We start from the raw sequence: 72,089 nt of genomic DNA, 5'->3' as shown, positions 1-72,089 counted from the left end.
TAAGCTGTTTGATAACTTGACCCTGATCAAAAGAGCCTCATTCTTTGTCACCAGAATAACAAATCAAATGGCAGCACCATGGAAGTGAGAGGGGTTGGTGGGTGGTTGAGTTGGGGTTGGTGGCACTCAGAAATTCTTGATTTAAAAAAAAATGAAGACAGAATTAACAGGAAGGAGTGTTGCAACCTCCTCTTCGGAAGCCCCATGAAATTTTGTGGTTCTCATTCCAATCTGGCAATGCACCTATCTATCCTTAAACTCTTTAAATTAGAAGCAAGGATGGCAGAGTGACTAGAATTGTTTCAATCCATTAATACCAACAATACAATTATTTGAATCATAATTATCTTCCTCTGGTAGATGGCAACTACAGTGCTGCAGTTGAAGCCCTTCCTCTTTTGTATACCTGCCGAAAGTGCGTGTGTATGGAGCATGCACAAAAGAAGCAGATCTTCTATTGTATTGCCACACCCACCATCTTTTGGATTTTGATTCTGTCTCTGGGGATGCCATGATACTATTCTCCCTGTACATTTGAAGATAACAACCAATCTTAGTCCAGATTTTGTTGTTGTTTTTAGTTACGTATAGTGCTTTCCTTTTTAAAATGATCTCTATTTTACTTTCACATTTATTTATATTTGCATGGTTTGTTATATCACAGTAATTTAAGATTTAGTGCTCTCTTATATAACATTCTGAGAACTTCCAGCTGTATGTAACATGAACAACACAACACAACACTTGGGAAGAATGAACTGATAATCTTCCTTCCTTCCTTCCTTCCTTCCTTCCTTCCTTCCTTCCTTCCTTCCTTCCTTCCTTCCTTCCTTCCTTCCTTCCTTCCTTCCTTCTCTTATAGAAGGATCTTGAAGACAAACAATCCATCCTTGTTCTAATGTATTGTAATCATTACTACAACTACTGAACAAGGATAGATTTCTAGAAGTAAAATCCATTATTTCCAGTGAAACTGGGCTGTTTTCTAAGAATGATTATAGTTGTTGACATGTATCCTAATTACATATATCATAATTAGAAGATCAGAAGAACAATTTGGTCTTGACTTAGTGCATCAATGATACAGTTGTCAAGTCTATGACCTGGATCTTTGGTGCCACCACAAAAAGTCCATTTCACCAGTGGTCACCTGCTTAATTAAGGCTGACAAGGTCCTGAAGAGGAGCTCCTGAAGAACCTGAAGAACAGAATTTACCTGAAAACTGGCCATTTCTCCCTCCCTTCCGCTGTGTCTGAGATTTGTGACTGAGCTTTGCATAATGCTCTCCTGTCCTTTGCAGTTCTTCAGCTGGTATCTGGCATGTCATACTATTCACACATGTTGTTTAAATGAGACCAAAAATAAATGTTCCATGCCCATGAATGAATTGCAGATGCTAATTTCACTCCTTTCTACTTCCTTCCTTACATTCTTCACTGCTGAATGTATTCATGAGGCTCAGTCTGAACACATCTACTCCCCCTTTTTCTCTCTTATCTAGTTACTGTCTTTTGCTAGCGAGACACAGCTGTCATAATAAAACACTGTAACTTATTCACAAAAGCACAGTCGTTCAGGTGAGGTGGAAATGGAAGAGGTGTTGACTCATAATCTATATAGGGAATGTTGCAGACATCCTGTTGGCGAATTGGTAGCAAGCCTTCAGGAATTTAAATTGGGCACTAAGCTTGTTTAAAAGCAATGCCAAACCATGATTGGGAACATTAGATTTGTGGACTCTCTGCTTCTCCTCTCTCAATCTGTCTCTACTTTTTCCTGGGTAGATTCCGGTTGGGGCATTGTGGTTTCTATCTCTGTAGTGTTTTATGGTCAAATAGTTTTATCACAAAGAAGTAAACATAGGAGAATGAAAGGGATATTTTATTCAATTGTATTCAAACCTGAGCAGTCTGTAGTAGCATTTGAATGATTATCCCTGAACTAAGTCTTTAGTGGGAGCTGAAGAACATATTGCAGCAAGAACTGAGGCTATTTGTGATTTCTTTTACCCCATGCTGTTTCCTTTTTCATTCAGTCAGTCAGCATTTCGTAATGCTAAACTCAATCCTGAGTAGGTTTGTTTGTTTCCTGTAAGTATTTCTTGGAACTTGTTACTCCACTAAGGCTGATTGTCCATAGGTTTATAAGCAGGGAATGCTTATAGTTGACTATAATCTAATTATAATTATGAGTTCATTAGCAGCTTCAGGCAATTCATCTTTCAAGCTCGGTTTCTATCTGCAGAATAAAGCTAATATTAAATTTGCTTTGGCAAGTATTCTAAGGATTGTAAAAATAATCAACATAAAGTTTTTGATTAGCTAATCCATTGTTTTGTAAAGGTTGTTTTTCTACCTCTTTCAAAAAGTTCATTTTTGTCCTGATTTTAGATCCCACCTTTTCTCTGTCACTCATGCCCTAGTCATCTCTCAGCCCGATTACTATACTTTTTTTTTTCCTGGGCCAAAGCAAGGTTTGGCCTTTGAAGAGCATATGTGTGTATGTATTTATGTGGTTGCATTCTAAAGATTAGTGATGAGGCTTAAATAAAATTTAAATTGATTTTATTTCATGTCCATATAAAATTATTTTTTTTAAAAAAAATATCATTACTCTCCAGTTATCTAATATTAGTGGTGCAAGGGTGGGCACAAGGTTCTTCATACCATGGAAACAATGCAACTCACCTTATGAGACATAGAAGTTTTTGCTTTTCTGAGGCTCCAGGCATGGAAATCAACATTGCCCATATTACTTGCTACAAGATCTGGCATAGATGTTCATGACTGCATTGAATGGAGGATTTTTCAAAAACAGACTGGCTTATATGTGAGCAATGTCTAATAGTGGCCAAACAATGGATTTCAAAATAGATTAGTGAATGACGTCACAAAGAACAACCTATTTATCATCATAATTTAGTGCAGGGGTCTCCAACCTTGGCAACTTTAAGCCTGGTGGACTTCAATTCGGAGTTGAAGTCCTCCAGGCTTAAAGTTGCCAAGGTTGGAGACCCCTGATTTAGTGGAACATGCAGAACACGGACTTGATGGATAGCATTTTAAAGTTTTCAGCCAATCATAATAATGGATCTGTTGATTAGATTCTTAAGTGCTTTAAGCTCACCCTTCATGATCATACAAGAAAAATAAGGTAAGGAAATCTGGTGGTTGGGAATAAAGGAGAAAAGTTTTGTATAATTTGTTTTCTAAACTTCAATCTTCCAGATAAGTTTTAAAAAGTGCAATTATACTTAAAACTAACATAACTCAGGTGTAGCAGTACTATTACAGATCTAGCTCTCTGGAGAAGGTTTTAATTCTGGAAAAGTTAGAAAAAAGAAGAAAACAGTATGATCAGCAGCAAGGTTCCTGAATTCAGTTACAGTGCTGCTGGGTGCACTATATCTGAAGGGACAGATTATCTGAGAAAATCCATGTGGTCACTAAAAATCATCAGTGACTTGATGGCACATAATCAATCAATCAAAGTTATTTTTATCAGGAGCAAGTAAATAGGAACAGGAGTTTAATTCACAGCACCTTAAAACATGCTACCTATACAGAAGAATCTGATCTACTCATGGTCAAGGCAAATTGGCATAGATAAGAATCAACAGCAAAAAAAAAAAATTGGAGTATGATTTATATTTTAATACAGGAAATTTTGAAAATGGAGATAAAGATGAAACCAGAACTTTCCCTTTTGGGTCTCATGGAAAAAGACCTGGAGAAAAAATTTGGAACTTTGTTACTAAATATGTTGACAGCAGCAAATTTATTGTATGCAGACAAATGGAAGGACACTAACATGGACAAATGGTTGCAGAAGTTGATGGAGTTGGCTGAAATGGCAAAATTAACTATTTTGATTAAAGAAAAGAATATAAGTACTTTTATTTCCACATGGAGACTGCTTATGAACTTTGTACTTGAAGGAGAAAAGAATGAAATTTTGATTTTGGGTTTTACCGATTAGACTGATAGATCTTTATAGAAATAGCTTGTTCATATTACTATGAAAAAACAAAAAGTTGTGATTTGATGTTAATGCCTTATTTTACTGCAACAGAGAGAGTCGGAAGTCAATGTTTTTCTTTCTTATCCTTCTTCACTTCTCTTCCCCCTCTTCCTCCCCACCATTTTCCTATTTACTTTTGTATTTTATATCTTATTTTATTTTATAACCCAATAAAAGATATGTTTAAAAGAAAACAGAATTCATGGGGGGCTGATGGCACTTTTGACCCCACCTTCAGGCTCTGCCTGGTCATCTCCTACAATCATACTGTGAATTTGCGACATTTATCAAAATTTAAACATAGTGTAGTACAGGGCTGTTAAACTCATGGCCAATGGGCTGGATGCACATATGCTGGCCATGCCCACTCTCGGTTTAGCAAAGGGGAAAAAAATCCCGATATGTTACATTATGACGCCTTGACAACCTGAGTTTGACACCCCTGGTGTAGTCACTGATATACTACTGGTATACACATTAAACTAGGGTTGATAATACACCACTCTTGGACATGATCACTGTTCAGCATCCAAAATTTTATATTTTAAGAAAAATAAATATGGTTGAAATCTCATGATCTCACAAAAGCTCAAGAGATTTCAGCATTTTTGTATGAGATCTCACACAGTTTTATGAGAGAACACTCTTATTTATACCACCTCATGTGAAAATGCCTTGTGTATAAGTTTTATATAATGGTATCACTGAAATCTTGCAATATTTAATAATGAATAAATAACATACAGTATAAGATGATTACACAAATCATTGCACAAAATTCATGATAGACTGGCTGAGATGAATTACTAACTTCTATTATTTCTACTATTATTATCCTATCTATTCTTTATATGCATGATAATTTAAAGATGGTGTCCTTGTTTGATCCCAGCAAATGCTCTTGGACATACAAAAGCAAGCACTTTGTATGTTGAGTCAATTTCCCCTGGCAAAAATAACATATTCCACTTATTCATCTAACAGAGATGATGCTTTTTTAATTCAATATAAACTGGGCTTAGAAAGGACTTCAAGCTGAGGAGGATTTGATTTGTAGCCTTAACCTACAATTAATCTGTAACTTTTTTGGCATTCGATTTTTAGGAGATCACTGTAATTATGTTGTGATTTTTTCCCACTTAAACTCGGTCCTTATTCAGATGATATTCCTGACTAGGTAAGTATAAATCTGGAAATTAGTCATGACACATCCAAAGATGTGTAGGGTTGAACAATCAAAGGTAATGTATTTAAAGCATCTGCTTTTGAGAATGTGAAAATGTATGGATTGCAAACTTTTATTGGAAAGTTTGCAAAGGCCAAGAAATGGCATGTTCTCTAATGCTTCAAATGGGGTGTGCAGCTTCCTCGTGGTGGGGCCCTGCAATTCTTAGAAATTGTTATTTTGGTTTTTGGAAAGCAAGATCATGTGATCATATTCCCTTTTAGCAACTGCTATATTCCCATTTAGCAGATGTGGTTTCCAAACCTGTTTTAAAACCTGTTTTGGGGGATGGGAGAATGTAAGTAATTTATTGGATAAAAATCATCATCAAGATCTGTTTTTATCCTGGTGCAGTGTCAGATGTTCTAGAATTAGCAGATTTTAATATTAGTCCTTTGTCATATACAGATCACGTCCTGTTCTCCTTGGAGCTTTCTGTAGTTGTTCCCCACTGCAGGGAAGAAGGATCCATTTGATTAATCCACCCCAGCTGCCTGATGGACCCACTTAGGATTCAGAAGAAACTTGTGGCTGGCTTTGAAGACTTTGTAAATATAGATGACCATGGCCCTGTTCATTGTTTGAATAAGTGGATGAAAATAACTTTGAATCAGATCACACTTCGGTGGGTTCTCACTATTTGTGGATCTGGGGTTTTCCATATATTTGTGGATCTCAGAGGAACCTCAATTTTTCCAAGGAACTCTGGGAGATGAAACAGGGGAAGAAATGTCTAGAGTAATGCTGACAGAAGGTGAAGAATGAAAGATGGGTAACAGCCTTTGTCAAGAATTTAGTATTAAGTGGCAAAATGTACTTTTCTGTTTTTACTGTGTTTTCAGTCTGTTGCCCAGTGGGCTTATTTAAGGTGATTCAGTTGCTCCCAGGTAAGGATGTTCTAGACATCTGGCAAATGCTCAGATCTGCTTTGAATTGGATGCCAGTTGTACAATTTCAATGACATTGACTGAGTCACAGTTTATCTGAGACAAGCTTGAGCCTGTTATTCTTGAAGAAGTGGTCAGAGTTCTAGAGCTATAAGTACAGCCAACTTTGTTTTAGATCTAAGCTCTTCCTTGGTAGTCCAAGGGCTCTGTGGAGAAGACATGGATTGGAGCAGTATATGAATCCTTGAAAGAGAAATTCTGCCAGCTCTGAAAGAGACAGTATCCCTTCCTAAAGAAGCCACTATGGGATACAATGGAGCAGGGATTCTTTGTCTGGTTCTCAACCTTATTTTTTTAGGAAGTCTGTTGAGAAGGTGGTTGGATTTGAGCAATGTGGAGACTGCAAAGAGATGCTGGCAAGCACAAGTGGGCACAGATTTTTGTTCTATATCTACTGTGGTAGGAGACAAGAAAGAGGTTAAGCGTTATCTATGGAAGATTGATTACCGATTCAGTCTCATCTTAAATATTATTAAACTTCTTTTGTCATAGGAAGGAAAGGTGAGCTGTTCAAGTTCAATTCTACCTTGATTGGAAGGAGAGAGTGAATGAGTAAGTGAGTGAGTATATTTTTTGTCTTGAAACCAATGAGTTGTTGGCAGACATATTAGTGGTCACAGCCCAAATAGAACACTTCTCAAGCATGCAAACATCATTCACTCACATTTAAAAGGACAGGTCCGCATTGATCACAGTCTTATGAAGGAATGTAGGAAAAGAATAGAAGCGGAACAAAAACCTTTGTTCCCTCAGTTAAAGACCTGATGTTTCATCTCCATTACAACTGTAGAGGTTGACTGGTTCAGCATTTGACTTGCTCTCATTGTTGCATGTGGGATCTAGTCTAGTTTAGGAGGTTCAAGACAGATCACCTGACATGTGTAACTCTTTGCAGCACAAGGGAATAACCAAAAGGGACGTTGCTGTTTCCATCCCATCATCTGTTACCTGAGATATTTTGTTTAAAGTGTGGCTGGAAGATTTAGCTGAATAAGATTTTTCTCCATGCTATGCAAGTTACACTCAGAGATGCCACAACAAAGAACAGACACGATGGCCTATGTACCATTTCTGGGACTGTTTTTTGGCCATATCTTTAGCTTTCATCAAAACAACACACATTTCTTGTGATTAGTCTAAGGAGGTCTAACAAACAGCTCATATTTTAATGTCCACACCTGGCAGTCCTATCTGTACTGATCCCAACTAGTGACTCAGTGATATCTGAAAATGTTAGCTCAGTGTTGGACTCTCTGTACCGTGCACATGAATGACACCTCTGCAGGTGAGGAAGGTGGTCTTAGACAGGGAGCAAGAATATATATATACATATACATATACATATACATACATACATACATACATACATACATACATACATACATACACACACACACACACACACATATATATATATATATATATATATATATATATATATATATATATATATATATATATATATATATATATATATTTGTTTTCTGAGGTTTTCGCGGGTGTTTGTATGTAGGTCTCTGGTTATTCGGGTTTTCTCCCGCGTAAAATTGGAGGTTTCTTGGCAACATTTCGATGAAGTCTCATTTGTCATCTTCAGGCTGGTGTTCTCGGCTTCGTGCTTCTAGGAGCAATGTGTGTGATCGCAGCTGTTTCTTCCTTTTAACTGCCAGTGGGGGTGTGAACTGATTGGGTGGGAGCTTGGCTGTGTTCTGATTGGGTGGAGGTGTGTTCTGATTGGTTGGGGGTTTGGCTGTGCTCTGATTGGATGGGGGGTTGGCTGTGCTCTGATTGGCTGGGGGTGTGTTCTGTTTAGGTGGGGGCTTGGTTGTGCTCGGGTCAGTCTGAGTAGCAGGGGGATTTGAGCTGGTGAGCTGTGTTGCTGTTGTTTGGCTTCGTGTTCGTGGCCGTGCTATCTCTTCATGGTGGGTGTCAGTCTGCTTCATGTATGGATTGGAGGGGTTTAAGGTGGCTAATGATGCAGCTGTGGTCTGGCTTCTGGTCCGGGGTCATGCTTCATCATCAGTGTGGGTTCGAGTCTGCTTTCTGCGTGGATGTGTGGTGGCTACATCCTGTGTGGCTCTCGTGAGTGTGGGTCTGGTGTCATTCTTTGTGTTAGGGACTCGTTTGTCAATAAGGGCGGGTTTCCAAATGGCTGGTAGGTGGGAGGTATCATCTCGTTTATTCATGCTGTGTGGACGTTTTTTTATCTCGATGGCTTCTCTGATTATTCTGTTGTTAAAGTGTTCAGTTTTGGCGATAGTTCTGGTCTTTTTAAAGTCAATATCATGGCCTGTGGCTTTGAGGTGTTGGAGCAGGGAAGAAGTTGGTTCCTCTTTTCTGACTGAGTTCTTGTGTTCTTCAATGCGTGCACTTATTCTTCTGTTGGTTTGTCCGATGTATGTGGTGGGGCAGGCGGTGCATGGGATTTCATATACTCCTTGATTTTCTAACTCAATTTTGTCTTTGGGGTTTCTTAGGATGGTGGATATTTTTCGGTTTGTGCAGAATGCTGTCTTGATGTTGTGTTTGTGGAGGATCTTGCTGATTCTGTCTGTGGTGCCTTTTATGTATGGGAGGAGGGCTTTGCCGTTTTCTTGTTCTCTGTCTTGGATTTTAGTGGGGGTTTCATTTTGGATTAGGTTGGTAATCTTATTTCTTTGGAATCCATTGGATGTTAGTACGTTAGTGAGAGTGTGTAGTTCGGTTTTGTTCGTCAGCTAAGCGTTTTGTTCTGGAGATGAGTGTCTTGGCTACGGAGTTGATCTGTGCTGGGTGGTGGTGTGAGAGTGCATGCAGATAGCGGTTTGTGTGTGTTTTCTTCTGATAGATGGTGTGTCCTAGGGAGCCATTGGGTTTTTTGTAGACTAAGACATCCAGGAAGGGAAGTTGGTTGTTCGCTTCTGTTTCCATGGTGAACTGTATTTTGGGGTGTAGGCTGTTGAGGTGTGTGAGGAAGTTGTCCAGTTTTTCTTTCCCATGTGGCCAGATTATGAAGGTGTCGTCTACGTATCTGAGCCAGAGTTTGGGTTTGTGATCAGATTTTTCTAGAGCTTGGGTTTCAAAGTGTTCCATGTAGAGGTTAGCAATGACAGGTGAGAGGGGTGATCCCATGGGTGCTCCTTCTATTTGTTTGTATTTTTGTCCGTTATAGATGAAGTATGTGTTGGATAGGCAGTGGTTGGTCAGATCTAGGATGTGCTTGGGGGGGTTATATTTGTTTTGGATAGCTGTTAAGGCTTCTTTCATTGGCCCTTGGGTGAAGAGGGATATGACATCGAAGCTCACGATGTCATATCGTGAGCTTCGGCAGTTAAAAGGAAGAAACAGCTGCGATCACACACATTGCTCCTAGAAGCACGAAGCCGAGAACACCAGCCTGAATATGACGAATGAGACTTCGTTGAAACGTTGCCAAGAAACCTCCAATTTTATGTGGGAGAAAATCTGAATAACCAGAGACCTACATATATATATATATAAACAAAAACAGTTGCAAAAATAGAACATCTCAATGGCAGGATAATCAGAGAAGCAATAGAAATGGAAAAAAGACCATATTGCATGAATAAACGGGATGACACTTCACGTCTGCCTACTATTTGGAAACCTGCTCTCATAGATAGACGAATCTTGACACCATATGTGGAAGATGGACCAAACATTGCACAAAAAAATCCCAACCAAATCATATTCAAACCAGCCACAAAGATGAAGCCCTGCCACCTAGTGGAGAAAAACCGACCATACACCCGAAGCCAAACCAATAAACACATACTGGGACTCCCAACCAATCAGAATGAAAAGGTGGAGCCATCCCAGAATACCAACACCAGATTTGAAATTCCAACGTCAGTTAGTGCAAAATGACTACTGGCATAAGCCTGATGATGGCAGATGGGATTCTGCCGAAACGTCGCTTCTACCCTTTTAGGGATATATCCACAATTACACGGGAAGAAACCCGAAATATTAACTATACACATATATACATATATATATACATACATGTATATATATATATATATATATATATATATATATATATATATATATATATATATATATATATATATATATATATATAATCCTAGGCTTTTAGTTTTAAAGGAAAGTAATTTAGTGAAATGTATTTATGGTAATTTTCCAGTAAGTGTGTTTTCAACTGAACAACTGCCAAAGTCCTCTGCTCCCCCTTCTCTCTTTCTCATGTTGAGACATCTTCCCTCTGCAGCCCAGCTTATTTTCATAACCATTCAACTTTCTGCCTCTTGTTTCCTAGGCTGTTATTCAAATTACACATATTCCCAGTTATTATTTCCATCATTTAATATGCGTTTGACAGAGATCTTATTTTTATGCTCTCCTGCCCTGCCAAATGTGCTAACTATTCTTTTTATGGAAAAGAGTTATATGCTTTAAGAAAAAAAAGAGAAAAGGAAGTAACTGTTACATTAAAAAAAATGTGTGGGGTGAGGTGGGGGTCCTGGAATAGTGGCTTATAAAAATATATGGAAAAAAGGAAGAAGAAAACTTGATCTTTCGATTTTAATATGTTGTTAGTCTCAGAGGCAAGATCTCCATAAGGGGTGGTAAGGCCAAGATGATGGACACATTCAGAAGTCAAAGTCTTCCAATTGGTATGTGTGATGGTTTAATTATACTCTTGTCATCATTTTTAATTTTTGCCCACATCCCCTTTAGAGAGATTAATTTATAGCAATATAAATTATAGCAATTGTGCTGAGGTTCAGAAACCAATCAATTTCCCCATTTTATGAAGGTTAACGGATCCAACTAGTGTCTTCCATTAGGAAGAGGAAAGGAGGGTATGAAGTGGAGTTCTGTGTTGGATGACCACAATACTGACCTTTTCTTTCAGCTTGTGGAAAAAAATCATGTAGGAAGAAATGCCATCTTTAATGTTCTTCTAACCTTCAGTTATGATTTTTCTATTAGGGATCAGCAATATTTCCAGATCCTATCTATCCTCCCATTAAAAAAAGCTAATAGCCCAAACATTTCCCTAAAGTAACACATCATAAGATCTCATGTGGGAATGCTGAATATTGATGGATCTTGCATGAATTTAGAATTAGAATAAGAGAGTTGGAAGGGACCTTGGAGGTCTTCTAGTCCAACCCCCTGCTCAGGCAGGAACCCCTCTAAGATTAGACAATATTTCAAGTTAATATCTTATCAAATGTCATGCAAGAAAAATTACATCCTATGCACTCTAACATAGAATTTTTTCCTAAGTGATATTAACAAAGGGATAGAATCAAGATCCTGTGAAGTGTTAGTACCACTTTATAATGCCTTGATAAGACCATACTTAAAATATTGCATTCAGTTTTGGTTGCTGTGATATAAAAAAAAGATGTTGAGATTCTAGATAGTGTGCATAGAAGAGCAACAAAGATGATTAGGGCACTAGAGGCTAAAACATATGAAGACTGATTGCAGGAATTGCATATGTCTGGTTTCATTAAAAGAAGGACTAGGGATGATATGATAGTAGTGTTCCAAGTGTTCTACTCTTCCAGTTTCTAAGCACCTTACAGAATCAGCATATCACCCCCAACAATCTGGGTTTTCATTTTACCTCAGAAAGATGAAAGGCTGAGTCAACCTTGAGCTGGTCAGGATCAAACTCCTGGACAAAGTTAGGTTGTAATTCTGCATTCTAACCACTGCACCATGGCTCTTATATAAGGAGCTGCCACAAAGAAGAGGGGGTCAACCTATTCTCCAAAGCACCTGAAGGCGGAACAAGAAACAATGGGTGGAAACTAGTAAAGGAGAGAACCAACCTAGAAATAAGGAGAAACTTCCTGACTGTTAGAAATTAATCAGTGGAGCAGCTTGCCTTCAGAAGTTGTGAGTGCCCATCACTGGGTTTTTTAAAGAAGAGATTGGACAACCATTTGTCTGAAATGATACAGAGTCTCCTACTTAAGTAGGGGGTTGGTCTAGAAGACCCCCAATGTCCCTTCCAATTCTGATCCAGCCCTTCCAACTTTGTAATGGATAGCTTTATGCACTGTTCAAGATCAATGGATGATCCAAAATCTATTGGCACTATGTTGTCAATACTTGGTATATATAACCAGCCAAATCAGCTAAAGGAAAGACATTTTGATTTTTTTAATCTTTGTGTCTTGCTTCCACTATTCATAAAGGACCATATTCTTGATATCATATAGGCATGTTTCTCCTAACCTTGAGCTCACATTACATTGATTAAAAATCTGAGCAAAAGAACAAGTTGACTTGCATAAGTCTGCCTCTTAGAGCAGCAAGCCTTCAGATATTAGAAATGTCTGTACTTCATTTCCATAATTTATTGGTAGTAAGTAATGGTAGTAAGTGGAGGACTACCTGTATGTATGAAGAGCTGTGGTGGCGCTGTGGTTAGAATGCAGTATTGCAGGCTAACTCTGCCCACATTTCCAGTAGTTCCTTCAATCCTGACCGGCTCAAACTTGACTTAGACTTCCATGCTTCCAAGGTCAGTAAAATGAGGACCCAGATTGTTGGGAGCAATATGCTGATTCTGTAAGCCACTTAGAGAGTGTTGTAAAGTACTATGAAGCAGTATGTAAGTCTAAGTGCTATTGCTATGTCCCTAAAGATAGGATCAAAACATGCATATCTATATTTTCAAGATGCCACATATTTATTTGTTAACAAAGGGACAAATGTTAAAATAGACTACATTATAATTATTTTAAAAAATAGTTCCCCATATCTGTGGTATCAAAACACCAGATCCAATTGGATCTCAGAATTAGGTTGATTCAAAGGAAACCTTGAGTCTTACAGGTATACTATGCTACCCAAATCATACAATAACAAATGCACTCATACTATCACGTGTGTGTGTTTGACCCCAATTATTTTAGTCAGAAGTTACTTTGAAAAAGGAATTCTTATTTATTTAACAAAAATCCAGGAGAATGCAAAGCACTCTGGAAGGGGGGAGAAAATTCCACAAAGTGGAATTTAGCGAGGAGACCTACTATCTTTCCCTATCCCACAAACCTCCCAAGGAAGAGGGAATCTTAGCAGGCCTTCTTTGGATGAGCAGATACTATCATGACAAGATGCTCTCCTGGTTAGGTCAAGGCATTGCCTGAAGACCTCACAGCTGTCCAAGAAGTATACATGAGAAGGCCCTCCATACCCAAAATTCCCAGAACTGTAAAGGGCATTTATTATAAGGAAATAATCCTAAACCCTTCCTTTCCTTGAAAGTATGTATCCCTAAAGGAATGAGCTGTCTTGAAATCAAGATGGACTTGGTAAAGCTAACAGTGAGACTTTTCATGTTCCAGTGGGAAAACTGTGACTTGAGCCAACTACTCAGCTTTCTGATTTTGACATTGAGAATGTTGGGGATGAAAACATCAAAGATCTGTCTGTGCATGTCACCAAATTAGTAATTTTAGTACATTTGGAATTTATGCTTCCCCACCAGAGTTTTTAATGTGGCTTAGCATTTTTTTTAAAGTAAAACAAAATGTTAAAACCAGCCAATTTAGCACAATAAATCCACCCATTAAAGAACAGTGCATCAGGAATCTGCATCTATGACATAAAAATCACCCTTTGAAAACTACCATGTAAATTACATCAAAAGCAGCAGCACCTTTACCATTTTCCTGAAAATCTAATTAAGTACCAGGAGGTTCCATATCTAGGTGCCCCAGTCTAGAAGATCTAGATGAAATTCTATTTAGGTAGCCCTGCATCCTATTTGATCGAGGACATCTCAACTTTGGCTTTGCATTTCTTTTTATCTCTAACTACATGGTTTACTATTCTGACCCATCAGATGTGAGTGTGGTTTGGGTCGCCACATCAAATTACAAACACTTATACAGATGAAGGAAAAGGCTCCTGTGTCAGTTTCTGAAGAGTTATGTTCTTAGATGTGACTTGCTCACATGATTGTGACTGACTAAGTTCTATGAATTCAGTTGCTTTAGATGAAAACCACTAATTACAGAGAAAGATCACCAAAACATAAAAGGCCTATTTTCCAGCTCCATTTTGTGGCTCAGATAAACCTCATGTTGTTTGGCTGGCTTCAACTTGTGAGCCACCTTCCTGGCCTGTTCATTTCCATCTGCATAATAGAAAGCACGCCCCTGCGTGAGAGCTGCCACTGGAGATGTGCCACTTGAAGTAATTACATGATGAAACTATTTAAGGTTGACTAAAACACTCTCCCCAGGTTCTTGCAGAGCCTGTGTCTTATATCTTGTAGAAGCAATTTCATATCATGCCTTTCAAGTAATGTAATGGCCACTTGCACTGACAGAATCCTCGTAAAAAAGAAGACTGAGACTTGGCTTGTGAAGTGCTATTGATTTTCTCTTTTCTTTCTGTCCCCTCCCTCCTTTTTCCCTAAGTCCCTTCTAGAGTTTCCAGAGATGCAACACTGTTGTTCAAGAGAGGAGTTACATTAGCCTTCAATGCTGTAGGAGGGTTTCTGTGTGAGCAAGGCATCAATGAACGTAGTGATAAATACTGCATTTGGGTGATGGCTGTCCCCAATCTCTTTTTCGACATTTTTATGTGACTCAACACTTGTTGTCTTTGCTCTTTCTAGTTGTTCTAGAAGATTGTTGCAAATAACCAACCTATGTGGTTAAGCAATGTCTAAAATAAATGTCTAAAATAAAATATAAGGGATTACTTTAACTTGACATTATCTATGAGCATTCAGGGGAAGCTCCACCACAAATTTAATTAATTGCCATGTTGCAAATGGCATGCAAGTCCTAGTTGTGGTGGGCTGTGAATGGAGCATGCAATGAATCTGTGGTTTCCTTGGTCTCCTGGTCCCTGTCACTGACCTGAAAGGAAACTGAAATTCCCAGAGTTACAGTCAGAGATAACCCCACCGAGACCACCTGCAAAGCTGCAAACCCACAAATGAGCTTTCAGAATTTTTCACTACTCTTCTTAGACTGAATGAGTGAAAACTGAATATGTGACATGGATTGGATTTAGATAGATCTGCCCATTTTTGCTAAGTAAAATGCAGGCCTCCATATCCATATCCATATCCAAATCTGAATATTATATTGTTTTAGTCCACAAAGTCCCCATTGATTTTTTTTAAAAAGTGTACATTTGATATATAAGTCACCCCATGGTGAAACATGTAAAAGAAAAGAATTCTGTCAATTAGCTGTGAATGAACACAGCTTGTTCATGTGCCTTAAGGTATGAAAATAATCATTGTGCATTCATCTACAAATGGACCAATTGTTGGCATGATATAAAAGCACAAAAGCTTTATGAAAAAAAGTATTTATTTTCCAATAGTGGGCAGTGTTTGGGGATCAGGGACTGTACATAATAAAGTGGTTGGGATCATTTCACAGAAGTAGGTAACTTGTTGTTTGTTTAGTGGGAGAATTTGAAGAGTTTTGTGAATTCCTGAGTAGAAATAGATCTCTTTCAGGGCCTCCAATAAACTTTTCATCTGTTTCCTAACTCAAAATGACAGGAAACGGAGCTGTCAACTTTGAGCAATCATTATTACAGCAGGATATAATGGCTTACTTCCAGCCCTAGAGTCATAAACTGCCTATTTCTGTTTTCTACAATGGGGTTCCAGTTGTCCATATACTGTATATACATATACAGTACCAAATGTCTTTCATGTCTCATGAGAAAAATATTGTGAGGTAATGAACCTGTGAATGGGGTATATTTTACTGAAAAACACTTACTGGACTATTATATTATATGGAATTTCATGTTTTCTGCTATTTGCCTGTAGGGGGTATGAGTATTTTGTAAAGACAAACAGGATATGCATTTTTAATAAAGAAAAAATTGCAAGCTCCGTTCCCTTCTACAAAGACTAATTTCAAATTAATGTAATACTTTGCTTTAGATCTAGGCATTAATGCATCTTGGGGGTTGGAAGGGGTAGGAAGAACCAAGAAGTCCCTACTGATAGGAACTATAAGATACTGGGATTTATTTATGCACAAGACAAAAAAATATTTCCCACTAACTAGCAATTCATTCTCTTTTGCAGGCCATCCAAACAGTGAATCTATTGTGGACCTAAGCATGGAAAATGAAAAATGTGACTTCCATTTTCAGAATGAGGTTCAGATGTCAGTCATGAGACAATTGTAACCCTGAAGCTTATAAAGTAAAAGGCAAGGAACCATGGAAAAAAGATGGAGAAGGAAGAAAACAATTTTGGCACAGTTACAGGAATCCTGATTCCACTTGTTTGGGACTACAATATTCAATAATCTATCAATCTGTCTGCCCGTCCACCCACCCACCCACCCACCCATCTATCCATCCATCCATCCATCCATCCATCCATCCATCCATCCATCCAGTTTATATGCCACCCATCTCACTATCAAGCAACTCCAGGTTTTTTTTTTTTGTTTTTTTTTTTAATTTGATTTATATGCCGCCCTTCTCCGGAGACTCAGGGCGGCTTACAGTGCGTTAAGCAATAGCCTTCATACTTTTGTATATTTATACAAAGTCAGCTTATTGCCCCCACAAACTGGGTCCTCATTTAACCTACCTTAGAAAGGATGGAAGGCTGAGTCAACCTTGAGCCTTGGAGAGATTCGAACCAGCAGTAAATTGCAGGCAGCTGTGTTAATAACAGGGTGCTTTAAACCACTGTAGTACCAAGGTTACCAAGCATCCAGTTTATATGCCACCCATCTCACTATCAAGCTCTCCAGGTTACCAAGCATCCAGTTTGCCAAGCTGTGGCTTTAATCAGCTGCAAGTAGCAAACAATAGTCAGGTAGCTTAACAGAGTGGCTGCTGGGAAACAATTGAGTAGCCCAAAGGCGTTGGTTCTCTATTCAGTATTGATTCTGTAGTCATATAAAATACTGGGAGTTTATACTGTAATTAGAAATCCCTGGTTACATCACTGAATTCCAGGTTACAGTTTCCCATGGGCAGAAACATCTTAATATGCGTTGAATATAATTGGCATCACTTGCATTAGATGGGCTCAATAAAAATATATGTTTTGGGAATCCATCACAACATCTCTGTGACATTTGCTTGTGAGCAAAGAGCCCATCTCAGCAGAAAGGGTTTGCAGAGATGGGTCTCCAGATTCTCATCTAATTGTTTATGTGAACCAACACTACTCTGACAGAAAACCTGGAAGTGGATCCTGGAATACCTTTCTCCACACAAAATATTCAAGGAATTTCAGGAAAATGACAAAAGATTTTTGGTTCAGTGGTTTGATTTTGGGACCTTATCAGTGCATTTGCTCTGGCCTTCTTTAAGGTCACATCAGTACATTTTGTTAGAAGTGACATTCAGTTGATTAAAAAAGTTTTTATCAGTAAAACATTTGGTAGAAAACTAGTACAATTCTAATGGTGGAACCATACATCTGGAAGGAAGAAAGGAAGGAAGGAAGGAAGGAAGGAAGGAAGGAAGGAAGGAAGGAAGGAAGGAAGGAAGGAAGGAAGGCTCTTGTTTGTAGTTTTAATGTTTGTACTTTTTTAATGCAATATTCTCTTGACAATCAACTCCTGAGATGAATGGATTTTACTTCCAAGAAATTGTAAACAAAACTGCAGCCAACTGGACATTTCTGAGTAAGTGTACATCATGAGTACAGTCTGATTTACTAGATTGCTGAAAGTTTTCTTTTCTTTTAAAACATTTCTTAATGTGAAAGGCAATATCTTTTGATTTGATTGCATTTGATTTTCAGATACTGAAAGTCACCAACTGGATTTTGAGATGGGTGGGAATAAACGTATTTGAAAATGTTAATATGATTGTATCTATAATGCTAGTTGTTTTTCCAATCACAGGTAAAAATAAAGGATTCTGTGTCAAACATCTATCCACTTTATTGGTCTGTGGGAAAACAACGGCTATCTAGGGGAAGAAAAAATAATAATAAAAAAAATCCATAGCAAAATCTGCCTGTCCTTTTCATTAGATATAGTTCAAATTGTCTACAGGGTGTTTTTTATCCTCATTTTGCTTGTTTTTCTCCTCCTAGAGAATATCCCATATCCAGCAACGTTCACCCAGAGTGTGCAAGAATGCTGAGTTGTCGCATAGGATTTTTTACCTCACACTGGGGAGGTATTACTTGATAACATCCACCTTGTTTTGAATTTACTGCTTTAGCATATTTCATGCCCGACGTGTTTTTTTCCCCAACCATCTGCTAAGATTAGCACTCTAGTGGTATAATAAATTTACCTTCTCTGCTCCCATAGTGTAGTCTGGAACTGACTTACACTTTACTTGGTCTAATTGAAAATAGGCGAAGATAAATGATGCACTTTGAATTTCTCTCTCAGATGTAGCATTGTTCATTACTACAGCAAGGGAATGAACAGATCTGATAAGAAGACCAATTGTTCCATAAAAAAAATTTCCATGGTAGAGAATACGGTACTGACAGCTATAATTACCTGTGGGTAACTGGGGAAAAAACTCCCAACTCTTAATATTGCTATCATAAAAAAGTGAAAACTTTCTTTTTGACATGGACACTTTGGTTTGTCCTGCAGAAAAGTATCAAGAAGAAACAAAATGGACCTAGATGAAAATTCTGCTTAGGAGTAAAAAATGAATCAATACTGAATTAAATGAGAAGGTTGAAATATTGATATGAGGGATGTCTGTCCTGAAGGGAGGTAATAATTTTTGAGGGTGGAAGTTCATTCTCTGAGTTTGTGGGTTGATTTCTGAACATTTTGTTACCAGGCTGGATGACATCTTTAGCAGAGTTTCGGGGATGTCAGTGTTGGTGCTCTTCTTATAAGGCCTTCATGTGTTCAGTAGGTCTTGTGATATCCCCTAAACTCCACTGAAGATGTTACCCAGCCTGGTAACAAAATGTTCAGACACCAACCCACAAGCTCAGAGAATGAACCTCCACCCACATCCTTCACCCAAGCTATAGATATTCACCATTATCACATGATACTTTTTCTCTAAATATGGTCATAACCCAATCCCTTTCAGAATTCAGGGTTTATTTGGATAAGGTACCTCACATGTCCTTGCCAGTTCTCACTTTTGAGAGATTTGGTATCTACAGTATGTATGTTGAAAAATGTTCTTGCCACCTCTAGACGAGCTGGGCAGCACACAATCAAATCCATCACTCCATTACTTAATCAATAAATTCACAAAAGTATAATTCCCGGACTTGATTTAGCAAATTGGACAAGGCTGCCAAGACAACATCCTAGAAGTGTCTCCAATTGTCCCTATTCTCTCACTGCCAGCAGCACATCTTTCCCTGATTTTATGAGAACAGGTTTCTTAGAAGATGTGGATGACTCACAGTAAACCAAATGGAATAACTTCCTGACAATTTCAGGAATAAGTAGCAAGTTATCTAAGAGAACAATGTTTCAATGTACATGTATTGGGGTATATGAGGGGATCTTGAGCTAAGAGTTTTAAAAAATTCAAGAGATCTGTCCATCCATCCATCCATATCCATCACATCATTCCCTTTTGGGGTAAGCAGCATTATGCAAAGCAAGGAGAAAATGTAAGAGAGAGAAAGAAAACATTAAAGAAATAGGATGATAAAAAAAGGAAAATAGAACTAAATTTAGTTTAAACCAACAACATTCATGTAAACATTCTTCATACCTTTTTATTATTGTATATCATATTTACTTTCACTACACCAAATCACTGTGGAGAACACTGCCTTTTATTCCTTAGACTTCCCTTTTATCAATGGCATCCAACATAACTTTCTTTGTTTTTCTCTTTTCCTCTATCTAGTCACCCTCCCTTCAGAGAGAAGGAACACATTTGATCCTCATTGAATCTCTCTATGTTGCTGAAACCGACACATATTTTTGTATAGTCACTCAGTTTTGATTTCAGCAAATTCTTTCAGGACTCATTCGTTTGTCACTTTCTTTCTTCTTGTTTTATCCCATTCACTTCTTAAGTGCCTCATTCCCACTGCATTCAATGCAAACTTTATGTTTCTCCCACCATATCCAATTCTCACTTCCATTTTAATAAAGTGGAAAGAAGCACCTAGCCATTTTCACTTCTTTTGAGAAAGATTAGCTTAATTCATCACATAATACCCATTGCCTTTTCATCAGTATTTAGGTCTTAAAATCATTCAGGTTCTCATCAAACAATAAGATATCAACTTCACATGAAAGTACAGACATGTTCATGTCCCGGACCAACATACCTCTAAGGTTATCATAAGCATTCCTTATATTTGTCTGCAAATATAATAAACAATGGAAGGACAATGCATATCCTTTTCCTTCCTATGTTTAATGTTGAATCATTGGCCAACGATTAGTTTTATTTTCATGCATTCATTTTCACCATGTACCGCTATCTCAGATTCAACACCCAGGTTTCAACTCCATATTCATATGTTAATTTAAACCTGTATCACATGCTTCCTCCAAATTAATAAATGTCAATTAAATTTTTTTCAGTCATGTATTTCTAGCCTGCTAAAGAGCAAAAATCTGATGTGCATATACAGTAATAAAGCCAAACCGTATTTTCCAAATTTTGTTCATTTGTCACTTCTTAAGAGCTGAGGTGGTGCAGTGGTTAGATTGCAGCACTGCAGGTTACTTCTGCTGACTGCCAGCCAATTTGCAATTTGACAGTTCGAATCTCACCAGGCTCAAGGTTGACTCAGCCTTCCATCCTTCTGAGATCTGTAAAATGAGGACCCAGATTGTTGGGGGCAATATGAGTGTGTGAACTGCTTAGAGAGGGCAGTAAAGGACTGTGAAGCGGTGTATAAATCTAAGTGCTATTGCTATTGCTTATACCCTTCCATTCAGAATAGCAATAGCAATAATACCTAGAATTACGTACCGCTCCATAGTGCTTTACAGCGCTGTCTGACTGATTTACAAGGTCAGCATATTGTTCCTAACAATCTGAGTCATTATTTTACTGACCTCGGAAGCATGGAAGGTTGAGTCAACCTTGAGCCCCATCAGTATCGAACTCCAGATTGCGGGCAGTTAGCCTGCAATACTACATTCTAACTATTGTGCCAAAAGGGCTCCTGGTGAATTTAGAATTCTACTAAACACCTTCCCAAGTGTACTCAATAAATTAATCACCCTGAAAGTTTTCATTCATCTCTTGCTCTCTTTTTATTTGTATATTGGAGAAATAATGGTATTCTTTCTGTTTTATCTTCACACAATTTTAAACAAGTCACATAGCCATTCCATAAGCAAACTATATATTTTAACATTTATCCAGCTGCAGTGTCTAAACCTGCAGACTTACTATTTTACAACATTACAGAGCATTTGTTTTCCATAATTTTTCTCTTTCTTGGCATACATTTCAATTTCATTTTTTTAACATTTTTCTATTATTACCATGTACATCTCTGAAATACTCCTACTAGCATGCCCTCTCTTTAGTTTTATTCCAAATTGTTTCATCAGTTTTCTTTTTTATTTCTGTCACTCTGTGGCTCCAGGTTTAATCCTTTTACCTATTTGCAAAACATTTTATTTCCATCAAAATGGCTCTCCCTTTTTTCTTTACACTGAGTCTTAACTATTCCTTTCTTTCTTTGACCACATTCTTTGCAACTATCCTTTTCTCTTTACATATCTTATAGAATGGCTTTATCTCACTATTTTTTGCAGTAATAATTTTCTTATTCACATGCCCTTCTTTATCTGCTGTCCCTTTATCCAATTTTATATATCTACTATTGGCATTAACAGAACAGGCGTTGTTATCTGCAATGAACAGTTTTACATATCCATGAGGTTTTGTCCATGCTTCTCCCAAGCTTCTGTCCATACCTCTGAAGGTAAAAATACACAATGATCTTATATACTGCATCTGTGCCAGTTTCTCTAGCATCCTTGATCATCCTGTGCACATCTATTAATCTTCTTCCCCCTTATTAGTTTGCCGCATCATATTTTCCCAGTAGCTATACTGGCTGCCTGGTGCAAACGTTTCCATATAAGGCCATTCATAGAATGAGATATCATAACCTAGTAGATCACCTTTCCCATTAGAGACCCCAAATGATTACTAGGATCTTTGCCTTGTTGATTGTGATCCGTGACCTACTGTATATCTAACCACTACTTGAAATGAAATTTTTCTATGAAGGGCCACCTTTGGAAGGATTTCCACCTACCACATCTCTTGTATTCAGGAGATGCCAACCATAATACTTTAAGCGCTTCTTACAGCAGTAACTTTTCTTTAGCATTTGACTGGATATATTTTGCATGTATTTGAATGTATAAATTTTAAAGAATTAAGCTACTTGATCATAACTGGTTTCTTTTTTTTAAAAAAAAAGTTTTATAATCTGTTTTTTTAAAAAAAGTAAATGTTACAAAAACTGAATGAGAGTTGATGGTCAGAAGAAGAAGCTTTATCATTCTGTTTAATCCCATAGATATTTTACTCAGGTAGGTCCTATAATACATTACAAGTAGATAATTCTGCTGCCCTGTATTGCATAGTCATGGACATTCCATATCATACATCCCAAAGAATGTGCAGAGATTATAGAAGATTTCCTTAATCTGGGTAACCTCCAGAAGCATATAGACAACTCAGATTCTCCAGCCAGCATGGCCACTGCTGATAATTCTGGGGCTTCTGATCTACACCAGGAAGTTTTCTACTATAAATAGAGGGTGACTGAAATAGAGGATGAGGCCAAAAAGTGTGATAACTGTTCCCTCCCATTCTTCCACTGTGTATGTATTCAGAAGATAAAATTGGGTTTTCTTTTCTTTCTTTCTTTCTTTCTTTCTTTCTTTCTTTCTTTCTTTCTTTCTTTCTTTCTTTCCCTTCCTTCCTTCCTTCCTTCCTTCCTTCCTTCCTTCCTTCCTTCCTTCCTTCCTTCCTTCCTTCCTTCCTTCCCTGAAGTATTACAATTACCACATGGAAAAGACTTAGGTCACAATTGCCGAATCATATAGTTGCATTTACTTAGTGAAATAAGGCCCTGGATAATATTCCTATTTCTGCCCAAAATAAACAACTTTTACATGCAGAATTTCAATCATCACTATAAAAATTCTTTCCTGAAATGCACAATTTGTCTACTACCGTATTTTTCAGAGTATAAGATACAGCTTAGTTTTTGTGGAGGAAAATAGGAGAAAAAAAATCTGCCTATCAGGTATGCATCTGGCTAGCATCCTTAGTCTGGTCATCATTAGTTTGCTGGTTTTTTATCCCTTGCTTGGGGATAAAAAACAGCTTCTAAGGCACAGCTGAGAGGAAGCAGCAATGAGAAAAGCAGGCAAAGCACAGGGGGAAATCGCTTCACTCGGCTAGCACCTAGTTAGGGCTGAAAAAAGCTTCTAAAGAACAGCTGAGAGTCGGAGCAAAGCATGGAGATCACTAGCGCCTCATTAAAGCACAGCGGAGAGTCGAGGGAGCAGGCAAAGCTGGGAAGATCGCTTCACTCACTAGTGCCTCGTTAGTGCCTCATTAGGGCTGAAAAAAAGTTTTGAAAAAGCTACATTCGGAGTATAAGATGCACCCAAATTTTCAGCCTCTTTTAGGGTGGGAAAAGGTGTGTCTTATACTCCGAAAAATATGGTAAGTAGGATGAGTACAGGTAATCCTCGATTTACAACCATTCATTTAGTGACCATCCAAAGTTACAATGGCACTGAAAAAAGTGACTTATGACTGTTTTTCACATTTATGACCATTGCATCATCCTCATGGTCACATGATCAAAATTCGGACACTTGGCAACTGGCATGATGTATATATGTTGGTTACAGTGTCCTGGGGTCATGTCACCTTCTGACAAAGTCAAGGAAGAAGCCAGATTCACTTTACTAATTTAAGAACTGCAATGATTCACTTAACAACTGTGGCAAAAAAGGTCATAACCCAGGGTAAGACTCACGTAACAATTGTCTAGATTAGACATGGAAATTTTTGGTTCAATTGTGGTTGTAAATCGAGATGTGTTTTAATGGACTTATTGGCCAAATGCTTAGGAGCACAGCACCTTCAGACGTTACACACTGTACTGCCACTGTTCTCACTTTGCTGGGTCTGTTAGAAAAATTGGTATTGTGTCTTAAACAGTTGCTGTTATTAACAGGTTAAGCTGCTAGAATGTTAAGAGAGAGGCTGGCCCAGCTTTTAGTACATTTTGTTGTAATCATCCCCTAGATGCCTTGTTGGAAATCAATTCAGGTTCAAAACTGGCTAGAATTGGGAGGTCAAGGCTTTGGCAGACTAAATATTTTATCTTCTGCTCATGTCTGGAGCTTTTAAAGATGCATATTGGGAGCTTTCTTTCTCACAGCCCATCTGGACAAAGATGATTGGGCTAGTCATGTTGCCCGGGTTAGGACAAGGTTAAAATCAATTATAATCAATTATTAAGAGTCTTCTGTGGCAGTACAGCTTAAAAGGAATTCTTTCTTTTAAAAAAAAAGAAAAAGAAAAAGAAAGCCTTGCTGGATGCTGAAATATGAATGTCTTCGTTTCTAGCAAAATATTTTTTTAAAATTTAAAATACCAACTTTGCAGCAAATGGTAATAAATTTCTTGGATGCAGTTGTCTCTAGTTCCCCATATTTTAGGATACAGAGGAAAGAAAGAAAGAAAGAAAGAAAGAAAGAAAGAAAGAAAGAAAGAAAGAAAGAAAGAAAGAAAGAAAGAAAGAAAGAAAGCGAGCATTGAGAAAGCAGGAAGGGCAGAGAAGATAAGATTGCAGAAATAATTTTTGGTTCTTGGTTGAAAAAAAAATCTTATTATTGTGTCTGAGCCATTAGACACCAGGGAACGATTTATAATTTGGCAAGCCCAGTTAGTTTTTCAAGATTTTATGCCAATTTTACTCCCTTGCTCACTATCTAAATGCTAATTTTACAAGGTTCTCTTTCTATCTCTCCTCCTCACCCCGACTTTCTACTTTTTCTCTCAAGGAGTTCAGTGCTTGAGTCCTAAAATATATATTTTAGAAATGCATACATCATGCATATATCTCTCAGCCTACAGTGTTTTCCTAGGGCTGTTAAAAATATCTTAAGTCGCTTCCTATTAAATTAGGGACGGATGAGTTACTTTACACTACATTATATATTTCGGTACTAGGAGTGCAGGCTTCAAGCTGGCTTCATCCACTCTTGCCTGACAATCACCACTGCTGCTTCCTTTATGGGGTTTCAATTGATTGCTTTGCCCTTCCTAGGAAGGATTCTTCCTAAGATTCCCTTGGGCCACCCTCATTTTCTCATGCCATTTGGTTTCCACTTAACAAGTTCCTGAGACACTTCATGCACTAAGATCAGAACAGTTTCTGCCCACAATATCTCAAGTATTTCCTTCTTCCAGTGTTGGTTTAGGGGGGAAAAACATGGCATATTTGTCTGAATGATTCTGAAGCTGTTTCAGAAAAGGAAATGGGATGAAGATGATCATGATGAAGATGATGATGATTTTAAGGGAATGTGGCTTTTCTCAGATAAAGTAGATGCATACTTGGAAGCAAGCATCTTAGAAGGGTCCCCTAAGGATGCTATCTTCTCTTGGCTTGTTATTCTGAACATCCCTGCCCAAATCTGTTTTTTCATAATATTCTGAGAAAGAAATCAAGGACTTACAAACACAGATCTGTTCCAAAGAGTATTTTAGAATCCCAGAAATTTGAGGACACAAAAGGGGGCTTTTTTTGGAGATTCAGAAGACAGGACCTTAGTAGCTTCTTTTCAGACGTTAACACAGTTCTTTAAAACAAATATAGGACCTGTTTGTTTGTTGGCAGATACTGTCAAGATCTTGGCTGTTTGTTAAGACAAGTTCTCCTCTCATCCAAAATAACAACAACCAGAATTACAACAGCAGCAACAACAAAAACCAATTATCAGTTTCATCTTACCTGCAGCAGAAAGGGGAATTCAAATTCATATTTTTGATGTGATTTGTAGAAACACTGAGCTGTAAATTTTAAGGATTAATTACTGAGGTGCACAAGAGGATTCTGTTGAATATATACAGTAACATTAAGGACATAGGAAAAAACAATACACAGAGAGATATGTACATGCTTATTTATTTTATTAATGCTCTGGAACATATAGTACGGTTCTTATGTATTCCTTTAGCAGCAGAAACCTGAACCAATTACCTGTCCTCAAAAGAGAATTCTAAAAAGAGAATTGTTATTTTTGTTTGTTAGTGTCTAGTTCATTAAGTAATGTTTGCAAGTTCCTGGTAACAGGATTACTATTGACAATTTCATTAGAACCATAATTCAACCACAACTAAGCTTTCCAAAGAGACTTGTCAATGTCCTAGCTATAATCCATCCACCTGTCTTAGACTAGCACTAAAATGAGGAAATAAAATCCTCATTTCAGGATAAGATCACACAAGACAGGTTTACTTCATGTCACTGTTGCAAGATACAGACTTTCATAATATTGGTAAATATTACAAATTGACCTGCAAGTACTAAAACAATGGTCCCCAATTGTGGCCCATGGAACATTGATATATCATGAGGTGGCTGAAGGTGATCTACGGGAATAAATGAAGGATAATGCTGCTGTAATATAAATCAATATTCTTAATTTCTATTCAAGACTGCAGTGTTTTTTCAATGTAATTTGCTTCATAAATTTCCTTGCGTAATATCACTGGATAATGTCTTGAAGGGATTTGAACTGCTTTGTTACATCTCACATCAAATTAGACATTCTCCATTCTTGTTAGTTGGCAGAAAGAAGTTATCTGATTAAGCTAGATGGAGAAATTTACTATTGCTAACTATTAGCTATATTTGTATAACATACCAGTACTCACTGAATTAATCCATTGCATAATGTTTTCATAATATATTGAATCATAAAACATCTGGATCAGTAGTGGGTTCCACTTATCTTCACTACCGGTTTGGAATCGGGAGTGCCTGTGCACTGAGCAGAACCTTCTGCACATGTGCAATGCGTCCATGATGATGTCCGGACAGGTGGGCGGAGCTCCCGCCACCGCCACTACCGGTTCGTCTGAACTGGGGTGAACTGGTAGAAACCCACCACTGATCTGGATATATAAGATTTAAATGATACACTAAGTTAAAATATTCTCCCCTCCCTCTTTGTATGACCTTAAAACAATTAAAGTTTAGCATATGAATGCACCTGACAGGACTTGAACTGACTTGATTAAGCGTTTGCATTATATTGTATTTCTTTATTTATTAAACTTATATATTCCCCATCTCCAATATATATATATATATATATATATGTTTTTTTTTTTCCTAGCCAGGTTTTCCCTACGTAGCCAAGGTTTTTTTGTAGCTCCAGCTCAGTAGAATCTCATCTACTCGGTTCTGGGCTTTTTTCTTTTCTAACACCTAGCAAGCTCTCACTGCTAGGTGGGAGACCTAAATAGATCCATTTCTAGCTCGTTAGCTGTCATCAGTAGGCCACACCCATATCCTCCCTGTAAAGGCACAGTATCAATTTTCTTACTTCTTCGTAGGGTTTATGTGTGTTTTTCTTCTAGCCAGGTTTTCCCTACGTAGCCAAGGTTTTTTTGTAGCTCCAGCTCAGTAGAATCTCATCTACTCGGTTCTGGGCTTTTTTCTTTTCTAACACCTAGCAAGCTCTTACTGCTAGGTGGGAGACCTAAATAGATCCATTTCTAGCTCGTTAGCTGTCATCAGTAGGCCACACCCATATCCTCCCTGTAAAGGCACAGTATCAATTTTCTTACTTCTTCGTAGGGTTTATGTGTGTTTTTCTTCTAGCCAGGTTTTCCCTACGTAGCCAAGGTTTTTTTGTAGCTCCAGCTCAGTAGAATCTCATCTACTCAGTTCTGGGCTTTTTTCTTTTCTAACACCTAGCAAGCTCTTACTGCTAGGTGGGAGACCTAAATAGATCCATTTCTAGCTTCTAACGATATATATCGAGGCAGTTCCAGTACTAGCATCAGAAACTGGACAGCTATTTAAGAATAATGTTTTTACATTTAAATTCCTAAACTGAGCAATAGGGGTTAGATTCCATTGATCAACGGTTTTTCAAAGCTGATTAGAAATTAGGTTCCAATTTTATGAGATTGTCATAGCATTAGTGCAGTTGTCTCTGTTCAACTGTGTAAATATGTAAAGTAAAAAAAAAAAGGAGAGGGAAAAAGGCTGGAGGTACAGGATCCAAAAATCCTTATGCTATTAATTACACTAATCCAATGAGATTATCGAACTAAAGTGGCTAGATTTGATGAGCTCCATTCTATTCCCTCATCCAGATGAAAGCATCATCCCTACATGTTTTCAGCCATATCATCTCATCTTCACTGTTGTTCTAGTTATAATATAATCTATATCACCAATACACTAAAGCACACTATATGGAAAAATAGATCAGTCTTTGCAAAAGTATAAAAACCCTGAAACTTGCCATGTGTTTGACATTGGGGGGCCAGGGTGGGTGTGGCCAGGATGGGTGTGGCCATCTCGACATCACTTGTGTCAGAAGTGCCTGTGGTGGCGTGTGTGCTCTACCAGCGAAAACAGGCTCCCGAGCTCCATTTTTGGCTGTGATGGCCTCCTGCAACCCTCTGCCAGCGAAAATGGAGCTCAGGAGGGCTGCGGATGGCCCTCCTGAGCTCCATTTTCACTGGCAGTGGCACCATGGGCTGATCCTTCGCTGTTTCCAGGACGGCCCCATGGGCCATATCTAAACACCCTGCAGACCAGATTTGGCCCACTGGCCTTGAGTTTGACACCCCTGCTCTACATTGTTCATGGCATTGTTGTTTTTTGTAGGGGATTGAACCAGTTTGTGAACACACTAACATAATGTATTGTTAATCTAATTAGTGGCTAATTAGCCTTTTTGTTTGTTTGTTTGGTACCTTCGCAACAGAGTTGACTCTTGGCCAAGTCAACAAGTCCTTGCAATTTGCTTCAGAAGGTTTCTTGGAAATGGTTTGCCATTGCTTTCTTCCTAAGGTTGAAAAAGAGACCATGCTGCTGACTTCGTGCCTAAGGTTGAACTGAAGTTTCTAGCTTGATGCCTTAACCATTACAACAAATTGGTTCTGTCTTACAAGTCAGTTGCAAGCTAGCTTGAGAAACCACCAAAGTAATGAATCATTATTATATTTTATGTGTTAATTAAAGATTACATCACAACGTCACAGTTTAGTTTTGAACATAGCAACTACTATTCAGGTAATTGCTGTCTATACTATACTGCATTTCAATTCCTATCATTGTTTGCAAGTACAACTGTAACTATGCATTTAAACATTTTCTTCATCTATCACTGTAGTTGACAGAGACTTATGCCAATGTTACATTATTCATCTTTGAAGTGCCACAAGACTCAACCATTTTTCCTGTAACACATTAACATGGCTATCCCTCTGCATAGAACCTTGGATGTTTCCCAAGTGTTTGATCCTCAAAGATCTAGTATTAGTAAATTCAGATACGTTTGATGTTTGCCCAACCATTGCTGTTGTAGTCTTACTTGGCAACAGTGGCTCATGCTCTTATCTTTATTGGACTACAACAATGAGCTGCATCTTGGACTGAAAACCACTTGGAAATTACAGATTCCAAAATTTCACAAGTCTTTATCTTGTGAAAATCACCACAGCTGTATTATATGTCCTGCAAACCAGGCTCTGCTTACAAATTCAAATTCAAATAATTTAAATTCAAATAATTCAAATTCAAATTCAAATTCAAATCTTTATTGTCGGTGCACAACATATGTACAATGAGATTGGTTGAGCTCCCTCAGTGCACCCCCCCAACACAATACAACTCACAGTGAAGTCAGAAAATCCCTTACCCAATAAATCATATTAACAAAACACCCAGTCCTATTGCACCAGTGTGAACATGTTACACATTGTGCCAGCCCTGCAGTCCATCATACTACATTGTTATGATGTTATTTCTCATTCAGGAGTCTGACAGCCCAGAGATAAAAACTGTTCTTCAACCTGTTTGTGCGGCTGGCTATGCTTCTATATCTCCTTCCCAATGGTAGGAGGGTAAAGAAGTGATGACCAGTGTGAGAGTCGTCCCTGAGAATTTTCCTCACGCTTCTAAGGCAGCGAGCCCTAGCGATCCCATCTAGTGGTATAAGGAAACAGCCACCCTCTGTAATGTTTTTCTATCCACGGCTGTCAGGTCAGCATGCCATACCATGATGCAATAAGTGAGGATGCTTTCTATTGTGGACCAGTAAAAGGAGGTCATCAGTCATTATTCCACCCTGTTTTTATGCAAGACCCTAAGGAAATGGGCCTTCCTGACCACCTGGATCATGTTGTTTTTCCAGGTGAGGTCTTCGCTGAGATGGACTCCCAGGAATTTAAAGGAGGAGACTCTCTCTATACAGCCCACCTCAATGTAGATTGGAGCAGGTTCCTCTCTCCTCCTCCAGAAGTCCAACAACATCTCCTTGGTCTTGCTGATGTTCAGATGCAGGTTGTTTTTTAAGCACCAAGTGGAAAGTTTTTGAACCTCCCCTCTGTATGCTGTTTTGTCTCCACCTGTAATACTAATCATTTTTGAAGTGCTGTTTTTAATGTATGTGCTGGGCTCTGAGTTGCATCCCAAATTGCGCTCTCAGTATAGAATCAACCTTTCTGGTATGTCTTACCAACACTGATTGATGGTCTGCCACTATAGAGGGAAGTAATTGGGGCTGGCCAACAGTATTTCTCATTTTATGGAATAACCTCTCCCTAGGCGAGAGTTTATTTCAATAGCTGTTCATTTTACCTAAAACAAAATTGTTCCACAGGGCGTTTGGAAGTTGAATGCAGATGCTTTGGGTGGGGGAAGTATGCTGGGGGGAATAGATAGTGGCTATGTGTGTGCAGTTAAAGTCTTGCTCCTTTTTAATGTGTATTCCACATGTGATGCATGTGAAAAAGCCTGGGACTCTTATCACATGGTCATCCTGCCATCTTGATTTTTTGACCATCTCATGGATACCTCTGGTTGAGTGGATATCACTGAATGCTTATGCAGATTGCACTGCTATATAAAAGGAATGGATAAATAAATAAATATTAAAATCAAAACTTTCTTAACCAAACTAATCTAGGAGTGATTGCCACCTCATGCTGAGGGCCTGAGTAGTAGAAGTCATTTTCAGATATATATTTCCCAAAGACACTGTCCAATTAAACCAGGAAAAATCCCTTCAAAGCCTTTAAAAAGACCACTTGGAGAGCAAGCCGAGTTTCTTCCCTCTTCACCAAGTAACTGTGTGCAAGAAACCACTGCATGGTTCAATGATCAAAACAGAAACACCTGAGTAGGCCTGGGGGCATGCTTGTCTATTTCAGCATGCAATTTTAATTTTCAGCTTTTCCAAACTGTGATTAGTTATTTAATTGTGCATCCAAATTTGGTTGATGCATTTGCACATGTAATTAATTATGATTTATTTAAAACCACTCAGCAAAGCTTTGTTCATCAATTTTCTACAAATCAAATTATGGAAGGGTAGATTTGATTTCTTTTCTGTCTACCCCCCTCCATTTCAAATATTCACAAATTGTTTTGATTTATTCTTTAAATGACTGCCCAAGGGTAAAGACACGGCCTTTCAAAGATAAAAGCTATCAATGCTTTAAAAGATTAGCACCAATCTAGAGGCAACTTGGTTTTCTAAAGCCAAATGCTCCTGATCAGAATTAGGAACTAGGACAGTCATCTTATGAACTGTAAATAAGTATGCTTGCTCCCAAAAGTGCATTTGGGGGCACATAGTTTGTTAACAGTTAATAGATATAAGTATTTAAACTATGCATTCTTATGAGCTACTTTGCAGCAGAAACAATACTGAGTGCTTAATTTTTCACTTAGGAATAATTGGTAGGTACCCTATTCAGAAAAAAAAGTTCTCATGTCTCAATTTATCCTGAAAGGTAGAAATGAACAAAGCATAGCTCATAAATATTTTGTTTCCGCAACTACATTTGCTGAGAATCCCAAGATTGTGCTTGAAACTTTATCTAAATTCAGCAACAAAAGTGTTATTTTTTTCACTGCATGATTTTTATAATGTTGATGTCAGCGTTCCAGAAAATCCCCGACTTCCAGTAAAGACACTGAAGCAGGCATTTTCCAAAGTTCTCTTTACTAGAAATAGGCTAGTTTGGTGTCAATGTAATATGGCTTCCAAGGCTGACAGTTGAAATGAGTCAGTGAACTAAGGATTAATATATGTGCACTAAATTCCAGTAGACTTGACTCAACTTTTTCACATTTTACAATACCTTGAATCTTAATACCACTCCTAAACACTGTTAAAATATCGAGTTCCATCTCTTCTGGTGAAACCGTTGCATTGTTATCATAGCTTTTCTGGTCCTTGCAAGCTCTATTTAAAAAAAGAGAGAGAAAATTCAGGTGGAACTACCAAAGTTTGACTTCTGTTTAAAGTTCACCCACTCAACATTAAAGTTCAGGGTATTTCCAGATTTACACTAAACTCAAATTTAAATCTTTACTGTCAGTGCACAACATATTACAATGAGATTGGTTGAGCTCCCTCAGTGCACCCCCCCACCACCACAATACAACTCACAGTGAAGACAGAAAATCCCTAACCCAATAAATCATATTAACAACCACCCAGTCCTATTGCACCAGTGTGAACATGTTACAGGTTGCGCCGGCCCTACAAGTCCATCGTACTACGTAGTTATTTACACTAGCCATCTTCTTCATGTATTCTCTCAAAGTGAGGAAGAAATACCTTTTTCTTCAAACAGAAGATGCAATTCCTGTTTTTTGTCCAATTTCAGCATTGTAAGGAAAACTGGAACTGATTTAATTCTTTTATTGCCAAGCTAAATGATCTGGCCATGAATGAACTCTCAGCACTGTGACAGTTCAACACGAGGAACTATTAGTTCTTTTACTGATGACATGGTAGAATTGGGGAGACTCAGAGGGAAATGTTATACCATATAACAATAATTGTTGGAGGGACCATGTCACAACATTGATCTCAGCTCAAAAATGTGAAGACAATGTTGGGCTGAATGTTGACTATCCCAGGGCATGCAGTTTCAGATGAACTGTGTTCTGCTTCCTTCACTTTTTGTGCTTCAATTAAACTTCCCAGGAATTCACCATGAGGGCAATCCTTTTTCAAATGGAAAAATATGATTAGCCCAGGAACTTTCAGAGAGATGGAAAGAGATGTTACAGAAAACAGCTACCCCAGTGGTAACATCCTTTACTATTTTCAATAATAAAGACAACACCGAGAGAAATTTGAAAGAAATGCTGAAGCACCCTGGGAATAAAGTTGAAGAAGAAAACTGTTGAGAAATTGCAAAACACATTCTGGCATAGCCCTAATGTTAATTAGGAATAGTGAACATACTAACTTATAGTAACAAGCTGAATCATTCAAAAGACCTTCATTATGCTGATCACTTGCTATCTCAGTCTCTCTCAGAGTCAGACAGAAGGAATAAAATTATATCTGTCCCAGAAGGGGCAGGAGAAGTAACATACGACAACAGGTTTCACTGGGGGGGGGGGGTCCAATCTCTTTCCTTGGGAAATTGATGTTCACCATAACCTTTGTTACATTAGACTGAAACAGAACCTCTCAGAGGGGAAGTGGCTTTGATCATAAGAAAACTGGTTCCATTCTCCCCCATCCATTTTTACTCAAGATTCTCACTGATCTTTATCCAGTGATCTTTATCTAGCACTTTTTGTGTAACAAGACAACACTTTTAAAATATATGTAGATAAGTAGTGGGTTTCAAATCTGGTCGCCACCAGTTCTCACCTGGGCACGTACACGCGCACGTGTTACGCTTCTGTACATGCACAAATGCTTCTGCACATGTGCAGAGATGTCTGGGCAGGTGGGTGGAGCCTCCCGCTGCCACCGATCTGGGGTGAACCGGTAGTAACCCACCACTGATGTAGATAGCTGAGGGCTACATGGTATAACGGTGACACTGGAGAAATGGCTCTAGAATTTTGAGCATTTCCCTTTGGATTTTTAGGGGGTTTCTTAGGTTAGGGCAGGGGTGTCAAACTCATGGCCACAGGCCAGATGCATCACATGCTGGCCACGCCCACCCCTGGTTTAGAGAAGGGGAGAAGTCACAAAACATCACGTGATGACAATGTCATGCCGCGAGAGTGACAATCCTGGGTTAGGGAATTTGAAATTGATGTATTAAGTGTCTTATTGTATTAAATCTATTGGAGCCTTAACACATCATTTCTCTTTAGTTTCCTATGCTGGTATGACCTTAGAGGGCCCCAGGCATGGTAGAAAAGAAACAACCAGTAGATCAACCAACAATGTTTTCCCTTCCCTTTTTAATCTTTGATGGAAGGGAAATTAGCAATAAAAAGTGGAGAACTAGAGGAGAATTAAGAAAAAGGCCCACTTAATTCAGATGAAACTTTTTCCCACTCTGCTTATAATACAGACCACTTACATCACTAGGGAGCCTTGTCATGAATGTCCATATGCACATAGACATGTATATACAATAGTATTGTATATACTATTAAACTAAGATAGTTTAATAGTATATACAATTAATTTATTGAAGACACTTGAGCCTGATGCACAACAATAAGCTATAATTATTGAAATCATTAAGCTATATAAATTCTTAGTGCAGTGTTGTATGTGAGCACAGTCAGTGTAAGGCATCCTGGAGTCAGCCACAATCTTGGTATTTTAATATGTCACTTCTGTCAACAACCAAACTTGCTTTCCCACAGTCAATGTCTAACAAGGATGATGAATTTCAGAATAAATACCGTACCTACACCTAGAATGTGCATCTAAGATGAATAGTTCATAACTCTCTCCAACATTTCCATTCTTCATCTTTTCTGCATCGGATTGTTCTTCTATTTATATACCCCCAAGAAATTCATACTATTGGAGTTTTGTTATTAAACTCTTGTGGTTAACAAATATGTAGCAGTATTTAAAAAAATGAAAGTTGTGTGGAAATAAGGGTAGTTAAAATTCAGAAAGAGAAATTCCTTAATTAACTTAATAAAATTACTAATGGAAGCATTTTAGCTGCTAAATTTAATTTACTTGTCAAGATATCCAGCTACAAAGAGTAGAGAAGAGTGGAGACTCTGCTTTCCATTATCATGTGTTCTATTATAGAATACATTTGCTTAAAATGAAATATATCACCAAAAGCCATCAATGACATCTTAATTTGGAACAGTCAGTTGAAAAATAATTAGACTGTGAAGCAATCAGTTCTAGTAAATCAGTGCTTCCTTTTATACAAACATACATTTCCCCTATGTATCAATAGGAAAGGCATTCAGATAGGTGAGTCATCAAGGATTTGATGAGGTTTGAAAGAAGAGTTAAGCATTGTTGTTTTTAGTTTGTGCTACAAATATTTTAGCACCAGGATTGCTAATATAAATATTGGTGGCCTTTGTGTTCCCTAAAAAAGTGTTGCATTCAAATGCCTGATCCCCAGAAATTAATTTTAGATCAAATTCTTACAGGGGCAAAGAACTTCCCGACATTATTTTTTCTATACCACAACAGCCAATTTGGCATCTGATCACTCTAGGAAGGCATCTAATGGTGTCAGCTTCGCATCTGTAAAATAGGAATAATTTGACATGACTTAGTAGGACTTATGCTAACAAGTGTAAGGAAATGGAAGGAAAACATAACGAAGACACAATGCTTGCAATGATTGGTTTAGCTTGAAGGAGTGCTAACAACCACCATACAAAGTCTTTGATAGAAATCTTTAAATGTGGAAGTTTCAGGAAGCTGATAAGTTTTGAAGTGTGATTATAACACATTTTTAAGATGTTCTCATGCAGTTCAACTCTTGGCATTAATAGTGGAATAGATATGAGAACCACTGCCATCAGAATATATATTATTGCTTATGTAATGAATTCTCAGCCCAATTAAAAAGCTTATTTTATTTATTATTTTAAATAAATATTTTATATATATATATATATATATATATATAATATATATTAAGAATTGTCCTGAAGATGCGAGTTCCAGGTATAGTTATACTCTGACGAAGTCGGTAGGGGCCGACGAAAGCTTAGCACAAGTTTTAAAATAATTTTTTTTAAAACTTTTGAACGTTCCAGAGATCGTGATGTCTATCGCTTCATATATATATATATATATATATATATATATATATATATATATATATATGTATGTATGTATGTATGTATGTATGTATGTATGTATGTATGTATATTCTATTTTTTATTTAACATGATTTGCCTACATGAATTTGGAAGACCTCAAAGGAATCCCTCTGCAAAGCTGATTGCAAAGTGGTAGCTGGCTAATGGTTCAAAGCATCCTTTCTCCAACTGAGAAATCTTCTGATGATTTAGACCATAACTCCTTATCATCATGGCTCAGAGTGTAAAGCACAGTGGCCAAAAGCTCTTCCAAAGAGCACCAGATTAAAGAAATGTTGAAAACTGTAGGCTGTCTCCCAATATAACTTTGAGCTGGGGAGTACTTTTCACTGAAAGTCTTTAAGCAGAAACAGATCAGCTGCTCAAGATATTGATCAGATGCCATACTAAATTTCCTTCACCTGTATGACTTTATGATTGTATAGAAGAAATGAAATGCAGTAATCTGAATTGTTGGTAAGGTGCATAGTGTAATGTATCAGTCCTAGAGGAGATCAACCCTGACTGCTCTTTAGAAGGCCAGATCCTGAAGATGAAACTCAAATATTTTGGCCACCTAATGAGAAGGAAGGACTCACTGGAGAAGAGCCTAATGCTGAGAAAGATTGAGGGCAAAAGAAGAATGGGACGACAGAGAATGAGGTGGCTGGATGGAGTCACTGAAGCAGTAGGCGTGAGCTTAAATGGACTCCAGAGGCTGGTAGAGGACAGGAAGGCCTGGAGGAACATTGTCCATGGGGTCACGATGGGTCGGACACAACTTTGCAATTAACAACAACAACAAATAGTGTAATGGTGTTGGGATTCTTTTTTCCATCCTTATATATAGCCATCCCAAATTCAGCTTCCCACCCTCCAGCAATTTTTACTTATTTGTTTGTTGCATCTTGAAACATTTTGATTCCTGGCACACTGTGGATATGCAATTTACATCTAATGATAGTTATTGTTTCAAACCCTATTCAAGATATTTAAAGCAGTTTAAAATGTTTTGTACTAACTTTTAATAATTTGTAATAATCAGCTGGACAGAAGAATTTTACTCACTTTCAAGTCAGATTATAAGTAGGCACAATATTCTCATTGAAAACAATGAAATCTGTATCACTTCCCCAAACAAAACACAACAAAATGCTATTGTTCCTAAGGTAAAATTTAGAAACCTTCTGTCATCATTCTTACAGCTGTTTCTGGACAAAAAAAAGGGAGGTCCAACCACCTGCTCATTCCTCCCATTCCTTCTAACAGTCAATCTTCCACTATAGATCAGGCCACATGAAATCCTAAGAATCAGTTGGCCAAAGTCAGTCAGTTCAACATCTACTTCTGTGGAAAGTGTTCATTTTGGTAATTATTTACCTCAAATTTTAAATTCAAAGATTGACAGAAGAATTCAACAGATCCAAAATGGGACCAGGTCAGCATGCTTTCACTTTCTAACATATATAAAAAGTAGTAGAGGCTTATTTCCTGTCTTTCCAGTATTTTAAAAAAAAATGTTTTAGTTACTGCTTAAGTGTACACTGAACACTGTTTGCATGGAAGTAGTAAACACTGAAGAAAGCACATTTTAAGACAGAAAAACAGAGTTCAATATTTGTGTCATCTTCTTTTCTTCTTTGGCAAACACACAAACACACACATATACACCAGAGGTGGGTTGTAGCAGGTTCTGACCAGTTCTGGAGAACCGGTAGCAGAAATTTTGAGTACTTTGGAGAACCGGTATTAAAAATTCTGACTGGTCTCACCCCCATCTATTCTCTGCCTCCCAAGTCCCAGATGCTAAGGGAGGAAAGAGGATTTTGCAGTATCTTTCCCCTGGATTGGGGAGGGAATGGAGATTTTACAGTATCCTTCCCCTGCCATGCCCACCAAGCCATGCCATGCCCACCAAGCCACGCCCACAGAACCGGTAGTAAAAAAAATTGAAACCCACCACTGATATATACACACCTTTATTTCACTGGCCTGATGAGCAACAGAAGAAAACAGAGGACACATCTTTTTGGGCAGCCTGTAAAATGGTAAATGGTTCATCTTTAATCCTCAGCAAAGGATACCGGGCAGCTCAGTAACTGGCTTTATTTATTGGTATGCAAATGCCGGTGGAGCAGATAGTACACAAAGAGAATATGATTTATATTTTACAGTCTTTGAATTAACAGCATTTAGACAGCAATCAGTTCAAAGGAGGCCACTTTTATATTCCTGTGGTAATCACTGCTGTCACAAATCTTCCGTAGACTTTTCTGATCTAGTATATGGCTGTGATTCCATTCTATCAGAGAGGCCACGCCATTTGCCCTGTGAGTTAAAGAGCTGCAATTCAAGTTAACACTGGCTTGCTTGTGACAGTGGGTATGATTCATGGGATACAAACTACTCAGAAAGGGTATAGAAGTCTGTAAAATAGTGTGTTATGATTCGTTAGCTTCTGAAGATGATAATGATGATGACGATGAGGGTCATGTTTTCAAAGGCATAGATATGTCCTTCTAAACTCTGTGTTACTAATAAAACCATGTGTATAAGGCAATATGTGATCCTTTATTTCAGTATAATGAAGTATGAAAAGTTCTAAGGGTTTTTTATTTATACACCTGGTTGTGTAGGGAGTTATGGAGATGAGAATTCTCTTTTTGAATAGAGAAGAAGATATGATAAAAACCTGTCCATGAAGCAAACCAAAACATGGCTTTCAAGTCAAGGTGCTTAAACCCTTCATAAACCTGTAAGAATTAACTTTTCTGGCTTTGTTCAGCAGCGGAAGGCTAATCACAAAAATCTCTCAAAACTTTTCTAAAGAAAAACACAGAAAGTAGTTCATCTTAACTGTTATCAATGTGCTATCTAAACATACCCGGATGTTCCCTTTATCTGATAAGTCAGGGAATAAGGTAATGTTGCTTTTCAAAACATTTTCCAGACAAGACAAGTACTGTGAAAAATACAGGCAGTTGCCAGTAAAGAATTATTAAGTATTTCTCTGAATAAACTTTTAGCATGTTATAGCATTCATCATTCTGTCACCCATAGTGAGACTAAAGTCACCATTATAGAGAGGTTTAACTGTACCCTGAAAAATAAACTATGGAGATATTTTTACAGCTAGAATTCCCCATCGGTATGTGGGCATTTTGCCTGCTATTTTTCAGGAGTGCAATGGTAGCATCATAGCATCCCCTAATCATGTAAATTTGTCTAATGAAAAGAAGATGAGGATGAGACTATATGGGAAAGATTTAGAAAGTAATAGAAAATAAAAATATCTTCAGGGTTACGGTATCCACACTGAAAGGGAAGTTTGAAAAGGCTATCAGTAAACCTAATCAGATGAAACATTCATGATCAAAGAACCAGGGACAAGTGGTTGGGGAAAAAGAAGTATATGTAGATTAAAAGGTTACACTGATCAGCTAGTAAAGATGACTTTTTATGCTAAGAAGCTCCAAAAGGTTCCAACTGACCAACTATTTATTTGCAGAATTGCAAAGGTGATCAGAAAAAGAGGGTGGTAAAAGTACAGAGGGATTGTAGTAAAATTGGTTGGCTGGCCATAGATGTTTGACAGTTGGATTAAGGGCATTGAAGTACATCACCTTTGGTATGAAAGTGTTTATTTCACTTTTCACAGCAATGCGTTGGCAGCAGCTTTCCTCCAAAACAAAACTCTTCATTTTACTATTCAATTATCATTATTACTGGATTTTCCAGGGACATGGGATGTAGGGCTAGTAGCGATTCAGTATCCACATAGTTGGGATATAATTTCTTCAGCTCGTAATGAGACATAGAGATGGCACTTTTCTTTGAGGTATTTCTATGCCAGCAACCCACAACTGTTAGAAAATATGAACACTTATACCAGACCCAAGAATGGGCCTAAGGTGACCCTGCAGTATATCTGGTGGTTTTAAAAAATAATATTAAAGGAGATTGATCATATAACATTCTAGCTGGTGAAGAACCTAGGCATATATCAGGCCAGATCCTCAGATTCTGTGCAAAATAACCACTTCTTTGTAGCAGATACATCTGGAGGATTCAACACATTATATGCTAATATAACACCTGTTTTTATCATGGGAAAGTGGTTGTCCAGTTTCTGGGGAGAAAATGAGATTCAGTTTGTCTTTTTCAGACTCCTTTGTCTGGTCAGCCTTAGAAACATCTGCATCACAGAACTGTAGAGTTTAATGGTGTTATCCTCACACAAATCAGTTCTCTGAAGAATTTATTTATTTATTTATTTTATTTTTTCAAATTTCTATACCGCCCTTCTCCTTATGGACTCAGGGCGGTGAACAGCCAAGTAAAACACTTTATATACAAAAGTTAAAATAGATTTAAAATAATTAAATAATTTGGCCCATAATTTAAAACATTTCAATTTAAAACCAATTCCAAATTTTAAAAACCCCATCATAAAATCAGGACAGCCCAGCTAACTGAAAGAGGTAGGTTTTAAGGGCCCGACGAAAAGTCCGGAGGTCTGGGATCACTCGTATCTCTGGGGGTAGATTGTTCCAGAGGGTAGGTGCCACCACACCTACCCTCTGGATGATGAGAATGGTACACATCTCATCATCTAACCAGTTAGTGGTCCTAGTCCCCATAGTAAGCACCCTGCCCTGCAGGGTGTTAATTAGTGCCTGAACTGCTTTTTACTTCTCTTTTCCATAGTGTAAACAATAGGCCAATCAAGTGGAAAGAGGCCTCTCTCAACCTGTAGGTTGCTGAAGTATTGGCTGACAAATCTACCCAAAGTAACTGTGGTGGTTATGAGTGGCATCATGAGATACTTCCAAAAAATACTTTGTGTTATTGAGGTGCATTTGCCATGCCAGTGTGACAATGTGCATCTCACATGGGGGACAGCAGAATGAAATTGAATATGTAGAATTCAGAGCTATTGTTTTAATTTTCTACTTTGGAAAAAACAGGTTTTGAAGTATGAGAATAATGTTCAGGTTTCTGTAATGAATGTACTGTGTAAATAACTTCTGTATTTGATTGCTGTTGCTGGTTGAAGACATAAGATCATCCACCACTGCTAAATTGATTTGATTTGACAGAAACAAATCATCATCTTCCAAAGAAAATGGAATAGGCTCCATAAATGCAATGTACAGTATGGGAATTTATTGTTTCTTTATACAGACATTGCCAGCAACTGCAAAACTGTACAATATTTTGAGACATTTGAGGCAACACAACATCACCACCAGTGGTGAAATGTAAAATTTGTTACTACCAGTTCTGTGGGCGTGGCTTGGTGGTGGTGGTGGGGTAATGTGACTGAGTTGGCATGGCCAACTTTTTTTTTTTTTTTTTACTTTTAAAGCATTTTTTCTACAACCTCTGAAGAGGTTGTAGAAAAAATGCTTTTAAAAGCCTCTGACGATCCCAGCTGAATTGCACGATCATCAGAGGCTTTTTTTTTAACTTTTAAAAGCATTTTTTCGGCCGAAGAGGTTGTAGAAAAAATGCTTTTAAAAATTAAAAAAACAGCCCCTGATGATCGTGCAGCTCAACTGGACAGGGGGTGGACACAGGGTTTTTGCTACCGGTTCTCCGAACCACCCACCGCCATAGCTACCGGATCGGGTGATCCAGTCCGAACCAGGAGCATTTCACCCCTAATCACCACGTTCTAACATTTGTTTGATAAAAAAAAATGATTTTCCAGAATTGGATGGTGTGCTTTTAATACAAGAGAAAAGACATGCAAACTGTATAATGCTTTCTATCATGCTTAAACCATAGGGTACATACACTAATTCTCATCCCTTAGTGCCCTTTTATTATATACTATCTTTAGAGTTTTTCTGAGTTTCTATGTTTATGCAGCCCATTGTTTCTTAGCCCTAACAATCCACACTTGTTCCACATTTATCTCTTTCTTTCCTTCTTTCTCAGACAGTAATCATCTACCAAATCTTTAAAAAGGTGCCAAACTTAACCTTATCACAATTAGTACTTTTTAGTTAAATTGGTTGACTTATATTTAGTTAAACGAGATTGGACAACCATTTGTCTAGAATGTTATACGTCTTCTGCTAGAGTAAGGGTTGGACTAGAACACCATCACGATTCCTTCCAACTCTGTTAGTCTGTTAGTGTAAGCCCCTTCATCTCCAGCAGTATTTATTTATTTATTTATTTATTTATTTATTTATTTATTGGTTCGATTTATATGCCGCCCTTCTCCGGAGACTTAGGGCGGCTTACAATGTGTTAAGCAATAGCCTTCATACTTTTGTATATACCTGCTTAGTAGGGCTTTCAGCCCCCCCTAAGCGGTGTTCTTTTTTATACAAAGTCAGATTATTGCCCCCACAATCCAGGTCCTCATTTTACCTACCTCGGAAGGATGGAAGGCTGAGTCAACCTTGAACCTGGTGAGATTTGAACTTGCAGTAATTGCAGGCAGCTGGAGCTACTTTCCAGAACTTTAGTCTGCTGTGCCATCAAGGCTCTTTTCCCTGTTTGACAAAGAAAAATGGGTAAAGTTTATAATTAAAGAAGAAAAATACTCAGATTTCACACAGTAGTACAGAATGGTGGTACAGAACTTTAACAGTGGATATTTTTATAGACATTTGTGAACTATGGACTCAGAAATTAATTTTAGCAATGTTTAACAATATAAATCGATGGTGTGCAAATACCATCCAAGAAGAGGAACAAATTATATTGGATAAGACTAAAATTGATTTGAATGTGGATTTAATTATGACAAGTAATAAAAATGATATGGAAAAAGATGATAGACTGATATACAAATGCAACCAATTAATGTCTATATTCGGAAAGGATGTATAAGTATCAAAATTGTATCAGAAGAGAGATTTAGATAACTTTTTGATTGGAATTACAAAAGAAATCTCTTAAAGTCTTGAAGGATTTGCTGAGAGGAGACAGAGAAGATGAAAAGAAATCAGGTTCAAGGATATTATTTGAAGGGATCAAAAGCAAAAATTACTAAAATTATGAGAAAGGAATATAGAGTTGACTTACTTGATCAAATTTAAAACAGATATTATTTACTTTTGGGAGTTTTTAATGGACTTTGCTGAGTTGGAATGAATGACAAGGCTTTAAGATTTTGTTCATAGTTAAGAGATGAGTTAAATGAAGAAGAGAAGATTTATTTTATTTTGAAAGATGGGGAAGAGATCAAAATTATTTATATTTGTGGTGATGACTATTTTACTATTTTAGTTTATTAGTTACTATTGTATATATATTTTTCTTTTTCTAAAATATTTTTGTTTTAGTTTTTATTTTTTAATTTTAAACTTTATTTTTTAAAAAAGCAGTTCAGTGTTGATGAGATTCAATCTGCATGCAGAGGCCAGAACCTGGTAGTCAGCCATTTTCAGAAGAAGAAAATGATGAAAGGAGTCATTTCATGTTTCTCCTCCCTACAGAGATGGGACTATTTTTTAACCAGGTGTTGTAGCTAATTGCCTGAAATAATGATTTGCTACCTAGGAAGAGACAGCTGTAGCAGAAAGGCTCAAATTAAGTGGTAAAGAGCAGAGATATGATCATAAGAGGCTTGCTTCCAGAAAATTCCAGCACATGCAAACTAAATGATAGAGCTTTAAGAAACCCTTGCTTTCAAATCCAAGTGATTAATGATATTACTAGGGGAGATTCAATAGCCCAAAGATGAGAACCACTGCACTCACATAAGGTAATAGTCACAGAGGTCAAGTAGTGTTTCTGCTGCACTTGTCTGAAGATAAGATGGAGGTTTCTCCCCTTCCACTCATTGGAAAAATGTGTGGTCTGGCTTGGCTGGATAGCTTGATTGAAATCAATCAATCAATCAATCAATCAATCAATCAATCAATCAATGAGTCTTGAAGCAGCCTAAAATTATAATCAATATACTTTATTCTCTCTCCCCCTCTTCCTCTCCCTCTCCCTCTCTCTCTCCCTCTCCCTCTCTCCCTCTTGTCTGCCTGCCTGCCTGCCTATCTGTCTGTCTGTCTATTATCTATCTATCTATCTATCTATCTATCTATCTATCTATCTATCTATCTATCTATCCATCTATCATCTATCATCTATCTATCTATCTATCTATCTATCTATCTATCTATCTATCTATCTATCTAATCTATCATCAACAATTTTATGTCTGCCATATTCAAGTAGTGTGAAAACTATGGATTGAAATCTAAACAGTTCATGCAGTATTAAATCTGTTAGTTTTTAACAGTCTTAAGGTGTCAGAAGCCTTGTGTTTGTTTGATTGGTGTCCCCCTCCCCCCCTTTTTTTTTTGGCTGCAAAAGGGAAATACATATGTTTTCCTTTGTGACTCAACCCATGTGAAAGATGGTCAGATGACAGCTAGCAGGCTGTTCCTGATAGCCATGCCACATTTTAATCAGGTTGTTTATAGAAGAATTATAACACTTTCACTTATGGCCCCCAAAAATGTTTCTAATAATTGTACAATCTACTCCGTGCTTCGGTGTCACATTCTTCCTTCTGGCTCTTGCCACGGGCAATACTTATTTATTGTTGGTGTGGGCTGGCCAGTTGATCCACCTACACATTTGGTTGGGGTGTCACCTAGAGAAACAATGTATATGCTAATGACATAGCATGTAGCATGCAGCTGGCAGCTTTTCCTTTTCTGCAGACCAAAGGTGAACAACCTGAGGACTGCAGGAACTCACAAAATCAACCCCCAACCTAATTCCAAAAACACATTGTAAGAAATCAGTTCAAACTATTGGACTACCAATCAGATTACCACCTTCCTTTTTTGAACAAACCCGTTGCTTGGGGAAGAAGCAAGAGGGGGAAAAAGAGCATTTGAAAGAGAGAAGAAAAGATACACTCATAAGGAAAATAATAGATAGTTCAACCTTCCCACAATTTGCTTTTGCTCCACCCACCATTGACCTGCAGCCCTGTCCAATTTCCTGTATGACAGCAGACTTCTTGACAGGAAACATATTGTCTCTTACTTATTCATGTAGGGTGAGGAGGGCATTTCTCCCTCTGTTTGCTTTGTTTCCAGAATTATTCTCCTGAGCCAAAATTTATTTTTTAAAAAAGAGAGAATTGAAATGGGATTGGCATTAAATTGGTCATAGCTGTGATGTCCTGCAACCACCTCGTGTCCCACATCCAAGCTACCTGCTATCCTTGTCTATGATAGAGTGTTCTTGTTAAATCAGCTTTGGTATGTGGAATGGGGGATTAGGGAGTTGTTCTTTTGCCTCTGGTAGTCAAGGCTTTATTAGTGGACATGACAGAAGCACCAAATAACTTTCTCCTGTAAGAGATGTTTAAAAGGTATTGGAATTATCCAGACCAGGGGAAACAAAGTCACAGAATCAGACATTCATCTTCAAGTGCAAATAAACTCTTCTTAAAGGCAGTTTGGAATGTATCAGTGACTAACGGAAGAATAAAAGGCTTTCAGAAGACAGAATGAGTCTATGCATTGCTAAATTGGCAATGTACGGATTCTTCCTCTTCTGATTTCCATAGAACGGATTTTCTGTTTTCTTCAGATCATTTCAGATCACTCCAAACAGAGAAGGGAGTTGTACTGCAAGCATTGTTGCAGTGTTGTGGAGGCTTATCTGTCTGCACTACTTTGATTCCAAATTATTTTTTAGCCCAGCTTTTATTATACTGCTTGTTAGATACATAAATTTCAAAATGTAATACATTTCCTAAGAAATGGTCATAAAAATTTACAGTCAGTAACTTTTCCCTTGTCCTTTACAATGATATTCTACTAAAACCTTTAAATGCTTCTCATTAATGCCCTTTAAATGATTGGATAATGACCTACAATCACTTGTAAGTGAACAACCATTAAAGAATTACCCATTCTTAGCATGCTTTTAAGTACAGTTTAAATACATGGGAGGTAACATGTAATATATTAGGAAAGTATTAAAATTGAAAGAATGAAAACAGGATCACTGAAAATGAATGAGCAGGTGTAGAGTTCTACCTAGCAATAGCCACTGTTCATAAGGAGCCTTATTACAATATCATATTGCACATGCATTTTCTATTGTTCCTTTAATTTATAATCTAGTTTGGTTCATGGAATGAACCTCCTGGAAATGAATTCAAATAGAATGGTGCAGTATAACAACTGTTGACATTTGGTGGAGAAAGTTTGCCTTGCAACATTGACATAGTCATTTCAGTTTTATGTTTCCAGGTACCAGTAGATCTCATAAACAGAATTTCTTAGCAATATTTTCAGAAGTGGTTTGCCACTGTCTTCTTCCTAGGACTGAGAGAAAGTGACTGGCTCAAGGTGACCCATCTGGTCCAGTGCCTGTAGAGGAGAAAGAGAATGGCCCTGAGCACATTGTAAGCCGCCCTGAGTCTCCGGAGAAGGGCGGCATATAAATCAAATTAAAAAAAAAAAAAGAAGAGGAGGAGGAAGTGCTGCTCCTGAGGCAAGGGTCAGATAAGCAGGGCTTGAGCCTGGGCTCAGATAATAACTTGAGAAAAATTTCAGACAAGCCCTATTCATACAAACATAAAAGGAGAGGGGATTGGCAAGCACATTCAGACTTGCAAGATTCTGGTACAGGCAATTCTTGCTTAATGATGATACAGGCAATCCCAGGGTTAAGAACAATTTCAATTCCTAATCCAGTCTTTAACTAGAATTGGTATGCAGTTCAGAACTTGTACTTAAAATGGCAGACAATATTATCCTTTCTTAAGCCTAAGAATTGCTGAAGCCACACAATGTCTTCAGATACTACTGAAACCTTCTGAAAACAGGCTATAAATTAGAAATGTGTGGTTTCAATGGTTCCTGAAAACATTGCGTGGCTTCAGAGATTTGGAAGTTTGAGGAAGGAGAATACCACGCACAAATTTTAGTAAGAGGCAGCCTGCTTGCACCTAGGGCAGGGGTGTCAAATTCCTGGTGTCACGTTGTCATCATGTGATGTATTGAGACTTTTTCCCCCTTCGCTAAAACAGGGGTGGGCATGGCCAGCGGGTGACACATCTGGGCTGCACCCCTGACCTAGGGGCTGTCCTTAAGTGGGATGCTCTTAATCTAAGGACTGCCTGTAATTGTATTGACAACTACATTATTAAGCAATGTAGTCATAAAGTGTGACATCACATGATCTGATCTGTCCCCGTCCCCACACACACACACACACACACACACAGCCAGTCGAGGGTTAAGGAAACACTTTGGAACGCACCCAGTTCTTATCTCCAACTTGGCAGCGATAGACACACCGTCTGCCAAGGGTCTTTATTTTCACAAACAGACAGATAAGATACGAACGTTCAAGAAAGTCCAAACAGAAATAATATTCCTCCCAGCAGTTCCGGACGAGGCTTTAGTGACTGTCCAAGGTTTTGCTTTGTTCGTCACAAAAGATCCTTGACCACCACCCTCTATTATATAGTCTCTGGGGTGTGGTCTCTGGGGTGTGGTCCAGTGACTCAGTTCTAATCCCTAGCACGCCTCCCCAGCTGCTGCAAACGTTTATCACGCCTTCGGAGGCGTGCGTCCAGGAATGATGTTTCATTATCACTTTGATTGGAATCAGCTGTCTCCTCTCCCTCGACCGGCACTTGAGACAATGCCAGAGGGGAGGGGCCTGGAGAGGGAGGCCTGGCTGACTCCTCTTCCTCATGCTCGGAGCTTTCTTCCTCCGATGGGACAGGCTCAGAGGGCGGGGCCACAACATGATCTCACTGACTTATGACAGCTCTTTAGGTGAATTCCACATAGTTGCAGTATCCTATGATCATTTAATTGCCATTTGTAATCTCCTGCTGGCTTTCACATTGACTATGCTTGTCAGAAGCCAGCAGTGAAAGTCACAAATGGCAATTATTTGACTATTGGACACTGCAATTGTTGTAATCATGGGCTGTTTGAAAAGCGCCTGAATTGCAATCACATGTGCACAAGGACATCACAATGTCTGCAACTACATTGTAATCTCCTCATTTAGAACTATCATAACTTTTAAGGTAAAAGGTAAAGGTTCCCTTCACACATATGTGCTAGTTGTTCCTAACTCTAGGGGACGATGCTCATCTCTGTTTCAAAGCCGAAGAGCCAGTGCTGTCCAAAGACGCCTCCGTGGTCATGTGGCCGGCATGACTAAATGCCAAGGGTGCACAAAACGCTGTTACCTTCCCACCAAAGGTGGTCCCTATTTTTCTACTTGCATTTTTTATGTGCTTTCAAACTGCTAGGTTGGCAGAAGCTGGGACAAGTGATGGGAGCTCACCCCATTATGCGGCATTAGGGATTCGAATTGCTGAACTGCCAACCTTTTGATCGACAAGCTCAGCATCGTAGCCACTGAGCCATCACATCCCTTTTTATCGTAACTTTTATTAATCACTAAATAAGTGGTCATTCAGTGAAGATTACCTATAATATAGATGCTAAACTAAAGTTCTCCTGACCTATATGAATTGGTTTCTTAGTCTGCCTTGTAGGGCTGACAGTACCTTCAACTATTATACGAAACCAGCTCTTAAAATATAATGCTTATAATAAAAATATATAACTAAACAATAGTGATGATATAAGAGAGAGTATATCAGGACTGGAGATGCATAAAAAACTTTTAGGGTATGTAGAGTTAATAGCTGTAAGCTGATGAGTGGTTGTAAGTGGAGGCAACTGGAAGCTGATGCAATGGGAATGAGGCAGCAGGGTTACTGCCACTTTAAGAAGCTGGGTAAGAAGCTGCCTATATAAGGGAAGCCATTAAAGGGCATCACCCTTTTCCTCATGTTATCTCTCATCATGTTACAGTGGTTCTCCTCCTTTCTCTCTGACCGGTCGCAGTTTGTGTTGACAGGCGGGCAGAGGTCGACCTCGAGGCCTCTCATCTGTGGAGTGCCGCAAGGGTCGGTCCTCTCGCCCCTTCTGTTCAACATTTATGTGAAGCCGCTGGGCGAGATCATCCGTGGCTTTGAGGTGAGATACCACCAGTACGCTGATGACACCCAGCTGTACATCTCCACCCCAGGCCACCCCAGCGATGCCCTTGAAGTGATGGCCCAGTGCCTGGAGGCTGTACGGATCTGGATGGGGAGGAACAAGCTCAAGCTCAACCCTTCCAAGACTGAGTGGCTGTGGTTCTCGGCATCCCGATATAGTCAGCTGACTCCATCGCTGACTATCGGGGGTGAGTCTTTGGCCCCTATGGAGAGAGCGCGCAATCTGGGTGTCCTCCTGGATACGCAGCTGTCCTTGCGTATCCTGACGGCTGTTGCCAGGGGGACCTTTTGTCAGGTTCGCCTGATTCGCCAGTTGCGCCCCTTTCTTGATCGGGATTCCGTGCGCACAGTCACTCATGCCCTCATCACCTCTTGCCTGGACTACTGCAATGCTCTCTACCTGGGGTTCCCCTTGAGGAGCACCCGGAGGCTCCAACTGGTCCAGAATGCGGCCGCGCGGGTAATTATGGGAGCTGCATGGTGCTCCCGCATAACACCGCTCCTGCGCGGGCTGCACTGGCTCCCAGTGGTCTTCCGGGTGCGCTTCAAGGTGTTGGTTACCACCTTTAAAGCGCTCCATGGCATAGGACCTAGTTATCTTCGAGACCGCCTTCTGCCACCGACGACCTCCCATCGACCCATGCGCTCCCACAGACAGGTGCCATCAGCCAAGCAATGCAGGCTGGTGACCCCCAGGGGGAGGGCCTTCTCTGTGGGGGCTCCCACCCTCTGGAATCAGCTGCTCCCAGAGATAAGGAGAATCTAAGACCTCCGTGCCTTCTGCCGTGCCCTTAAAACTTACCTTTTCCAACAAGCCGGTCTGGCCTAACAAATCCTTTAAATGATTTTAAATTTGTTTGTCTTTTTAAATTTTGGGCCAAATTGAGATATTTCCTTTTAATCTGTTCTTAATGTATTTATTATGTGTTTTTATTTGGCTGTACACCGCCCTGAGTCCCTAGGGAGAAGGGCGGTATATAAATTTGAAGTAAATAAAATAAAAATAAATAAATGTATCTCATTGCTTTCCTTTTGTCAGTAGCTGTATGATAAGGTATTTACCACATATAAGTCTGCTTCCTAGAACACAAGAACAGCTATTTTGTTTGGTATCAAGGCCTCTCTAATCCAGCATCCTATTTTCATAGTAGCCAAATTAAAACCCACAAAGAAGAGACAATGTAATGCCATTCTTCTCTCATTATTCCCCAGCCATAGATGTTCAGAGACTGGTTGCCTCAAATCTTAGTTTCACATATATACCACAAATATATATTTAGCTGTAGATAAAACTACTATTGATTATCTAAAGGCTCTGTATGCTGTGTGCTGTGTTTTGCTCCTGGATTTATCCAGTGGTGGGATTCAAGTAATTTAACAACCGGTTCTCTGTCCTAATGATTTCTTCCAACAACCAGTTTGCCAAACTGCTCAGAAAGTTAACAAGTTCGCACTCCAGAAGTGGTGCGAACTGGCTGAATCCCACCACTGGATTTATCTCATAATACTAGTCACGCTGACTAAACTCTGACAAAAACAGAGTCCTATTTGTAGCTATTGCCCACTATATTGGGGTCAGGGGGACACTTGGAGTGGCACTTCAAGATAAAAAGGCAATATTTTGTTCATACTGGTAAAGATATTAGATCAGGAGTCTTCATGTTCAAGCCCACTCAGTGTCAGAACCTCACTGAGTGATTTAGTATCAGTTACTATCTTTCAGTTCAACTACCTCACAGGACTAATGTGAGAATAAAATTGTAAGATACTACTGCAGGTTGCCTTTAATTCCTCAAGGCTATAAATCTGACAAGCAGACAAATAACAATAAAATAAAAAATAAAAACGACCTCACTGAATGACCAGTTTCTTGCAGGAGATCGGAACTCTTGACTTACTTAGATATTCTCAGAGGCTTATATTGAAATTTGATTCAAGTCTATGGAAGCTCTATTAAATATCAATGGCCCTTCATTGCCCTACAATTTATGCATCCCTAGAGACTCCAGAAAAGGAAAAGCATAGAGGGTGAATTCTCCCTAAGATAGGTCAGGGAGATTGAGTTCCTTGCAAAGATGATCAAACAAAAAAAAAAAAAATGTCTGTCTTTTCAGGAAACTAAACTGCAGGATTTGAGGCAACCAGTCTCTGAACATCTATGGCTGGGGAATAATGACAGAAGAATGGCATTACCTTGTCTCTTCTTTGTGGGTTTTAATTTGGCTACTATGAAAATAGGATGCTGGATTAGAGAGGCCTTGATACCAAACAAAATAGCTGTTCTTGTGTTCTAGGAAGCAGATCTATTTGCTGAGCTATTTGCTGAGCTGGGCAGTCATACCTGCTATGTCATCTCAACCTTTTCATCCACATTGTGGAGGTCCTTGGCTTTAGAGAGGGGGAAAAAGAAGAATATGGTAACATTAACATAAAAAAGTGAAGAGTCCCAGTTTTCCCTAACTTGGTGACCTAAGATGTTTTGTAACTTGTAACTTCTGCAAATTGTCTAGACCAGGGATCAGCGATCTGCGGCTCTGGAGCTGCATGTGGCTCTTTCACCCCTCTGCTATGGCTCCCTGTCACTCAAAATATGTGTCACAACCACCAATGTGCGACACCCGCCAGCACATGATTTATTGAGCTTTTCAACCCCTGGTAGGCTAACCATGGATAAATCCAAGAAAAGAAAAGTTTCAGAAGAAAACAGAACATTTAATTCAACTACATATGCTAGTTTTGTGGCCGCTCAAGAAATAGTCAGGAACAGGAAGGGTTTTGTGGCTCCCGGTGTTTTCTTTTCTGTGGGAAACGGGTCCAAATGGCTCTTTGAGTGTTTAAGGTTGCAGACCCCTGGTCTAGACAGTGTCAAGTTGCTGATGTCTATGGGGAGGGACAATTTGAAAAAGGTTTTTACTTGGGTGAAAGGGGAGGCTATCTACAAGAATGCAATTCCTATTAAATTGTGTTTTCCTTCTCCCATAAAAAAATGAAAATTTCCTTAAAGATGTTTAATAAAGTTTAGCAACAAAATAACAATATTTCTTAAAATTCAAATCCACATAATTTCTCCCTCACAATTTATTATTTGATTAATTATTCCCCCCCCACACACACTTTGAAATATATAGTAGTCAGTTATAAATGTTTTCTTAAACTGTTTTATCCTAAATCTTTGGTCTATTTCACTCTGGAGGAGTTCTCACAAAAGTTGAAAAGGGTAATCACCTTTATTAGTAATGGTCTCAGTGGGACTGTAAAAGTCAAAATGGAAACAAGAACAGAGCTCATCTTGTCAGCCTCGAGGTAATTTGGTTGAATCACAAAGGAAGAAGCTGCCTAAACCCAGAATGAGGCTGAGGGCCAGAACAAACCTTTTCACGAGTCTTAGAAGGAATCACCCTTTACAAATACAGCACGCTAAATATTTATGCTAATGTGTAGGCACAGAATATAGTTATGAATACATGACTACAGTTTTGGATGTAGCCTGTCAGGGTCCATAAATATGTAATGATATGTAATGCAAAGAGGCTGCTGATGTCAACATTGGATTTTTAGGTTGAGGACACTTGGGGTGTGAATTTTGTACCAGCAAAGTTCCTTCCTTTTCCTGAGAGGAACTCCTTCTAATGGAGATACTACTTCTGTTAGAAAAAGGCTTTTCCTACTGGGGAAAGCTTCTTCTTCTGAAATCAAGAAGCCTTTGCATCCAACCCAGTGGCTGAATTGGATGCTTATCTCAGGTTCTTGGGAACTTGATGGATAAAAATGCCAATTCCACTCTGATTGACTGTGTGACCAGACACAAGAAGAATACAATTTTAGTTGAGAATGGTGCATTGCATGATTTTGGCCAATATTTCTTATTGGAATTAATAAAAAATTCTGAAGAATCTGATAGAATACAGTGAATTTTGTTAATATGGTGATGGGTTACAAAGATTATTAAGTTCAAAAAGAAATATACATTATTTCCACAGCAAGGAAGAAAAAGCAGAAATGGTTAAACTGATTGCTTTATTGAAAAAAGAGAATATATTTAATCATGTTTTCTACTTGGAAATCAATTCTTGGTTTTGTGCTTGTGATAAAAAAAATATGAAGCTTTGATTTTGGTTTTACCGATTATATAATTTTGTTTTTATAGAAATGGCTAGTATATACTAACGTGTAAAAGTAAAAAGTTGAAGTTGTAATGTTGTTACCTTCTACTGTGCTAAAGAGGTGGAAGTCAATGCTTTTTTTCTTTTTCTCTTTGTACCCCATATTTTCTTTCCTCCCCTTTTTTTTACCTTCTCCCAATTTCCTATTTCTATTTTCCTTTATATTTTATACTTGGATAAAACAATAAAAGTTGGAATTAAAAAAATCTGATGTCAGTTACTGGAGTGACTTTGCTTAGTAATGAATAAAATCCACCAATGATGACTCAAGCTTATTTCCTCAAAATGTTTACCCCTCTGAAATACAACAAGTTTCCTTTTATTCTCAATTAAAAGCCTGAAAATTAAAATAATTTATGCGAGATACATGATTTATGATTTGCTATGATCGTGAGTTTGAAAACAAGGAAACTGAGGACTGGAAATAGAAATCTTCAGTCTTATAATTGTTAGAATAACATCTATGATTTTTTTAGAAAGTAAAAATGGTCAGCCACACTCAAAATCCATACATTTATGGACACACTTTGCATTTGTGACCCCATATTTGGAGAAAAGATGAAGGTAAGCTTCAGTGTAAAACAGGGGCATATCATGTAAAAAAAAAATAGAGCTACAATTACAGCTGCCATCTTGATCTTTGTGATCATATTTTGCAGACAATTCTGGTTATAGAGGATCTTGTGGAAAAACACTCGCGGAGGTGTCAGGTAGCATTCTGAGAAAGCAGCACTTTGTATGATTGTTAATTTCCCCCTATATGGTAATTTTATTAACTTCCAAGCCCCCATCAGTCCTTTTGTAATATGCGTACCAATTCCAAAATAATTGGAGACCCCTTTCATAAAGCAATGATGTGTTTAAACTCTTGAACATTTCTCACAGGATTCTGTAACTTTTTGGTTTTCAGAATTTCAGGAAGTTTCCATTTCCAAATACAAAGAAAGAAAAAGAAGGGGAGGGTAACGTTCAAATTCTGTTGTCGCCACTCAAATTCTGTCAACTGTTTTGAAAGAGAAAATAATCATAACCTACAACCCTCATTCAAAGGCAGACATTTTTCTTTCACTGAAGTTGAATTGGTACTGAAAGATAGTTGTGTTTGCTCAAAGCTTGGAAATATGCATGTGAATGGTCTCTCTCTCTTTCCCTCCTCCCTCCCTCCCTCTCTCTCTCTCTCTCTTTCTGTGTGTGTGTGTGTAGTGAAAGCAGTTTCTAGTATTTCAAAGCCTGTGGTATGCAGTAAATGGGCTCTTTGCCAAATGGGAATTGAAACGAGTCTACGTATTACACTATTTGCCTTCGAAGAAATTAATTTTCAGCCAGAAGCAGATAGGCTTATTTAATATTTATCTTTAGCTGCAGGTAGATGAATCTATTATTTTATAAGTTTATTTTGAGGCTGCCTTTCTGCTTTTCTTACTGCAATAGATTTCTTGGCTATAGGATTCCTGCAGGAGGCGCTGAAGTATTCTTACCTGGACTTTGCTAGGGTTATGGAAATGGAAATGGATGACTAATACCTGCTGGAGTTATCATTCTACAAGCATTATGTTCTCCTTTTCTTGTTTTTTTAATCTGTACCTGTTACAAGTCTCAGAGGTGATCAGAAGTTTAACGAGTTTGGATGGAGAGAATGGAAGGACAGCAAAATCTCTGTAACACCCTGCTGTTCTCAAAGTTATTAGCCATGAAGTTAATGTATTTACTGAAATTAAGCAAAGGGAGTGGGGGGAAAGGCCTTCGAAAATGCTCTGTATCAAAGGAAATGATTTTATACCAACAAAACTATGAATTTCATGAGAAAGCTGTTGCAAAGCAGAGGGTCTTGAAAACAGATACTAGGGTTACTTCCTTTTAATCTACCAAATCTTGGACAATTCGTTCATAAATTTATATAAATGTCTTTCTTGCTTTTCCTTCAGGAGCTCAAGGCAATAATCATACTATTATCCTCTTCATTTCATTTCTTCACTACTCTGTGAGTAGATTGGCTCAGTGATGGCAAGTCACCCAATAATTGTTCACCAGGAATAAAGTGGATGAGTAAAGAATTGTTGGGAGCGGGGTGGCATATAATTTTTATTATTGTTATTTGTCACACAGGCAGCCAGATATTTTTGGCATTTTTATCCTCCTATTGATTCCTTCCCAAGGACCTGGGCTTCTCAGATATTGTTTGATGGTGTTCAAGATATTGTCACTGGATGTGAACTGTTCCAAGAAAAGCTGCGTTTTGCAATTGACTGATGGTGATTTTTGTTAATGCTGATGGTATTCAAGTGGTGGTCCAGATGTTTCAGGATTGCACGCAAGGCATCTATCATTATTGATACTATCTTTGCTTTCTTTTGCTACAGTAGCTCTACTTCTATTTGCAGGTCTTTGTATTTTGTGATTTTCTTTAATTTAGTAGATGTACTAAATTGCAGGCACTGCAACATCGACTAAATGAGACCTATTGACAATTGTTATATCTGGGGCGTTATGTGTGGCAGGTGCCTATTTATTTGAATTCTAAAGTCCCAGAGCCTTTAGCATCTTTGTTTTCTATTTCTTTGTCTATTTTGGGGTCCCACCAGTTCTTGCTTTCAGGTAAATAGTACTTTTTGGAAATCTTCCAATGCACCTTGTTGCTACCTTGTTATGTCATTGTTTGTAATCAATCTGTATGATCTTCTTTCAGCAGCTAACTAGATGGTCCACTTCTTCTTCAGCTTCTTTCCAGAGATGCCATTTGTTGCAGTGGTGAAATCTAATTTTTTTTCCTACCGGTTCTGTGGACGTAGCTTGATGGGCATGGCTTGATGGGGAGGTCATGTGACTGGGTGGGTGTGGCTATGTAATCATGTGACTGGGGGCGTCAAAAGACAGAAACTCACTTTAACAATGTCCTGCTGGAGCAGGGGGTTGGACTAGATGACCTCCAGGTCACTTCCAGCCCTGGATTGATTGTTGTGCTCTTTCAAGGTATCCTCTGAAGCTGTGTCTAGTGCCAGGTTTGTGGTCCTTCCTTCCTCTCCTTTTTCCCTCCCTCCCTCCCTCCCTCCCTCCCTCCCTTTCTTTTTTTCTTTCTTAGCACACCCCCCCCTTTGTTTTTGGCCTAGCAGGTCTCAGGGAAGCCTCCTGGGAGCAAAACCAGACCTTCCCCACCCCCCACCCCCCACCCCCCGTTTTTGGCCTAGCAGACTTCAGTTTCAGTACCTTCCACGGAGCAAAAACGGACTCCCCCCAATAGGTAGTAAAAAATGCTTTAAAAAGTAAAAAAAAAAAAAACTTTCGAGGATTGTGTAGCATAGCTAATTGTCACAGTTGATTGTTGGAACCTTTTTTAAAAAAACTTTTTTAAAGCATTTTTTTACTACCTATTGCCCGAATGGATAGTAAAAAAATGCTTTAAAAAAGTAAAAAAAAAAACCCTTCAGATGATCAGCTGTGCCGCGCCATCTTCGGAACTTTTTTTTTTACCTTTTAAAGCATTTTTACTACTGGTTCGGTGAACCAGTCACATTTGTTACTACCTGTTCGGGCGAACTGGCCTGAACTGGTAGCATTTGACCCCTGATTTGTTGGCATTTTATGCATTTGTTCTTAAGATGTGGTCTTCTGCAGCCAGATTTAGCCCCTTTGTCGCCTTCAATTTTCATACCCTTAGCCATTGTCTGGTCTTGGTCTCTATTTTTAATATCATCATCATTTTTAGTCATTCTCTATCCATTGCAAGATGAATGCCTCTTCCGCATATTTCCAACCAATACAGTCCTGAGCTTTCTTTTGCCAACTGGACCTGCAATACTTGCTGATGTCATCGATCCATCTTGTTTTAGGTCTCATTCATACATGCCTTTTATCAAGTTGAATCCTTTCTATGACTGCTTTGGTCCACCTGCCATCAGTTCTTCTTTTTATGTGACCAGCCCATTTCCATTTCAATTATTTTATTCTTTTAAAAAAAATGTTTTATTGGTACATTTTTTCTTTAAGAACATAAAAAAATTCTATGTCTATCTGAACAGCATGTTGTCTGGGCACAATTAATTTTCAATAGAGATACAACAATAACCATAGTCCTACTAATAATCTTAATAAGCACATCATTATTAATCACATAATAATAATACAATTAGTTTGTCCATCTTGCAATATTTTCAGTACAAATTTTTATTATCTTTTTAAATTCTTTTTAGATTCTAACCTCTGTTTCTGTTAGTTAACCATTGGTAAAATAAATCTCATGTTAAAAAAGATTTTGTTTCTTCCTTTTCTTTTATCTTAAGTGTCAATCTATCCATCTCAGCACATTCTAATATTTTTTTATTACACTTTCATTTGTCTGGACCTCATCATTTTTCCATTGTTGTGAAAACACTATTCTTGCTGTCATTACTACATGCAGAATTAAGTATATATTCCCTTTATTATACTGTTCTGGTAATATCTCCAGCAGAAATATTTCTGGTTCAAATCTATGTATTGCTCTGTTATTTTTTTCTAACCAAGTATGTATTTTAGTCCAGTATTTATTTTGCCTTTGGGCATGTCCACCACATATAATAATATGAACCTGGTGTCTGATTACACTTCCAACATTTAGCTGATAAGTTTTCAAACATATTTGCTAACCTCGCTGGTGGTAAATACCACCTATAAAACATTTTGTATAAATTTTCCAATTATTTTACTCCTTGATGATATCATATACTTTTGTTTGTTCTCTATATTTTCTCTATATTAATATACTGATCATTTAATACTTGTCATATCTTTTTTTCTAGTCTTCATTTGGTCTTTCTTGTAGACCAGTTTGCTCTCTCCAGTGCTCAGTAAGAATATAGGCTTCAGTGCTTCTTTTTTACTGTCCTTCAGATATTCTTCAAATGCCCCCTTCTTCAACTTGTCTGGTGTATTTGCAACATTACAAGCCCACCTACCTTATCTGTCAACATCACTACATGGATGAAGGACACAATTCATTATCATTATTTTTAGGGTCTTCATATCCAGGCTTTTAGTTCATTAGTTCACTAGTCCAGCTGGGATTGCCAGGTGTTACTTGCCTTGGTGGTAGTTCCTCCACTGGACTTTAAGATCACTTCTAACCTTCCTCTTAACTTCAATGTGCTTGATGTTGTCAGCCTGAAAAATGCCCAGGTATTTGTAATGATCATCTTCATCTAGATTTTTGATGTTATTTCCATAGAACATCTTGGTTCCTTCATCTTTCACTATTTGTCCTCTGTTGAGTGACCCATTTGTCCAGTCAAACCTCCATTTAACATCTTTATTGCACATATGGACAGTGTTGAGCAGAAATTCTATTTCAGACAGCATTTTTCCATGCAGCTTCAGATCATCCATGTAAAGGAGGTGTGATAGCCTGGTAGATTTTTGGTGTTTGATAACCATGGCCTGATTTGTTCAGTATTGTTGACAATCAGTGCAATGATGTTAACAGATTAACAGAGTTGGAAGGGACCTTGTATGTTAGGTGTTTTGTGCCAGCCATGGCAGTCTCTTCAAAGGCCATCCACTGGTGGGTCAAGGGGCTCCAGCCCCTGCAGCCCCATTGGGGAAAGTTAATGGCCCTCCGGCCCCCTCACACACCTTGTAAGGGAGGGGCCAGGAGGCCCCTATAAGAACCCCTGCACAGGGGCTGCTCTTCCCTTCTTTTCCCTTTTTTTGCCCCTTTTTACCCTTTCCCTTTTGCCTGCTCTTGTTCTAGTCTCCTATGGGACTGACCCATGGGCTCAATCCAGGCATGGATGCCTCCATGCCTGGGACCTTATTTTACTCCACTTTTACTTCTAAATAAAGACTTAATTTGATTGCATCCTTGCATGCTGACCTTTTCTTGGAAGCGCCCTCAACGAACCATCATTCTTCGTGAGATCCCTCACATTGTAGGCCATCTAGTCCAATCCCCTGCCCAAGCAGGAGACCCTACACCATTTCTGACAAATGGCAGTCTAATCTCTTCTTGAAAGCCTCTAGTGATGAAGCTCCCACAATTTCAGAATGCAAGCTTTTCCATTGGTTGATTGTTCTCACTGTCAGAAAATTTCTCCTTATTTCTATGTTCTACGTAGAAACCAGAGAACTTTGAGCTGAATAGTTTTAGCATTTTTCCTGCGATATACCGTATTTTTCAGTTTATAAGACGCACTCTCCCCCCCACTAAAAAGTGGGTGGAAATGTCTGTGCATCTTATAGAGCAAAAGTTGCCAAAGCCCCCACTCACCCACTGGCCCCCACCCTTCAACCATTTTTAGCCTCTGCATGCCCTATTTTTGGCCTCCGCACACCCATTTTTGGCCTCTGGCATCCAGTTTTTGGGCCGTTCCAGGAAGTGGGGATCGGTGGCGATCAGTGGTGATCGACAGCAATAAGCAGCGGTGGTGATTGGCATTGTTGTCAATTGGTGGCGGCAATCCCCGCTGCCTGGAACAGGCTGAAAATGGGATTCGTGGAGGCCGAAAATGGGGCACCCAGAGGCGGTGATAGGTAGTGGCTATCCACACAGCCTGAAACAGCTGTTCGGCAGTATTCCAGGAGGTTGATCCAACCACCAATCATGCTAAATCAGGCTGTGTTAACCTGATGAAGCTGACCATGCTGTTTGCTGTTTGCTGCAAGGATGCTAGCCAGATGAATACTGATGGATGCTGGGAGGCAGAGGCAGGTTTTTTTTTCTTGTTTTCCTCCCCAAAAGCTAGGTGCATCTTATGCTCCGGAGTGCCTTATAGTGCAAAAAATACAGTGGTTTGCCTCTAGCTCTGGTATTGATTCTGATACCAAAGTTACTCAGACTAAAGACCCAGTCCACCATTCTGTATTATAAAATGACCAATTAGATGGATCCTAGAACTTCCCAAATCGGTTAGCGGGTGATCATTGCCTTCCATAGTTTTTCCTCAGCAACTGGTCTTTCAGGATTGATCTTTTTAGTTTTCAAGTTAGAATACAACCATTAAAACTAGTAGTCATTGACAAGTAGGTTGTGGTTCCTTTTAAAAATCAATGCCAGTTATAGTGCTTATCCTTACTGCCATATCCCAGAGCTCCTTCTCCATCCTCCAATTAAGCAATTAAAATAGGCCGCTACCATTTCACTAAAGTTTCAGTTGATTAATCTACCAATTTAAGGAATCCAAGGTTCAGAAAATATGGACAATTTCTTCCTATGAAATGAATCCAAAATTATGATAAATCCATAATAATTATGAAATGAGGTGGCAACCTTGAATCAGAGCCTATTAAATGCCAATGGGGCATTTCTTTGATTAGTCAGCAAACTCTTATATGACCAGAGCGAGCAGGAAACTCAATAGCATTTGATAGGCAATATTATGCAATGCTTACAGTGAAAATTCTATCCTTGGCTCATTACATTTTTGATAAATTGTAACTTCTTGGACAAAACTTTGGTTAGACCTTCTGTTCCTTCCTCCCCCACTGTCTCATATTTCACTCAAAGATCTTCAAAGGACAGAATTTACCCCCAAAGACTTAATCATCATTCAGTGCCAATCTGTAACCATGTGGTACTAATTTAAATTACTGTAGCAATGGGCAAGTCTCTTTCCAGAAATTAATAAATGCAATTTATAAGGAATGTTAAGTAGCAACTAACAATTTAATGCTTTGTGAGTTTCAGCCAAACTGATTAAATAATTAAAGGAGATTTCGAGGGGTTAAAGGGAAAGCTTTACTATTAAAATAGAACAATAGTCGGGGGATTGTTGGCATATGATTAGACAATAAGTGTGATTATTACTCCAAACCTTGTTAAAATAATATTATTTAAAGCCCAATATAACATGTGTTTGTACTGCATGTGTGTTAAAAATGCATACCAATTTCATTGTCCTATATTAGTACACATGTATATGTATGATTTGTGATCTAAATGTCAGTGTAAAAGATCTCTAGTCTAGTGTTCTTTTATCACACAATACAGCCCTTTCTGGGCTGTATACAAATTGACCATACATGCAGATTTACAGATGTTATAATGCAGTTCAAAGAAGACAGAAATGATAATTAGGAATGGAAGAATTAACCTGTGTCATTTCACTTTTTAAATCAATAGTTTGGTTATGTTTGTGACAATCCTCTAGAAATATATATTTTATTGTAAGTTTTGTCTGGAAACAATTTTTTAAACATTTTCCAGAGAGAGAGAGAGAGAGAGAGAGAGAGAGAGAGAGAGAGAGAGAGAGAGAGAGAGAGAGAGAGGGAGGGAGGGAGGGAGGGAGGGAGGGAGGGAGGGAGGGAGGGAGGGAGGGAGGGAGGGAGAAAGAAAGATTGTCCTTGACTTATTGTTTCTTCTACTTAGAACTTCAAACACAAATTTCATTAAACATCTACTGATGAAAAGAAACTAAAGTTCCAAAATTCAACCAAATGTCTTCCTAGAGTTTTGTGTGTCCAATCAGCACAGCAAGATTTAAATTAGGAGTGGCCATTGAACAGGGCCAGCTACCCAGCCTCTTATTCAGATAATACTGATGTGTATATGTTTATATTAATTTTTTAACTGAAAAAACCCTCTCCTTAAAAAGTTAAAATAACCCCCAAAGAAATGACTGGAAGCATCTATAGGAGGGACCAAGTAGAGTAATAACAATTGCTATGACATTCCAATTGCTATGACATTGATTTGGAAAGCAAATTCCAATCCTTACATATTTGCATATGAGTTTACAGCTGAAGTATGGAAAGGCAGAGCTTCGCTTGTCATTTTGATGTCACTGTCATTAGGAATGACATCTATATTAGAATAGTAGTGACTGTAATGCACTCAGTTTCTTTTTATATACTTTTTGTAGGCTCTAGAATGCATTCTGGATTCAGTCTACTCTGGAATTTTCATATACATTTCTTTTTCTGTAGGGGTGGGAATGAAAACCAATTAGGTCTCTTATTCACTTAGGTAGAATACCTATTGATTTGCTATATCTATATCCATTTTTCATTCTTGTAGCTGGAGAGTTCTGATGTCATCATTTCTGATGAAGAAAATAGTGGCAATCCGAGAAACTAATCCATATCCAAAGTAAGCTGGAACTTGCTTTGGAAGTATAAGAACCCTGATAGTCACAATATATCAATTGTAAATGGATGATGAGAAACTGAATAATGCAAATCAATATACATAATAAAAACAAATAACAGACTTTACTAGGACCATGAAAATATATTTATCAGTATTTTCATAGATTATTTTCAGAATGTGCAGTATTCAGATACTGCACTTGTTTTACCAGCTCTTTAAAAAAACCTGACAAACCCAGTCACTCATCTTAACTACTGGGTAATACAAGAAGAGACCGATTTTCATTCCAGTCAGCTGAGTTTCTAAAGTACTTAAGATGTTTGGAAGAGGTCTATAAATGTCACACACATGTATATGGCTATGCTGACTTATTATTCTTCCAAGCAACACACTGAATAGCTTTAAGAAAGTATATATGTATTTTATTAAGAGACTTCTCCTTGTGCTTGGAAGTTCAATGATTCATTAATCTAATTGTACAACCACTTCATTATTTTGAGCTCAAAATTATCATCCGTGTAGCCTCAGAAGTCTTTTGGGGGGCAACAGGGCCTGTCTTCCTGGGTTCAAATGAGGTTTCTATTTCTGTTTTTTCTACTTGTGGGCAGTGGTGAAATGCAAAATTTGTTGCTACTGGTTCTATGGGCATGGCTTGGTGGGCGTGGCTTGGTGGGGGTGTCATGTGACTGGGTGGGCATGTCTAACTTTTTTTTTAATTTTTTAAAGCATTTTTTTTAAACTACCTATTCGCCTGAACCGGTAGTTTATATCACTACTAGTTCGCACGAACTGGAGCAAACCGGTAGCATTTCACCCCTACTTGTGGGGCAACTGGGCTTCCTCTTTGAGGATCTGATTGATAATGCCACTCTTCCATTCTTTGTACAAACAAATGAACTAGAGGGAGGGATTTTTTCCCCCCTTGGTATTATGAATCAATAGGAAAGCAAACTAAAAGAGCAGTGGAGAGGCCAGTTACACATTACTAAGGAAAGAGAAAACAGAACCTAACCAGAGGGCAGATTCGCCCAAAATGTACAAATATATAACTGTAAATACTAATCTGGAAATGTAATTTATGGTAGGAAAATCCAACTGTAGTGCAGTTACGCTACATTGTTCAGGCACCCCAACTACTGTCCATGTTCTGGTGGCATGGGAAGAGGAAGTAAAAAAGGTCAAAATGATGGCGGCAGATGAAGGTGAAGCACCTTCATACATGTCATAACAAATGTATACAAGGATGGGGCTTTGATTGCATAGTCATGGCTGCCATTTTGACTTCTTTGACTTCCTCAGGTAAACCTCCATCTGTTGATGGCTCTGCCCTGCTCTTTACCTTTAAATTGAGTGCTATATATAAATAAAAGAAACAAAATGCCAAGGAGGAAATAAGCCAACGATGTGTGCAAGCATCTCTCCTCTAATTCTAGGGTCAGCTGCAGGGTTGGCATTAGATCATTCTCACTCCTACTATCTCCTCTTGGGATTCAATATCTTTCACAGGGTAGAACCCAGATTCCCCAAGGTTCTCACAAGCTGTATAGAGCAGGGAAATTCCAGGACAACTTTGGATTTCACTGGCTGTACTATAGCTGTCATCCTAGAATTTATATTGGGATTGATATTCCAATTCCTTCCCTCTCAGTCCAGAATAAACACTTTTTTTTGAACATTTCAAGATAATTCCCCAAGAGATTATTAGAGTTACAGTTTTACATTGTTCAGATCAAATGTATTTTGGACAGTATCCTCAACTTTTCCCCAGTTCTTATATATCCTTCAGCCTCTAGCCCTTTCCCCAAACTTGACCTTCTAACTTGGAGGACTTCTAACTTGACTTTCTAGCTTTCACTTTCTGTAATGTAGTAATTCCTTATTGTTAGTATATGACTTTCATCATTAAACATGATTAAACATTTTATTTTATTTATTATTTTAAACTTATATGGATGCCTATATTATGCATAATAATCCTAGGCATCTCATGATAATAACAAAAACAGAATAAATAAAATTGGATGAATACTATGACAATAATGTATATCCCAACTGCAGCACCACAACTTCTATGAACTCTACACTTACACTTGCACTTGCTGGGTTCACTTCTACCCAAGACCAATGCCTGATCTTCACAACCCTCTGGAAAGCTAGTACAGTGGTCCATTTTTAAATGGGCTGCATTTAGAATTGTAGATTTGGGTGCATGAGAAGACCTAATCATTCCCTTTGTCTGTTTGGATGATGAATATATCTACTTATTAATGTAAGATATATTTGCATGAAAATACTGAACTCTGGGAAGCTTTTAGAGCCATAGAATTTTAACAAAGTCTTAACTATACCAGGTAGCTTTCTACATTTGACAGTCATTCTTGGATATTCTGAAATGTTTCTTACGCAGCTTGTGCAGTGGTGTCTGCTAACAAAACAATTCTTTCTTTTTCTATGCCCTTCAATCCTTTTTGACCTCAGCCATATGCTTTTATTTTAGTTTATTTATTCCCTTACTTGCTGGTTATTACTCTGTTATCTGAATGATTATCATCAATTATTTCATCCTTAGCATAAAAAAGGCATTATCAACTTCACTTTTCAATGTGTCAAATGGAACAATTACTTCAGTTCAAGGGCAAGAAGGAACTGTATGGAGAAATCAGAAACCTTGATTATTCTGATTTCCTACACTATACAAGTTACCCTACAACAATTCTTGTATCAGTGCTTTCTCTTTCTCTTTTCACCAACAAATCTGGAGTTTTGTAAGCTATTGAAATATATTTATTCTGCTAAAATGCAGTAGTCTTCATTTGAATAAAAGAAAAATATGTAATGATATTTCTGTTTGGAAATTTAGTTAGAAGGATTATAATCTCAAAGTCTGAGGGATGTCAAAGACTAGAAAGAGCGAGCCTAAATTTAAGATTAAGTTTAATTGTAAGATTTAGAAGGAGGCACATGGATAATATTTGTAAGTGAAAGCATGGGAAGAGGGATAGCTATTTTAAATTCTGTCCCTTAAATTCTCTATGAAAAAAAAAAGGGGGGGGAGCAAAAACAATGGATTCAGTTGCAATAGTGATGAGTGCATCATTGGAAGACCTGAAGAACCAGGTCATACCAGGTCAGAGACACATTATGGAGAAAATCTGTCTAGGTGTCTATGGAGATTCTTAACCATCCAGGTCATGGTTGTTCCAAATGTGCTTTTTCAAGAGGCATCTGGACTTTCTTGGTTTTCTTTGAAAACATTTTGCTTCTCATCCAAGAAGCTTCTTCAGCTCTGACTGGATGGTGGGGAATGGAAGGATTTATACTCCTTGCAGACAGCTGGTCAGTTGCATTCTTTTAAAGAGTCATTAAGGTCACCTGGAGATTTATCTGTGTCATCAGGGTCATCTGAGTGGTGCAAATGGGTGTGGAGCCTTCTTGGAACTGTTGAAAGGACTGTGTTGTAGATTAGAGACAGATGATGTCGTATCCCTCTCCCTCTGTTAAGAGAAGCCTGTTCAGTTTTGAGCTAATGAAGAAAACAATAAATGAAGCAATGTTATCATTCCATACATTGCAGGCATGTCGGAAAAGCTCAGGAGGATCTTCAACCAACATAACATACGTGCACAATTCAAACCCAAGAATATACTAAGGCAGAAGCTTGTCTACCCCAAAGAAAAAACACCCAGATAAAAACTGAGCAATGTAGTATATGCAGTACAGTGCAATGAGCCATGTGCAGATCTGTACATTGGGGAAACAAAACAACCACTTCATAAGCGCATGGCACAACATAGGAGAACAAACATATCAGGATTAGATTCAGCAGTCCACCTGCATTTAAAAGACACAGGCCACTCTTTTGAAGATAACAAAGTCCACATTTTGGACAGAGAGTGCTGGTTTGAAAGAGGGGTCAGAGAGGCCATCTATGTCAAAATTGAACAGCCTTCTCTTAACAGAGGGGGAGGGATACAATATCATCTGTCTCTAATCTACAATACAGTCCTTTGACCAGTTCCAAAAAGGCTCCATACCCATTTGCATCACTCAGGTGACCCTGATGATACAGATAAACTGCCAGGTGACCTTAACGACTCTCTAAAAGAATGCAAATGACCAGCTGTCTGCAAGGAGTATAAATCCTTCCATTCCCCCCCATCTGGTCAGAGCTGAAGAAGCTTCTTGGACGAGAAGCAAAATATCTTCAAAGAAAAACCAGAAAGTCCAGTTGCCTCTTGAAAAAGCACCTTTGGGATGATCTGTCTAGGTGGTTACTAAGAGTCAACACAGATTTGATGTCACATAGCCAGCTAAGACAGTCAATCAGTCAGGCAATTAAAGTCTCTCTGTATAGTGTTTGCTTTCAGGCTTGTTATGATTTCCTTGCTTTAACTTTGCTAATAAATTGCAGGGAGGGATGTGCAAACTATTAGTTTCATTGATATTTATAGACTAGATTGTTCTAATTTATCAGTGAATTATTTATAGAAACTGGGAAAATCCAGAGTTGTTATGTACAGATTTTGTAGATTTTTTCCTGCAATAATCATATATTTCTATGCAGTTTATATGAGTACGCAAATATATACCTTTTTCTACTCAACTACACCTGGCATTCATTTTCTCCTATGCATTTTCTTAATGTACAATTTTGAAAAACAACTTCCTTTAATAGATATCATGAAATACAACTTAGCAGAACATATGTTTCTGTAAGTATAATAAAATCTTTGAATCAGGGATGAGTCCTGTTGAATTCATGGACATGTCCATGCAGTTTCTCAGCAGCATTATTAAAGTGGTTTCCTGTGGCCTTCTTTGAAAACATTTGGCCATTTTCTAGTCCATCATGTGGACAACTCTGGTGGTTTCCCAATCAAATGCTAACCAGGTTTGATATTGCCCAAGTTTAGTGATGGTCAGATAAAAACTGCTGTCTAACTGGGCTTTTTCTGTAAAGGTTTCCTGATGTTTGTTAATTGTTCAATAGTGACAGATGACCAGAGACACAATTTATTTTTTAATATTTCTGCACTAGTTTATCATGGTAAGGTCAATTACAAAAAACAAAACTAAACAAAATCTTTTAACTTTCTTCCTTGGAAGATGGAGATTAAAGGACATGTGAAATGGTTGGCTGGGATATTTGATTTTATTTCAAAAGTCTTTTTTTTTTAAGGGCTTGGAAAAGTGAGATCCAAAAGGTGTAGAAAGGATTACATAAATTCAGCTGGTTGGTTCACCTAATGTGGCCTCAAAACAATCTTAATGTACTTTTTGTAGAGTAAGTGAATTTCCCCAAATAACTATTTTTTTTAAAGGAAAATTATTAGAAAGGTCTTCTGAATATCTTGCTAAATAATAGCTGAAGACAAATGTGTAGTGAGGTGTACTGATTATAAAAAAAAATTGAACAGAGACCTAAGGGGGATCATGAGATGGTCACTGTCTCCATGCATGACATGAAAAAGGACTGAGATTTAGTTCCCAGCATGTCTCTTTAAAGGATTCTCAACAAACCACTTCAGAGTCCTTGAAGAGCCATTGTCATAAGGGAGACAATAAAAGTGGGTGAAAAGTGTTTGTATGCCAAAAGCAATACGTAGATCATTTTCCCGCGTGTGTTATTTCCTTAAAAATTATGTCGATGACAACACCAAAATTACATTAATGTGCTAAAGGTTTCTTCTTATTTTTATTAATTCATGTACCATATTTTAGAGGGTTTTAACAAGGTTGCCTAACTTAGTAATGTGAAAAAATAAAGTAACCATATACTATAGGGAGAAGAGACACAAATAGAAAAAGGATGCAGTAACTTAGTGCATGTTAGCAGATCACTTCCTGGGCCTCCAAACGTTCACTGGATAGTCAGGTAAATTATTGTGCTCATTAAATTGCACCACCAAGAAGTCAACAATGATTCAGCAAAATGGTTTTGTTTGTATAGTGGAGTAGACGTCTGATAGATTTCCAGTCAAACATTTATGGCTAAATGGATGAAGATTTTAACATCCCAGCCTAATAAAAAAACCTCATACTGTGTGATTAAATAAGAGGGAAAGCCGTAAAAAAAAAAGAGAGGAAGTGTAATGACGGTAACATGTAGGTCAGTTACAATTTAATTGTCATTGCACTTCATTGCGAACATATCAATTCTCTGCTGCTTAGTTGAGCAGAAAACAACAACTTAGCGTGTACAGTCAGCGTACTGTCTCTGTCCAACCCCCGCTTCCATCACCTGCTTCCGATGACTTCCTTAACAGCCGCATGAAGGCTTCCTGCTTTAATAGGATAATCTTGCTGAAAGCTCCTGCTGATTGTGGCCTCCCTTTGCTCAATGCATCAGTGATCAGTAAATTTACTTTGTGCTTGGCACAGATGCTAAAATTAGATTTTGTTTGCATTACAACTTTCCAGACTCCCACCACAAAAAACACCTGCCTGGAGATTTAGACTATTTTGCTTTAATGCTTGAAAGAAGGATAGTCCTGTAGACAATGTCCTGACTTGTTGCATTGAAAGAGCACGAGTAAATAGCCCTGGCAATAATAATAACAACAACAAGTATTATTATTCTACATTGTATTGACTTTCTTGTCTTGACTTGTCTAATGACTTTCTTGTGTAGGAAGAATGTCCAGAAGTGATTTTGCAATCACATAATTACACGGTCATTGTAGATCATAGAGGATCAAAAGAACATAAATCTTTTTATTTTTATTTTTTTTTTATTTGATTTATATGCCGCCCTTCTCTGGAGACTCAGGGCGGCTTACAAGGTGTTAAGCAATAGCCTTCATACTTTTGTATATTTATACAAAGTCAGCTTATTGCCCCCACAAACTGGGTCCTCATTTAACCTACCTTAGAAAGGATGGAAGGCTGAGTCAACCTTGAGCCTGGTAAGATTCAAACCTGCAGAAATTGCAGGCAGCTGTGTTAATTACAGGGTGCATTAAACCACTTTATGTTCCTCTCTTATTCTCAGTGTGTGTGTGTGTGTGTGTGTGTGTGTGTGTGTGTGTGTGTGTAATATGTGTGGGCATGTCATGCATATAAGAATTTTAGATAAATATATGCCAATGTTGTTATTTATTTATTTATTTATTTATTTATTTATTTATTTATTTATTAGTTCAATTTATTTGCCACTCTCCTCCGAAGATTCAGGGCAGCTTACAATGCACTTATAGCAATAGCCTTCATTCTTTTGTATATACCTGCTTATTAGGGCTATAATTAGGGTTATATGTATGTTATGTATCTATATGAAATATTTTAAAGTTTTCAAGAAGAGATTGGACTGCCATCTGTCAGAAATGGTGTAGAATCTATTTGGGTGGGGGGTTGGACTAGATGACCTACAAGATCCCTTCCAACTAGGTTAATCTGTAAAAAAAAAGTAAAGTATATAAGTAATCATATTTTCCATATTTACCCTCCTCCTCCTCCTCCTCCCTCTTATACTCCTTTCGCCAAAACTATGCTATGAACCAAATCTAAATTTCAAGACTGTACTGCAAGCCAATTCTTATGTAACTAATAGTGAATATGATCACGCCAGGCTATTACCTCAGGACTCTAGTAAACTAAAATCTATTATTCAACTCTCACTTCCTGGTGCATCATCCATACAGTTTTCTTGGCAACAGTAAGAAAATGTTACATTTTCCAAGGAACCTTTAAAAATCAGTCTAGTCCACTTTCTGGATTTTCTCACTGATGTAGTAACTTCACCTAATCCTGTTTAATTTCTTATCTTAAGCAAGGTTCCTCATTTCCTGCCGCTAGCTTATTTAGGGCCCTGGGTAATCTTTAATGTTAAATTCTGACTTTAATACCATGTGCAGTGATGCTTGTATAGGCAATCAGGATTCATAATAAAGTTATTGTTGTTTCTTTTACAGATATACACATTTTACCACTTTAAAAATTACATCTTAGTGTATAGTGTGCATATCAGAGATTTCCATGTAAACTGTTTTGAACTCCTGGAAGAATGGTAAGATAGAAATCAAGTCACTCAATGAATAGAATGAGGAAAAAAGTCATTAAATTCTCACCTAGTCTTCTAGTTCTGATCCCTTCTTCTATGATCATTGATTATATTGGCTAGGAAGATGATAGCTGAACCCCACAACAAATATGGGAAAGCTGTAATTGACAGGATCTATATAGGAGCCTATTTTTGAAGTGCGTTGATATGGTGGAATGCAGTCTAGAATTACTGGAGGGAGAGGCCCTTTCACAGAGAACAAAAAGTTAGACAAGGTTAGAATCTTTGGTATGCAGGAAAAGGGTGAAGGCGGATCCTCCCTAGCAGTTCACAGGGAATTTCTAAAACCTGTGTTTCTCCGAAAATAAGACAGGGTCACATTTTTTTTCCGGTCCCAAAATAAGCACTAGGACTTGTTTTTTTTTGGGGGGGGGGGGTGTCTTATTTTTTTCCATGTATGGGAGACCCACTTCTTGCTTGTGGTGGAGCAGGAGGTGGGGGGTGGAGCTGCCCCATGCATCCCGTACTGGCTTACCTCAGGGCCTCTGCAGCCAGGCCACTCACACTTCAACACCTGCCTTGCAGCAGTGGCACCAGCACACCACTCGGCCTCCTGCTCCATTTCTGCAAGCAAGCAAAAGAAGTGGATCAGAGGCCACACAGGCTCTTGCTGCACATGGTAACTGCTACTGCCACCGCAAAGCAGTGTCATGGCATGGATGACCTGGCTGCGGGGGCCCTGAGGTAAGCTGGTGTGGGGCATGTGGCATAGTTCCATCACCACCCTGCCATGCCTCATGGCACCAGCACCGCAAGCAACCAAACAGAATGGGTGGGCAGCTGGCTGCACAGGCTCTTAGGTAGGACTTATTTGGGGGGGGACTTATATTAGACTCACATGTAAAAAAACATGCTAGGGCTTATTTTTGGGTAGGCTGCGGCTGCTTATCTCCACTCCTTCGTCTCCCACACCCCCCATCGATGGCGAGCTCCGGCAGGACTCGACAGTAGGTCTTATTTTTGGGGAAATAGGGTAGTTATGCAGATTGTTGCCTTAATCTGGCAGGTGTTTTGTCTATAATTGAACTGCAATAAAGGAACTACTCTGAAGTAACTATTTCTGGTTCTTGGTTCCTTGAGCCTGACTTTAAAGCTTGTTTAAATACAAATATACCTCTGTGGTTTGTCCAAAATACAAATGTGACACTGGATTAAGTAATACTCCATGTATTCAAGTGTTGCACCTGAATGCAATCTATTCCAACCTAAGAAGGAGTTGGAAAGATCATGTATAGTTAATTTCAAATTTATAGGGTGAATCCATGCAATGTCATTGGGAAATATTTCTTTATTTATTTAACTCATTTGTATGGCTGTCCACCCCACCACATTGACTCTGGGCAGCATAAATGGATTAAAACTTTTGGCCCAAGTT

Source organism: Pituophis catenifer, unplaced genomic scaffold (genome assembly GCF_029215685.1).
Source record: "Pituophis catenifer annectens isolate HBS135680 unplaced genomic scaffold, rPitCat1.0.hap2 SCAF_1, whole genome shotgun sequence".
NCBI lineage: Eukaryota > Metazoa > Chordata > Lepidosauria > Squamata > Colubridae > Pituophis > Pituophis catenifer.
The sequence above is the reverse complement of the archived record's forward strand: the minus strand, read 5'-3'. Positions refer to the sequence as shown.